Here is a 72,089-nt window from a genome sequence, read left to right on the forward strand (position 1 = left end):
AACATTTTTCGTCCTATTCTTATATATAAAAAAGAAAGGGAGATCGCTATCAGGTTATGCAGCTCCTCCACTAGCATGGGGGCCAATGAGAGTGTGCACAAAGGTAGCCAATGGGGATGGGATTTTTAATTTCACAGGGACGTGATGATCATTTCACCCTTCTTGTATTTGCGTGCAAGAGCCACGCAGCCATGCAACTTGCTTTTTACCATAAAAGGGAATACTGAATGGATTTCAAATTAATCATAAGTATGTAGTGTACTTGGTAAGAGTCCAATTTCGATGCTCCAAATGAATCCTATGATCATATGACTTACACGGTTCGATTAGGGTCCAACCAGGCAGAAGTGCAGAACCAGTTACACTCATAAGTGTGTAGTTGTTAATGGTCCAACTTGGATGATACCATATGACATGGTCCATGTTGGAAGATCCAATTAGATCAAGATCTCTTGTCTTATACGGTTGGATTAGGGTCCAGGTGGCAGGTCGGCAGACCTAGTTGGATCTTACGAACGTAAATATGTAATTGTTAATGATCCAACTTGGATGCTCCAGATGAATCCTACTTGGTCTATGTTGGAAGATCTGCCAGTTAAAAACCAGAACTTCTTACTTGTTTTTTTTTCTTTTTTGTATCCATTGGATTCTCTAAGCTGACTTATAAAGTTGAATCAGGAGTCCACCTAAGAGACCCAAGTGGATCTTAAACTCATAAACATGCACTTGGATAATCCGGGTGGATCCTTTTAAACGTATTTGGTTTAAACCTGTCCAATCTTGGTTCTTGGGATAGTCAAACTATACAAGACATATTTATAGACAAAAAAAAAAAAAATGGGAGAAAGAACAGCGCCTGCCCCCTGACATTGGGTGGGGTGAAATGACCGCTCTAACCTCATGAAAGTCCAAAATTTCATCTCTGTTCATGCTTTAATTAATATACGGTCTCATTGGCCCCTGCTGGCATAGGGGTTCGCACAAAAAATTCTTTCCATATATATATATGGGAGAAAGTTCTCCGTCCGGGAGTGTGGCCTAAGCCAGCACACGCCCATGAGTCTATCTCTTTCCTCCCCATATGAAAAGGCACCTCTGCCCCCTTAATTTCTATAGGGAAGTAGTTTTTTGTCCTGGAGTGTGGCCTACGCCAGCACTCCCATGTGTCCATCTCCCTCCTCCTCAAAATAAGGGGGTAGAGGTGTCTTTTCATATGGAGAGGAAAGAGATAGACTCATGGGAGTGTTGGCTTAGGCCACACTCTCGGATGGAGAACTTTCTCCCATATATATATATATGGGAAAAATATTTCTATTTGGTTGTGTTTCCTATGCCCTCTCACAGGGCACCGAGAAATGATGCCTCTGCCTTGTATATATAGGGAAAAGAACGCTACATGGTCACGTGGCCCCTACGTTTAGACACAGGTGGGTGTGAAATGACAGCCCCACCCCCATGAAAAGGTGGAAATCCCGTCCCCCATGATGCTTGTGCAAATATTCCCATTGGCTCTGTGCTGGCGCAGAGACCACGCGATCTATTAGCGTTCTTTTTCCCATATGAAAACTAAAAACTTTAGCAAAAATTTTCCTCCACCATGGATATTGGAAAAGTACACTCATCTAGGGTTATAAGTGTTTATCCCTTTATTGTATAGGGCAAGGTTTCTAATCTTGGGATTGGTCAAAATCGTCTTGAATCGGCTAAAAATGATTAAAATTCAGGTTTATCATACCGGTTGCTTTATCGGTCATAAAAATATAAAAAATAAAAAAGGCTGAAAATCGGTAATCATTCCCTAATCTTATTTTTCAAGGTTGAAGTTACCTTTTCCACCTCCTTAACGACTACTCCTCAACCTCACCCATTGACCACTACTGTCATTATCTAAAAAAACTCCAGGGTTTTGTGGGATCGAATCAATATTTTCATAGAATGAAATCTCTCCATAATAGTTTCCTAGTCCAAAACGGTAAGATCTCCGGATTTGAGGCTAAATCTCAAAATAATGGTAAAATCAATTTTATATAGAATGAAATATTCCTTTAATTGATTCTTGGTCAAAAACAGTTAGATTCCCCCTTTATTCTGGTGGATTTAAAACTCCAAATCTATGAATCACGGCTTGATAGGCTCGGGACGAAGAAAAAATATGGGATTTAAACTCAAAAAAATAACAAATATCATCGAATTGACCGACCCAAAGAACAATCCGGTAAAACCTAGCCATATCAGTCTCATCTCGAGATCAGGGTCTCGACAGATACTGATCCGATTCAACCGATATCAACCGATACGATCCAATATTACGAACCAGGATATAAGCTCTATACTACTCTTATTTATGATGAAGGAAAACTTTGTCCTTTCAGCAATCTCAGTTTTTGTTGCAATGTTGATTCAGTTATTCATTCACCAAAATGAGAAACCATCTGTTTTCCTTTCCCAACTCCCAAGACTAATTAGAAACCATCTGCTTTCCTTTCCCAGCTCCCAAGACGGAGTGCCTTCCTTCTCCTGTCACATTGGCGGGAAAGAAGAAGAAGACATATACAATGTTTACATAGAAGCCTGTTGCTGCTGTGGGTGGGAATGTGGGATATTTAGTAGCACTGTCCAGTTCGAGTTAATTACTGTTATACCCCTAAAATCAAGATTTTTTTACTCAAATTAATATTTCTAAGTTATCATTTTGACAATGACCATTTTACCCATCACGTGGCCTCAAAGTTAGTTCCAGCATAAGGGCAATGGAATCTCCTTACTTTAATTGGTGTGACCCACCATTACAGCAAAATTCGAATAAATGAATTCAAAACTGTCTTCTTACATTCTATTAAAAAAATGTAAGCATTGAAACCTTTGAGAACTTTGAGAACTTGTTCAAAAATCTTGTATTAGTTGAGGTACTTTCCAATTTTTAACTCCCAAAACTGAAAACTGGTTGGTAACTACCAGTTTTGTAAATTTTTTCTTAACCAGTAGGTCTCTCAGCAATTCTCCTTTAATAAACGGTTTTGGTTTTACGATTTGTAAATGGTTTTGATTTATCAGCCCTAAATGGTTTTGGTCATGGTTTTAGATACTTGATTTCTAAACGGTTTGCTTATTTTACATCGAATTTAATGCTTGTTGGATGTATTCAATAGACCACACTGAAAAGGACATGATTCTAATTCATAGAAAAGCCAAATTATTCATAGAATCATTGAAAACTATTATACTAATGTATTTGAAATCATCCAACCCAATTATTTTGTTACAAATTCGATATATAAACTTCTACCAATCCATGTTTGATTCTCATTGTTTTCAAATTTAGCAGCAACCTATTGTATGAAGGAACTAATGGTTAATTATTGCCATTACATACTAATAATATTTGTTTTGGTTTAAACGGTATCCTTAATAGTTTACCAACGGTTTAAACGGTTCGATTCTGTTTAAACTATTTAACTAATTGGTCACAATTTTAAAACCAAACCCAAACCATTTAATAAACGATTTCAATGTAAACGGCTCGGTTCGGTTTCAATTTGATTTTGACACTTTTAGTTTTTACCAAAAAAAAGTGTAAGTGAAGCAACGTTAAACATCTGTGTCCAATTAGTCATCATTGGTTAGGAAGGGTGGTAATTTCTAGCATCTTCAGAATGTCCCTTTTTAACCGAGACCTATGTCATAGTTGATTGACAAAGATAAAAGATCTTTTGTAATTGTCACCTACGAGCATGTACTGCCGTTACCTTACTCAGAAGTGATGGAGTAGCAAAAATACAAACGATAAAATCGAATACGATAAATCATGCAAATTGCCTATCATAAGGCCAAAAACATATAAATGCTTGCCATGTAAAAACAATCGTCAAACCATGCTATCATCCAAAACGGCAATCCATCAAATTCTTTTGGGCAAATTTCATGGACATCTCTTATAAATATATGAAATATCACACAAATACAAAACTTTGGAAAAATATCACAGATTATCCTTATTTTATATTTTTATTTTAATTTAATCCACTGTGCAGTTAAGTTGCTGTTAATTCTTTTATAATGATGAAATTACAATGAACTCCCTATAATACCCTTACTCTTTCTATGTCTCTTCTGTTGTGTTCTCTTCAATTCATCTCGCTCTCTTTCGTTCGCTCAGTGACTCACTACCCGTTACCCTTACCGTGAACTTTCAATAATCACATACCTCTTACTACTCTTCTCCGGCGCTGCCGCCACTGCAGCCGCCACCGTCTTAAAGTTCCCACTCCCATCCGCCGCTACCGTCACATACGCCGTCACCGTCATTGCCTGAAGCAGCCTCTGGTCACCCGCCGACAACCACTCCGGAAACTCACTCCCTCTCTCATTGGTTTCAATGTCATCACCCATCATCAACCGCCTCTCCTTCCTCTCCTCAGCCATGTGTGTGTCGGTCATGTTCTTGATCATGGCTAATGCGTTACTACAAATCTTATAAACGTGAACCTGACCTGCCTCCTGCACTGCTTTCACCTCCTTATCCGCTCCATCATGGGAGAACCCGTCCAAACAGGACTCCTGATTCGTCATTGCAGCACTCACAAGTGTCTTAAGGTCATCGGCGTGTTGGAATATCGTTTTCTTCACGTTTCTGTACTGCCTGAGATCTTTACCTGTCTTGAGTAGCTCATCCAGGTATCGATCGATTGAAGTGAAGGATGAGACCATTGCATTTGGGGCACTCTTGGACCTGTTTGGGAAGCATATAAAGTACATGAAACATCTCTTGCAACCGGCAACAACGAGAACATCATCGCCTTCGTAACGGTAATCGTCCCTTGAAGAACAAGAAGAAGAAGAAGAAGAAGAAGGTGTGGAGGTAGAAGAGGAACCCTCGTTGTCATACTCATACCCATTCGAATACGAACTCTCCTCTTCAGAACAGAAATCTAAACCACCACAAGGCCTTCTTGTCTTCCTTGGATCTTCCTTCGCTTTCGTTCCATTCTCCCAGTCCATGTAGTAAATCTCCCCCGTCTGTAAAAGTAAACACGGACCCAAAAAATTTAAAAATTAAAACAAAATTATGATTCTTGGTTCGTTCTTGAGTTAAGAACACCAAGATATATAGACGAGCTCCGATGCAGCAAAATCTTAAAAAACCCAAATCAACAAAAGAATGCTGGTTACTGTGATTTTATCTCTCTCATCATTCACGAGCCCCAAATACATGTGTGTGTTTCTGTGTTACTCGGAATGAGTACAAGACAAAAAGAAAACACAGAATAGCGACCTCTGGACGTACCTGAACAGAAAGATTTCACAAGACATACCCAAAAGAGCGAACAGAGAGAGAGAGAGAGAGGGATGGTTAGGTTTCGCATTTAATGAAGAGGGAAGGAGGGAAGGGGTGTGTTTGGGGGGAAAGCTTTAAATCAAGGCACTGTTCCCACCGGTAAGGAAGAGAGACTTGAGAATTTAGCTCGACAGAGGTATCGACGATCGTGAGATTCTCCGGTTCATCTGAAGTGGTTGACCGTCCAACGCCACCGTCGGGGCCGCTGCTGTCTCGGTTAAGAGACCAATTCTGAAGAGAGCGCTCCACTGATGCGGTTATCTTCTTCATATTTGGGGCTGCCATTGGAAAGGCGAAACAAAAAGAGAGAGAGACGAGGTTTTCCGGGATTTGGTGTTTAGGGAGTGGAGAAACGTGACGACAAGGCCGGCTAGTTACATTCATGAAGAAGAAGAAGAAGATCTCAGGCAATACAGAAACGTGAAGAAAGAAGAAGAAACAGAAATGACAGTTTTTTTATTTAAAGAACTAAGGGGTAAAATGAATATTTCACCTTTGGGTACTAACTGTGATTAACGTCATGGGGAAGCTTGCCATTTTGACTAAGTTTGATGTATCCGTGATATTTCATATACTTACAGGGGTTGTCTATGAAATTTGCTCAAAAAAAATGGATTGATTGTGATAATCTACCCGATTCAAACCGCTTAAATTGATTTGATGTTGGAATCGGTTCAATTACTAAAACCTTGAGAGAAGGAAATTTAGCTACCAATTTTCATGTGGTACTGCACCACCCGAAATGGGGGTTACCTAATAAAATTTTATGTTTTTCTGGTGAGCTGAGAAATCTAGTAATGCTTTTTTTGTGTTCTAAGTAGGAGATCAAGAATTTAATTTAAGACGAGGAAAAGAAAGCGACTACCTATGGTCCCAACAGTTTATATGGACTATAAACAATATTGCAGATGCCCTGGCTAAAATGCACTGTCTATCATTATCATGTGTAGGATAGAGTGATCGTATTCCATTTCGTGACTCTCTAGACTTTCTGAGTTTTAAACTATATGTTGTACACTTTCTAAAAAAAAAAAAAAATGAAAAAAAGGTTTACATTGGAGAGCCTTCAATTAGGCAAGAAACATTTACTCTTACGTATCCATTACAGTAGAGGCCAGGTGGCACACATGGCACACATGGCCTCTGCTGTACCATCGGATGTGCACTGTCGCCCCACCGGTATTATAGAGGATGTTTATCCCACACCTTCTTCATCCTCTACATTATCATCTACGAAACCCCTCCATTCGAAAAGTTCGAATAGGCAGCGTTCCATTAGTCCAAAAAATTAAAAATGTCCCTTTCTATTTTTTTTTTTTGGTAAAATGTCCCTTTCTATTCAAAGTTCAGACCAGTGGCTTCCAATTAATTAGGAAGGTCATATACTGTACTTAATAGTCAAAGTCACATTCATTCAAGAAAGTTGGTCGTTAGGTGGTCCTATAATCTTTAATCCAATATCCACCACACACATTAAATTTCAGATCAAATGGATATTTTTTTTTAGTTCGGTTTCTCTACACGTATCAATAGGTGAACGTACATGTGAGAACCAATCATCTGTCTTATTTTGCCATTTATAAGGAGAGGAGGGGTTTTATGGAAACAAAATTAAAATGTGATTGACTCTGAGATATATGTTCACCTGTTGGTACGTGCAGATGATCCATTCTCTATTTTTTTTTCCTTCTCTTTAAAAAATCGTATAGATTCTTGTGGAAAAGAGTTTACATGTGACTGTGTATTGGATCCGACTCTTCTCCACACACTTATGAGATAATTAAAAATGGTGCACATTGCATGGACATGCACATTCGATAGACATGCGATGCACATGCAGTGTGCATCATTCCCAGTTTGGGGGTGCCGCTCGATCGACATCTGATCCCGACATTTGCCTCCGTGTTGGACAATGTCCAAGTGTGAAAAGTAGAAATCCCATCTCCCGTGATATTTGTGCAGATGTTTCCCATTCGCCCTGTACTGGCACATGGGCCATGTGACCATTTAGAGTTCTCTTTCTCATGTATATACTAAAAACTTTGAAGAAAGTTTTCCTTTACTCAATTTTTCCCCTATATTTTTTGTACACCATCCAAATGCCTTGGTTAAGGATTCATATCATGTTATAAAGGCTTCATTGAATGTCGGACAGAACGACAATAAGAAAGAAAGGAAAGGTTTAGGCTACGTTTGGTAACGGTCTGAAGAACGTTCTTTGCCGTTTTTTTGTTCTTTAAGAACGAAAAAACATGAAATTGTGTTTGGGTTGTCGGTTCGTTTTTTTGGTCTTTTAGAACGAACCGGAGGGAATCTTCATTAAAAGACCGTTCTTTACAGACCGTCTCAAACACGGTCTGTAAAGAACGAGAACAAATAATGCCAGCAACTATCGAGGAAAACCCGTGATTTCTTGGCGTTTGAGTTTGAAGTTCAGAGGGCTCTCTTGCGATCAACTGTGGACTTCATCTTCGACATCACCTCTCTCATTGGAAGACCCCTGCTGCAACCCTAGCCTGTTCAAATGCCTCTCATTTTATGATGCTCCTCCCTCTCGCTACCGATTGTTCAAATCCCTCTTTCCTCTTTTGTATCTCCTTCAAATAACCTTGGTTTCTCAATAGAGCTCTGCAAAATTTCTTTGTTTGATATTTGACAATGGCCGGAAGGGGAAACTCTCTTGGCTCATGAGCGGCGAAGAAGGCTACAGAATGGTGCCCGTGCTCCTGTGTATCTTGCTGCTGTTCTTGAATACCTCATAGCAGAGGTGGGTTTCGAATTTCCCCTATTTATCTATTAGGGTTTCTTTCCTATCTATGGGTTAGGGTTTAATTCATAGCAGAGGTGGGTTTCAAATGTCCCCTATTCAATTGGCGGTAAGGAACGATGAAGAATTGAGCAAGTTGCTTGGTGCTATTACAATAGCCAACGGTGACGTGATGCCTAACATTCACAATCTCTTGTTGTCGAAGAAGATTGGTAATGGTTCGCCAAAGTCCATTGCTGCTGCTGACGACAGTTAAATAATCGCTGCTTTTGGTAGAAGATCAATTGAAGTCAGAAGAATGGAAACATGCAGGGAGGAAGTGGTTGCTGTTAGATTCTAATTCTTTGTTATCTTTTAACCCTTTTTAATGATAGAAACTTGTTGTGTAGTGGGTTTTCCTTGTATAAATTCTTGGGTTGTCTTTTTTATGAGTTCAAGAACGTAGATGAGTTCAGATGGATGTAATATCTTGTGAATTTTGAAATAATTTGAATCCTTTTCTATTTTTTGTATTTAGTTTCATTTATATCTTGTTTTCAATTAGAGTAATGGAGGCTAAAATGGTTGCAGTCTTTGGAAAAGAATTTAGGATGGTTCATAAGCAAATTGCTTACCAGTAAAATGGGTTCTGTGATTCACCATTGGGACTGCAAATCTGAACTCAGATCATTCAACTAGCCTTGATACTTAAGGGGTTTATTCTTTAAGGGGGTTTCTTCTCTCATTTTTTCCCTTTCCTGCGAGTCTAAACTTCTTCCTCAGGTTACCTCTGTTTCTTCCTCATGTTTTTCCCTGTTTCTTGCTGCTACTGTGAATCATATTCTGATCTGGGTGATAGTTGTAATCCTACAGCAGTGGGTTGATTTCTCTCTGACCTAGCCCTTGCACCTTGAGATCCTTATCAAAGGGCTTCCAAATATGGGATAGTTCCCAGAGTTTCAGATCTGGAAAGCTCACTTTTGTCTGAGTTACAAACTAGCGGCACTAGCCACTATCACTGGTTGTGACTGGACCATGCATCTTCAACTTTGGGAGTTTGTCTTAGGACTGGTGCATAAAATAAAATGTTGGGGTAGTGTGGAGTCAATAGGGGTAAGGGTTACAAACCTGTTCATGATCTTCCATGAGATGGGTGACCTTGTTTGAGGAGCTGAATCGATTTTAAAGGTTGTTGCCCCTGCTGGTTTGTTTTCTACAATGACCTAAGGTTGGTAAGAGAGAAAATGGGTTGACAAGTATTTTTTGGTCTTAATATAGATGAGGATGGCATTATTATAATTAATATCAAATTGGGAAGAACAGGTTTTACCAAACATCATTTTCGTTTTGAACACGTTCTTGAGACCATTACCAAACGGTCATTTTCAGTCTCAGAACGTCGTTCCAGACGAAGAACGCAAAAGAACGTTCTTAGTCAAGAACGGGCGTTCTTTGTTCAGACCGTTACCAAACGCAGCCTTAGTAAATTTTTAAAACAAGCTTGTTGGTTTCAAAATCATCTCAAGCCACAAAATGGTTGCAAGGCATAATACCGTTCCAAGGGAAGGGGATCAAGGGGATCAACAGACCGGTGTAATGAAATAAGAATATTTTAATAGTTACTAGTTGTGTGAGGTGAGTTGTCCCTGCGCTTAGATACAGAGGTGACCAAAATGACTACCCTGCTCCAACGGAGAAGCGAAATTTCCTGAGCTGCAACGGTCATTTACTTATGGTGAAGGAAAATTTTGTCCTTTTTGAGAATCTCAGTTTTTGTTGCAATGTTGATACAAATTTTTTCACCAAAATGAGAATCCATATGCTTTCCTTTCCCAACTGCCGAGACAAACTGTCTTCCTTCTCCTGCTAAAGAAAGAAGAAGACATATATAGCCTGTTGGTGCAGTAAGTGGGAATGTCGGATATTTAGTACCAGGGTCCAGTTCGAGTTAATTTACTGTTCTGCCCATAAAAAATCAAGATTTTTTTATTCAAATTAATCTTTCTGAGTCAGCATTTTTTCACAATGACCATTTTACCCATCACATGGCCTTAAAAGTTAGTTCAAACAGAAGGGTAATGGAATCCCTTTACTTTAATTGGTGGGACCCACCATTACAGCAAATTTAGAATAAAAAAATTCAAAACTTTCTTCTATTTCCATTAAAAAAATGTAAGCATTGAAACCTTTGAGAGAAAAAATGAAAACTTTGTTCAAAAATTAAGTTTTAGTTGAGAGCTACTTTTCATTTTTTTTAATCCCAAAATTAAAACTGGTTGGTAACTCCCGGAGAGATTCAGAATGGTAGATAGAGTAGTGATACTCTGATAGTCATAATGAAAATTGATCCATTAAATACATAAGTTGATCGATTCATGATTTTAACTCTCAATTCCAACTTCTCATCATTTCCACTTCCACTTCACTTTCTTTTCTCAGTTTTAAGAGAAACATAAAAGAGTGTTTGTTTGTTTGTTTGTGCTATATAGAGAGAGCTCTATAGAGATGGGGTCCAACGGTTACTATGAACCATTGTTGGTCGGACAAGGCCGGCCTGAGTTGGCTAATTTGTCTTCTGAAGAAGTAGAAGAGATATTGACGACACATGAGCCTTTGCCTTACCGATGGTGGCCTCGTCTTGTGGCTTGGGAATCTAGACTCTTATGGGTTCTCTCTTGGGCATCCATCGTTGTTTCTATTTTCAATTTCATGCTCAGTTTGATCACTCAGATGTCTGCTGGACATCTTGGTGCCTTGGAGTTAGCCGGTGCTTCTGTTACCAATGTTGGAATACAAGGTCTTGCTTATGGGATCATGGTATCTCTCTCTCTCTCTCTCTCTCTCTCTCTCTCACTCTCTTTATACTTCTTCTTTCTTCTATACTTTATTTTTCAAGCTTTAATAAAATAAATTTATGTATCCAATAATATAATCAAGGGAAAAAGATCTCTGTCTGGGAGTCTGGCCTATGCCAGTACTCCCCTGAGTCTAACTCTCTCCTCCCATGTGAAAAGACACCTCTGCCCCCTTGTTTTAAAGAAGAGAGAGATAGACACATAGGAGTGCTAGCGTAGGCCACACTCCCGCACAGAAAACTGCTTCCTTATAATCAAATTTGTAAATGATTCCTTTGCGGAGGCATTCATTGGGTGTTTCCTATCGGTGTAGGGCTACACTCTTAAATTGAAAACACTTAACAAAAAATAGAATTGGAATCTCCGAAAATCGATTACCTTTTTAACCCTGATTCTATGTATAGAGTTTGACCAAGTTTGATCGATTTCGGAATGAGTCAAATTGGAATCAATAGATACCGATCGAATTAGCCGCCATAAAAGTATTTTAATATTACATGTCTGATAAAATATATTTAGGTTGTGTTTGGTAAGTATTCTTGGAATAGATTTGGGTGTAGAATGCATTTTGAAGCTAGAAAATAGAGAAGAATTGAGTTTAAGAATGTGTTTTAGACCTAGAATCAATTTTGAGAATGCATACCAAACACCACCTTAATTTTACTATTCTTTTTTTTTATGGCAAAAGCTCATGTGCACGACTGCGCACAAGACAACCGAGCCCGATCGAAGTTTTGATGAATCGCCTTCGGTGTTCGTGTACAAAGTCCACCTCCCTTTTTTCTATTTATCTTTTGGGATTGAGTATGAAAATAAACATCTTTGAAACTAGTTTTTGTATTTGATTTTCTAATATCAAATTTTTTCCTTGTCTTCTCCATAGTTGGGTATGGCTAGTGCTGTACAAACTGTGTGTGGCCAGGCTTATGGAGCGAAGAAGTATTCATCCCTTGGTATAATTTGCCAGAAAGCCATAATATTGCATCTAGGAGCAGCTTTTCTCCTCTCATTTATCTATTGGTACTCCGGCGCAATCCTCCGAGGAATCGGACAATCGGCTAGCATAGCAGAGCAAGGCCAAATTTTCGCGCGAGGATTGCTCCCTCAACTCTATGCATTTGCACTGAACTGTCCAATGCAGAGGTTCCTACAAGCTCAAAACATAGTAAACCCCTTGGCTTATATTGCTGTTGGGGTCTTCCTCTTCCATATATTACTCACATGGGTGGTTGTGTATGTTTTGAACTATGGGCTTTTAGGGGCAGCTCTTTCTTTGAGTTTCTCTTGGTGGCTCTTAGTCATTATGACTGGGCTTTTTATACTTTTAAGCCCATCTTGCAAGGAAACTTGGACAGGGTTCTCTACACAGGCCTTTAAGGGGATTTGGTCTTATTTGAAGCTAACACTTTCATCAGCTGTTATGCTATGGTAATTTTTTGAACTATAATCTCTCTCTCTCTATTTATTAATCCATATCGATTTAATTAAAATCTCATTTAATCGATGAATTATTTGATTAACTTTCATCTGGAAATGCAGCTTGGAGATATGGTACAATCAGGGTCTCGCGCTTATATCGGGCCTACTCCCAAATCCAACAATTGCACTTGATTCCATATCTATCTGGTATTTCCTTGATCTCTCTCAACATGATCAGGTCTCAATTTAAAGGTGCAATTCAGGCTAACAAACCAACCCCCAACCAAAACTGTGGCCCATAGCCCATTGGATTGGGCTAAACTCTAACTTTAATGGGCCATCAGGGCCTGTTTGAAGATTGTACACTCACCTTTGCTTCTTGTCTATTTCTATTAAATTTCAGCTTGAATTACTGGACATGGGATATGATGTTTATGTTGGGCCTCAGTGCAGCAGCCAGGTGATTAACTCTATCTTCATCATATACACTCTGTAACTTAATCTCATTTTTTAGCAGTTAATTCGATTATCAATATTGATGTAATATCGAAAAACTTGGCGGGTCTTGTAGTATTCGAGTCGGTAATGAGCTCGGCGGCTCTCATCCAAAGGTTGCGAAGTTCTCAGTGATCGTTGTTAACGCTACAAGCATCATCATCAGTGCAATTTTCACTGCACTTGTTATGATATGCCGTAACTTATTAAGCAAGGCTTTTACCAGTGATACCGCCGTTGTTAACGCGGTTTCGGATTTGACTCCATTACTTGCAATCTCAATATTCCTTAATGGAATCCAACCTATACTCTCAGGTTATTTCTACACCTACACTCCACATTGTGTTAAGAATTATCAATAGACAATAATTAGATGCCAGAAACAGTCTCTCTGCGTAGTAAGACTATATACATTATGATCCTCCCCAGACCCCATAGTGGCGGGAGCCTCGTGCATTGGGTATACCCATTTCTTTTTTATGAAAAAGGATTTAAAATTTTACAAAGGGTTAGGATAAGTTGTGGGCCTGGACCAGGCCATTTGGCTGGGTTTTCTTCCAAAGCAAGGTGGGCCAGCCCATTGTTTTGTTGTGTGTACGTCAGTTGATGGCCCAGACTAAGGCTCAAAATCTGTCTGTCTGGGCTTCTTCATGTTAGAAGGCATATATGACAAAAAGAGAATAAAAAATTGTCACCATCTGCCATTCTGAGACAAATGGGTTGGTCCATGTTATAATTAAAGTACCAAAAACCCATTTAAAATAAAAATTTTAATATCCCTAAACGGATACGAATATCCTAAATGAATATTGATGCGAATCGAATTCAAATTTTTGAATATTCGTTTACATCCCTAGTTTCATTGTGATTAATGGTAGTTACATGAATGAGCATTAATTGAGCACCATAGTGTTGTAAGTTAATTGAAAATTTACAATCTCTCATGATTCATAACTAATAATTTTGGGATTTTATCAGGAGTGGCCATTGGGAGTGGATGGCAAGCTCTAGTAGCTTATGTCAATTTAAGCACTTACTACATTATTGGTCTCCCCGTTGGATGTCTTCTTGGCTTCAAAACAAGTTTAGGAGTAGCTGTAAGGACTCTCTCTCTCTCTCTCTCTCTCACTCTCATTCTCATACACACATTATCTTGTAAGTCACTGGATCTAACTTTTTTTCTTCATATTGTTTGGTTTAGGGGATTTGGTGGGGAATGATACTTGGAGTTTTTCTACAAACGGTAACCCTAATTATCTTAACTGCCAGAACGAACTGGACTAAGGAGGTAATGCATGAGCCAAGATTTGTTGATTTCTTCTCTCATCTCTTAATATACAATTTTTTGTTGACTTATAACCAACCATTGGTGATTCTGGCTCTCTGTATGTAGGTTGATAAAGCGGCTGAGCGCTTGAAGAAATCAGAAGATGAACAAAATCTTGATTTGGTCAACAACATAGCATGAGCCTCATTGCTTATATAGATCACAAATTTTTTTTTTTGTGATTCAAGAGTTAATTTTCCCCCTCTTTTTTTTTTTGGTAGAAATTTCCCCTCTCTTGTTTTTTTTGGTAGAAATTTTCCCCCTCTTTTACACCGGACATTGTAACCACTGTTTTAAAAGCCGGAAAGGTCATAGAGCGGAAACGGGTCTGGCATTGGCTATGTAACTACTGATAAAATTAATAAAGGTAAAAGATTTGTACAACGCCAGCTTAATTTCAAAATTGCATGCAGACACTTCTCATAAGGCTCAGATTACTGTAGCAGCACCACTGTAAAATATCCCATATACCCTCCTAGTTTTAGTGTACGTTTTTCTATAATGCCCCTCCTCCAAGACATGAAACTGCACACTGTCCGTGCAGCGAACCCTCTCCCAATTAATAAAATGCTACTTAGACCCCCAAAAGCTAAAAGGCCACAGTGCATACGCAAGAATAGGTTCTTTGCCTAACGCGGCTGTGATTCTCTTCCTCTTTCATTTGCTGCTGCCATCTCTGAGTAGACCGACAATTCATTTCTCTCGTGCACCTTGTACTTGTGAAACCCTTGATTCACTTCCTCTATCATTGGTAGGCTAACTTTTCTATTTGTTCGACGGGCTGCAATCTTGGTTATTTGCCACTCTACTTCTTTTGAGCATCATGACTTCATCCTACAAGTTGCATTTTGGGATCCGTGGAAGTTACCATTCTCTTTATTTTTGGGATCCCATTCACCAAGGGGTGGGAGAGAGGGTGGGAATGGATATCGAGAGGGTATTTTGGAACATACAAAAATCCTAGGAAGGATTTCTGAATCCTAAGATGGTGGGTAAACCGTCCACCATCGGTGGAAGAATATTTTGTCCTAGTTTGATAGTCCAATTGTTGACTTTAAATATCCTTGATTCACTTCTTCTCTCATCATCTCTTTGTTTCAATACCTCTTGCATCACTTTATTGTCTCCCTCGTTTAAGTAGCACAACTTCTTTTTTCCCCTCGCTTTGAAGTAATTCGGGCTGACCTCTCTTTGATTATTTTAGTGACACATTGTTAAACTGAATGCAATTCTTCTTCTCTTCTTTCCTATCCCCATCTTTCCTGCAATGTCTGGTATTATGATGTATTTCAACTTATTCGAAACATCTCATGTAACACACCCCCATTTCCGAGTCTAGAATAAAGGCCAAGAGTTGCTTGGTAAGAGACACTATGACCCTAATTATATGAATATGCATGAAGCCCTCAACCATGTTTCTAGATTGCAAATGTGATACTCAAATAACTTTGTTCATTTGGGAAAATTTTTTGCTGCTACACTTATAGCAGGAATGTTCCGGCTACAAGGCTAGCAGCCAAGGAAATAGAATAATTCACTTCCCCTTTGAGTTCATAAATACCCTCCTAGGTTTTAATATTTTCTAAAATACCCCTTAAGATTCCATTTCCTTGGCTACCAGTCACATTCCTGCTACTAGTGTATCAATGAAAATTTTCGTCCGTTTGTGTTGGGATTCGAATTGAATTGACAATGTGAAGTCCAAGCTGTCATTGGTGCTAATAAAGAAATGACAAAATTTTCAACCAAAAAAAAATTGAAGTCTTTGTAACAGGCTTCTAAGAATTGGTAGGTAACCATATATATAAGGGGAAAGTTTTCATACACGGCCGTGTCACCTCTCACAAAGATTTGGAAAAGTTATAAACCCTCACCCATTAATTAATGTCTTGAAACTCCCACCCTCTCACATACACGGCTTACACAGCCGTGTATTAAAACTTTCCCCTAAATATAATTAAGAAAATTTATGGACAACATAATCGGCACTCTATGGCTCTCTCACTCTGTTGTATTATTATTTCATAAAAGCATTTTTTTGAGTCAATGTACTATTTCAAAAAATATTTTTAGAGTCATGTGGTACAAAATTTCAAAATGTGTCTTTTGTTTATTCCCTCCTTTTTACTTCCCTCCATTTTTGTTTGAATTTGTTGTGCTCTCTTGTGTGCAAGAGGCAATATTGAGCTCAAGAATAGTCCCACATTGGTTGTGGGAGAGTAACTTGAGGGGTATATATATATGGTTAGTTCCTTAAGATGTGAGCCCTTTGGAGAGGCGGTCACCCTACTCTCTAGTGTGTGGGGGGTCCTTGAGGTGCTTTTGAATTGCGCGCGCCAAGCCAAGCCGTGGTCGTGGTCATGGTCGGGGTGGGGGCAAAACCTTATTTTTGATAAGTAGAAGTTTTGCACTTTTGAGTTTTTATTTTTATTTAAAACTTGGTTTGGTTCACCCATGGTTCATCTATATGGTTGAACCGTACGTGTCTATTCGTACATGTATATGAATAGATACACCCCCTCCCTGTACGTGAAGGAAATACATACATCTCCTGTATTTGTATCGATATATCCCTTCATGAAAGGGTATTCCATTACTATATATATACAAACTCTTGCCTGCATTTCACACACACAACAGAAACGAATTGTCTCTGCAACAGTCTGTTCCAGAGACCAGCCTTACTGTATTTTCTTTAGTAACAGAGGGCTAGTATAGCCGTTTGATATCCTTAGTACTCGTATCAGGTTCTGCAACCTATACGTTTAGGAGTTGTTTTATCTTGGAGGGTTAGGTGTAAGGTCAACCCCGTTGCAGAAGAGGGGGCATCTAAAACCTTAAGGAGAGTATCTATCAAGATACGACTTAACTCACCCTGTTCGTGACTGTTTCTGTTCGTGTTGTTTGGAGTTCTCTTCTCTGGTTAGTGTCTCGGTACTGATAACAGGTATTTTCCTTATTACTGTATTACAGTTTAGTCTTACAGTATATGCCTTGAATAACACACTCTCTTCCAAGTAGCGATGGATTATGGGTAATAGAATGTCTTGATGTTGATTAATGGACCACTTCCTGGCTTCAATGGAATGCAGTGGTCATGGGACTGACAAGGTGGAGAAGACGTTATAAGATTGAGGAGAAGACTCCTTCTCCCTCGCTGTTGGTGTGGATATGGAGTACAACTGCAACAAAATTCCTTGCTCATGATTAGTTATTGGCTATTAGTGAGAGATTCCACCTCATCTTCTAGCTTTTCCACCCTCTGATCCATGCCTCGGCCCTGATACTAGGCTGGTATGTACACAAATTGTCCACGTTTACCTATCTTTAACTAGAAAAGGGAGATAAACAATGAAGAAAATTATCAGAGTAATCTAGCGTAATTGGGAGTTCACCTATCCTAGCCTCTTTCTTAAAGAGAAGTTTTAGGAGACTCTAAGCTTATCTTCTTTACTTCTAATTATTGATAAATAGGCTACTTAGCCGTTCCAACTTACCACTTCTACTAAGATACAACTACTCTTATCACACGTCTATTAAAACAAAAAAAAAAAAAAAAAAAAAAAAAAAGAAGATTTAGTGATTCAGGTCCAAACTTGGGAGTCATCAAATTTAAGAGAGTTGGGCCTTCTACAACCAATTTTGAAAGAAAACCAAGCGTTTCTGGTTTTGCAAAAACTGAGCTTTCAATGACTTCTTTGCTACTGCTATGATAGTTTTGGAATTGACCAAAAGAGTTCACAGAAGACAATAATTCTGATTGGATGGTTTCAGATTATTAAGAGTTTATTTGTTCATAACATTCTTCCAATAAACAATTGGATTTGTGGAACTCGTCACCCATTTTGATGAGGTCCTATTATCTTCTCATCCAAGTCTGGAAAATTTAATGTAACATTTAGGAGGTAAACCCTTGCTAGTTTGTACTCCCTAACCAAATATGTAAATATCCCAAAATATATTTCAGGGTGGAGATCAGAACACATCCTTTTTTCACATCACAACCATTCGGCGACGTCATCGCAACAAAATTATGAAGTTGAAATTCCCCTTGGGCCAATGGTCAAATTCGGCTACTGATGTCTCAAACATCTTATGCGACCACTTCCAAGCCCAGTATGCATATGAACCTATTGATAATGCGGCCTTAACTCAGGTACTTGATGCTGTTCAGCCTATTGTTATTGAGGAAATCAATGAAATGTTATGTAAAGCTCCCACCCTAGAAGAAGTACGGGCTGTTTTATTTGCTATGGCACCATTGAAATCCCCAGGCCTAGACGGGTTTCCTCCTATCTTTTACCAGCGGTACTGGGACTTAATAAAAAATGATATTTTCTCTTATGTTACGGAGTTCTTTGCATCGGGACACATCCCATTGGATTTGAACAAGACGTATGTCTATCTTATTCCAAAAGTGAACCAACTGGAGTTGGCAGAGCAATTCCGCCCCATCAGCCTTTGTAATATGATCTTCAAGATTATTACCAAACTGGTGGCAGATCGCTTGCATGGAGTCCTGAATCATCTCATTGCTCCTTCCCAATTAGCTTTCATTCCCAACCGCCTCATCTCCGATAACATCTTGGTGGTGCATGAGATGTTTCACTACATTAAAGAACACAAAAGAGGTAAAAATAAATTTTTAGCCCTAAAGTTAGATATGAAGAAAACATATGATAGGCTTGAATGGTGTTTTATAGAAGGCATGCTTTTAAAGTTGGGCTTTTGTAATGACTGGGTTAATCGGGTGATGACTTGCATTCGGACTGTTTCTTACAACCTTCTTTTTAATGGGTGTATTAAGGGTGTCATATCTTCCTCAAGGGGTATACGGCAAGGGGACCTTATCTCTCTAGCTATTTTTATCTTATGTTCCCCAGCGCTCACAGCGGTGTTGAGACAAGAGGAGGTCGCAGGTAACTTGCATGGAGTCAAAGTGTGGCATAGAGGTGTCCTTATCACCCACCTCCTTTTTGCCAACGATTGCCTATTATTTACGTAGGTTAAATTTGATGAAATTCAGACTTTGAAGCAATGCTTGGACCTCTACTGCAAGGCGACAAGTTAGGCTATTAATCTTCAGAAATCTAGTCTTACTTTCAGCCCGAACACACCTTTGAAGTTTAAAAGATGGTTTTCAAGAATCTTGAAGATCCCCTATGGCGATGGCCCTACGAAATATTTGGGGTTACCTACTGACTTTGGTGCCTCAAAGAAGGACTTATTTCAAGAAGTCAAGGAAAAATGTCTTAATAAGCTTCAAGGATGGAAGGAGCGTCTTCTTTCACATGCTAGAAAAGACGTTTTTTTTAAAGCTGCCATCTCCCCTATGGGAAATTTTGCTGGCTTCCACTTTAAACTTCCTGCATCTTTCCATGAGTCTGTTAGAAATGCCTCATCTACCTTCTACTGGGGGGAATCTGAGAAAGGGGCAACAATTCATTGGATGTCATGGGCTAGGCTTTGCAGGCCAAAAAGCAAAGGTGGTTTGGGGTTCAAGGACTCTAGACTCCAGAATCAAGCTTTACTAGCCAAGGCAGCCTGGAGGTTGTGGGACTCACCTGACTCCTTTTGGGCGAATTTTATCAAAGCTATTTACTTCCCAACTTCAAACTTTCTTCATGCAAAATTGGGAAACAAGCCCTTGTGGGGCTGGCGAAATCTAATGGAAGGGAGAAAAGTCCTGTAGGTTGGATTATTGTGGCAAGTGGGAAACGGTAATCAAATTAATATTTGGGAAGATCGATGGGTACCCTCCTTACTGGGTTATAAACTCCAATACACTCGCCCATTGAATTGCCATCTCTCATCCGTTGCGGACCTTATTGACCCTGAAAACCGGACTTGGCGGATGGATTTACTACAACTTTACTTTCAACCTTCTGACAGAGAAGCCATCCTTAAAATCCCTCTTAGTTTATTTGTGGCTGAGGATAAGCGTATCTGGGGACAATCGCCGAATGGGATCTTTAGTGTCAAATCGGCCTACCAAATGTTGGTGAAAATGCAGGATGAGAAAGAGGCTGCAAATGCATCATCATCAAGGGTGCGTAACTGGGATCTTGTTCCAGATTCTATTTGGAAGCGCATCTGGGCTATAAGAACCTTACCCTAGATAAAAACCTTCATTTGGCGCGCATGCAATGAAGGTTTAGCTACTGGAGATGGATTAGCTAATCGAAATGTTCCTATTGACCCGATTTGCGCTAGATGTGGAGGACAAAAGGAAACGGTGGGACACCTGCTCTTTGAATGTTCATTTTCCAGAGCAATATGGTTTGGAAGCTCTCTTACGCACTCTCCCTCCTTTACCTCGGCTCCATCTCTACATGAATGGCTAAGTGGTTGGGATGTGCTATTTCGCAAGGACAAAGGGCTGGCCCGAGAATCACTTGCGAAAGCTTTTTTCATATGCTGGTACATTTGGCATGCGATGAATGACATGGTGTTTAAAAGTAAATCCTGGACATCGGCAGATGTTATTTCAGCTGCAGAAAGGGTGTATAATGAATATGCTTCTGCAATGGCAACCCCAACAAAGGCTCATGGTCCGACGTCACACGATAAGGGGTGTTAGGCTCTCCCTCCTGTTGGTGTGCTGAAGGCAAACTATGATGCAACACTTATAAAGGATAAATCCAAAGGGGGCTTGGGGGTTATTTTCAGAGATCATAGAAGTGTACAAATGAAGGCCCTCTCGATCCCCTACCATCTCAGTTCGGTTCTTCAAGGGGAAGCAGCGGCAGTTCGCATCGCTCTCATCCAAGCCCTTGAAGATGGACACCAACGATTGCAAGTGGAACTTCTCTCCTTTCTCCTCGACCCCAACCGTATACCACCCTCTAAAGCGGCTATCAAGATTGCGGACGTAAGGCGAATAACTGCCTCTTTTACGTCCATTTCCTTTCTTTGTATTCCTAGGGATCTAAACTCTATTGCAGATACCCTGGCTAGGAAGGCCCTATCCATCATGTGTAAGATAAATTGGCCGCTTACCATTCCGTGGCTTCATACCCTTTGCCTAAACGAAGCCATTGGCTGTACACATGGCTATGATCAGTAAATTTATTTCTTACCAAAAAAAAAAAAAAAGAAAACAAAATTGAAGGCAGATCTTAAAACTACAGAGTGAAAATGACAGTTTTGTGTACAACTCTTTATAGAGAATAACAAAAATGCTGATTGAACAATCCAATGATGTAAGGAGTGCCCTTACAATTTTAGTCATTGTCATGTGAAAGGTACCTAGGTAGACTCTGTAATGGGCACAAATGTGTGTTTTTGTTCTATTTATCTTAAAATTTTTTTATTCTAAGGTTGGTTTACATAAGTCCAAATTTTCTTTTATCCCAACATTTGTTCGTCTACCAAAACAATATCATCTACAAAACACAAACACCAAGGAATCTGATCCTAAATGTCTCTAGTCAACTCATCCATGATTCTTTCACCAACATAAAGATGACTCGAATGGCTACATTTCTCATGATATCACCTTCAACTCAAGGTCAATGCACAAACACTGAAATTAGAAGCATGTTTTTCAAATAAAAATTCCTCAATTTATAAGACAATAGTGCCATTTTTTTGGTTCCTTTTTTTTGTTTTTTATAATAAACATTGGAAGCAGTTTTCTGTAAGGGAGTGTGGCCTACGCCAGCACTCCCATGAGTCTCTCTCTCTCCTCCTTAAAACAAGGTGACAGAGGTGTCTTTTCACATGGGGAGGAGAGAGATAGACTCATGGGAGTGCTGGCGTAGGCCACACTCCCGGACAGAGATCTTTTTCCCTATAAACATTTACAACCTATACCGTCCGTTTCCATTTTTTACCACGATTTGTTTTTTGACCGTTTTATTTGACTGTCTGTTTGAAAAATATTAGTGTTTAAAATCCGCACCATAAGACTCCGTTTTTTTTCATTCCCATTTTTGCTAACTATAGTCCAACTTCAAGTCCAACTATAACTTCTTCACCGTCAGACCACCATGATTTATTGACCAATGTATTCATGATTTATTCACTCCAACTTCTTCTCAAATCTTTTTTCTCCTCTTTGGAATTCTTAGCTAAAAATCATCATATTATCCCATTGGACACCCTTAAGGTAAAGCTTCCCTGCCCCGTCATTATTTTTAAGGCAGATGGAATTCTTGTTTAGTTCATTGCCTGATTCCACCATTAGATATACAAGGCACACCTTTGGGTTACTAATATGGCATGCCATGTGGTTGAATCTTCTCATGTTTTTTGTTTAAATGATGGAATCAGTAATCCTTTAAAACGTGCCCTTTTTTAGGGTCATGTCCTTGAAAAAACTAAACGTTTAAAACACGTATTATATCTTTTTTTTTTTTTTTTTTTTTTTTTTGCCGTTCATGACGTATTTGAGCATATTTTTAACGATCTCATTCAAGTTTTGATCCATTTAAAATACGTCCGTACCAAACACCAGCCATTCCCGTTTTAACTAACGGAGGTCCACGCACACACACACACACACACACACACAAAAAGTATATATAAAAAAGAAGATTACCCTATTGTATATTGAGAAAAATTGAAGTTCAAATTCCATTCGAGATTCTAGAGAAAGTGTTAGGTAACAACAAACTTATCTAATTAAGAAGAAGCTATATCTACTACTCAATTTGACCCCAAACCACACACAAACTGTTTGGTGCTGCGCAAGTATGTCTAATAGTACTGCAACTTAGAAGGGTAGGCAGCCGTTAATTAATACATATCAAGCAAACACCAGGAAAGCACAAACGTAGCTTCTCACTAATTTCCAGCGCCGCATATCTCACTTGGGCCAACCCAGTAATCGCACTAAGCAGCATCCAATGGGCGACAACAATGGCACCACCCACACCCACACCCACACCCAGCCATTGCTGCAAGACATCAATGGCAATGTTGGGGTAACAGGGCTGTCCTCAGAAGCCGTGGAAGAGTTGTTGCTGGTAAACGATCCTGTGCCAATTCGATGGTTGCCAGGGCTGGTTTGGTGGGAGTCCAAACTGCTCTGGTACCTCTCTGGTGCATCCATTGCTGTTTCTATCTTCAATTTCATGCTTAGTTTGGTAACCCAGATGTTCACTGGTCATCTTGGTGCTTTGGAACTCGCTGGTGCCTCCATTGCCAATGTTGGAATCCAGGGTCTTGCTTATGGTATCATGGTGAGTTTCTTTCTTTGAATCTCCTTCTTGTTTGAATTCTCTCTACTTTACATTACAACTTAGAACTTAAATAGTAAATGGAAATGGAGAAAAAAAGAGAGTTACATTTACTTCTTTTGAATTTTCTGAACACCTTATATGAGTACTCTTCTTATATTATATTGTAATTTTCTATGTTCTGTGCAATCTTGTCCAAGGATCCAAGAACAGAGAACTCCTTGGGGCCTCTGAATCTTTGACCGGTTGCTGGGGTTAGGTTATCACGTGGTTAGACTGAAAGAGAAATTCTCATGAAAAAACAAGGGAAAAAAAACTGGGGGGGGGGGGGGGGGAGTGGTTCATGGATCCAAACATTCAGGGTGAAATGACCACCCCACCCTGTGAAGGCAGAAATGTCGTCTCTGTTGATGCCTTTGTGTGTGTTCTTATTGACTCACATGTGCACATAGGGGCCACGTTCCCCGCATGAAACACTTCTCAACAAAAGAATAAAAGAGAAATAACATATTAGAATAAAAGATTTGCACGTCGTCCGTGTACGAATTCTTTTTGCACTCTAAGAGACAAAAAGGGGTAGGATCCACACACTCTCTCTCTCCTCAAACCTCCCTCCTGTCTTTCTTTGTTGGGCAGCGATCTGAGTCAACGAGACCGGATTGTCCTTGTATATGTACTGTCCAAAACCCTCCAAGGCCACTCATATGAAATCCACCATAGGACTTGTAGGAGTGGATTCCATGCGAGTGGCCCTAGAGGGCTTTGGACGGTACTTGTACAAGGACATAATCCACGTTCTGCGAGTATGCTATTGTCATTTTTATACTTAAATTTATTTAAAAAATATGGAGCCCTTTGATGCCTTTTTAATTCTCATGATTGGGTCTCTGGCAATGACCTAAACATTCCATTTCAAAAAGGTAGTATTATCTAATTCAATTTCTCTGCTGTGTGTGGACTATGATTAGTATAAAATGCAAGCTCTTACCTGAACACCCTATAGGCTCTGTCTGTTTTCATCTACAATTAAAAGGAAAAAGAACTCTGTCCGAGAGTATGGCTCCTATGCTCAAACATAGAGTGGTGTGGGGCGAAATGATCACACCGCCCCCCAGAAAAGGCAGAAATCCTGCCCCTATTTATGCTTTGGCATGCACTTGCATTGGCCCCCATGCTGGCACGGGGACCATGTTCCCGGACAGAGAACGAGTTCCCAAATTAAATTTGGAAAGAGAAATGTTCTTGTAAAAATGAAATTAAAAAATACAAAAGAAAAAAAAAATTTTGTGGAGTAAGATTTTCATGCATCATTTACAGGGAAAATTTTACCCGGAGAACCTCACAAAGACAATGTCCATTGTTCAACCTAACCACTTGACCCCGGACCCAACTTGCTCTGGTTCTAAGAAAGGACCCTGCCCTGCTTTACCAGGCCTAAGTTTGTTAGGTCTCACTTCTCAATGTAAGAGAGCTTTCAAAAGCTAAAAATGTGAAGCAAATTATGTACTTAAAAGTATTCAAAGACTAATTTAATTTAGCAACTAAAATTTTGAATGTCCTTCAATCATGTCTCCTAACATCCCCCATGTGTCTTTCTTCTTATTTTCTTTTCAGTTGGGCATGGCTAGTGCTGTTCAGACTGTGTGTGGTCAGGCCTATGGAGCAAGGAAGTATGCTGCCTTGGGGATTGTTTGCCAAAAAGCCATAATCTTGCATTTGGGAGCATCTGTTCTCCTATCCTTTGTGTACTGGTACTCTGGCACGATCCTCCGAGCAATCGGTCAGTCAGATAGCATATCAGCACAAGGACAGATTTTCGCGCGTGGATTGCTCCCTCAGCTATATGCATTTGCAATCTATTGCCCCATGCAGAGATTCCTTCAAGCCCAGAATATCGTAAACCCTTTAGCTTATATATCTCTTGGGATCTTCCTTGTACATATTCTTCTCACATGGTTGGCTGTGGATGTGGTGAAGGTTGGTCTCCTAGGAGCAGCTCTTACATTGAGTTTTTCTTGGTGGATACTTGTATTTGTGACTGGGCTTTATATTGTTTTGAGCCCCTCTTGCAAGGAAACTTGGACAGGGTTCTCTATGAAGGCTTTTAAAGGGTTATGGTCTTACTTGAAGCTGACACTTGCATCTGCTGTTATGCTGTGGTAAGTACATTGACTATAAAGGCTCTCTGCAAACTAGCCTGGCCAAGAGTAAACTAAGCTTAAATTCCAGGGCTAGTGTTGCCCAAGTGAATTGCTGTGCTTACTTTGCTGATCACTTACTAATTTTTCATGGGCAATCTGTTATTGCAGTTTGGAGATATGGTACAACCAGGGAATTGTGCTTATATCAGGACTACTTCCTAATCCTACAATCTCACTTGACTCTATTTCTATTTGGTATTCTCATGTCCGTCATCCTCTTTCATTGATTTCTTATGCTACCATATGATGCATCCCTTAAATATCAATTGGAAACATTCCTATGGTTCCACAGATGGCTTTCTTCTTTGGAGTACTCTTTATATAACTCAATAAATTGCCTACTTACATTCTGTTTTTATCGTTTTGAAAAATTTCAGCATGAACTACCTAAACTGGGACATGCAGTTTATGTTGGGCCTGAGTGCAGCAGCCAGGTGTGGGTTTAGATCTCATAGTTGAATCAATGCAAGTCAATAATCTCTTTTCACTTTCAATTCACTAATGGTTTGGGCCTTGCAGTATTCGAGTTGGAAATGAGCTTGGGGCTGGTAACCCAAAGGTTACGAGATTCTCAGTGATCGTTGTCAATGCAACAAGCATCTTGATCAGTATCGTATTCAGCGCATTTGTCTTGATATGTCGCACCACACTAAGCAAGGCTTTCACTAGCGACGATACAGTTATTGCAGCAGTTTCAGATTTAACTCCATTACTTGCAATCTCTGTATTTCTAAATGGAATTCAACCCATACTCTCAGGTAATATTACATTTCATAGGGACCTTTATTTTTGGTCAGCTCTCACTACTTAGTGTTCATCTTAGGCCAAAAGCAGCCTATAGCTGTAATGAGTCCTAAAATTTCTGGTATGGTCTTCAGTATGGAGCAAGAAGGAGCCCCAATTGGGCCCAATTTAAATTTCTCTCACCATTCAGGCTCTGATTACCAATGCTCATATACCACTAGACATTCATTTCTGTTGTTCTCTAGGTCTGTTACACCAAAGTAGCATTTTTTCCCCTTATCTTATAGGCTCTGCAGTTTCTAATCGTTCAAAACTATTTTGGAATTTCAGGAGTTGCCATTGGGAGTGGATGGCAAGCTCTAGTTGCTTATGTTAACCTAAGCACTTACTACATCATTGGTCTTCCTATTGGATGTGTTCTTGGCTTTAAAACAAGCCTCGGAGTGGCGGTAACTCTCTCCCTCTCTCTCTGATACAATTGTGAAGGTCTTTAAATCCCCTGAAGCAGAGGATGTTTAAGTTGGTCAATGATCTAATAATGGCATTGGAACATTCTTCATGATGCCTAAACTAATGGTTATTTAATTTTCCAGGGAATTTGGTGGGGAATGATATTTGGAGTTTTTCTTCAGACAGTAACCCTCATTATCTTGACTGCCAGAACAAACTGGGATAAAGAGGTGAAAAATGATCATCTCTTCTGATCACTTCAGAACTAGATTTCATTTTTAATACATAGTACGCTGATCACTTCAGAACTAAGTTTCATTTTATTAAGAGTTCATCTTTAATACATTGTAGGTTGATAAAGCTGCGGAACGCTTAAAGATGTCTGCGGATGAAGAAAAACTTGAGTTGGTGGACAACATTGCATGACCAACCCTGAGAAATCAACAAGAGATACAAGTTTTGCCCTTTTTCAGTGTTGGGGGAGGAGGTGGATTATATTCAAGATCTTTGTATCTCTGGTTACCTATCGGAATATGTGATTAATGTGAGATGAATGAGAGTAAGTGAGTTAGATGAATGAGAGTTTAGATTAATGAGAGTTCCCGAAATATATGATTTTAGATGAATGAATGCAGTTAGTTCATTTTTGGTAACAGTTCTAATCTCAGAAAGTACTTTTGACCCATAAGTATTGTCTCCTAATTCTTCTCACAGAAAGAAATTACACACAGAAATGTTGAAAGGGATTAACTTGTGATAGTAATTCCATATGCATAAGAGCACGGCATTAGCATCAATTGAAAGAATATAAGAAGTTAAAATCTGTCTAACTCACCTTCTGCACGGATGCGGACCAAAACGGAAGAAGATGAACAAAAACGGCCCCAAAGATCCCAATCCCGCAAAGCTTTCTCAGGATCTTCACTAACTGGATTAGGGAACACCACAAGCTTCAAATTGTTAACAATCCGAGACAAATCTCTCTTCACAGTATCTCACACAGGCCCTGTCAAGGTGTTGGGGGCGAACCAAACCTACTTGCAGAGATATTTTGGCGAGAGTTCGACTGAGAATTGGGAAGAAGCAAGGCAAGAGGGACAGGAACATTAGAAGACTTCTGTTGTGGAGGAAGAGGAAGATTGGATGCTATAAACGGAGATGAAGAAACGGGAATGTAGGCTCGGGGAGGACATTGGCGGTGTCGCAGGGAGCACTGTAGCAGATCCAGACTGGACACCCATTAATAAGGTTATCGATCTCATCTTTGAGTGTTACTTCTTCAGACACGCAAGCTTCTCCCAATCAAATCAGAACCAGAAAATATCTCCAAGCGAAACCCCACTTAGACAGATTTAATAAAACCTGTAGAGGCCCTCTAGTAGAGGGCGAACAAAATCGAAGCAGAAACAAGCGAGAGAGAGAGAGCGCTGGAAAGAGATTACCAGGAGGAAGAGGCGTTATCTTCGTCTGTTAGACGCAGAGGTTATCTCCTCCAACCCCCATCGAAATTTTTGGTTTTTTCCTCTCTTAACCACCAACTTCAGATCATTGTTTCAAGATTGAGGAATCGAATCAGTGAATCGGCCGATTCGGATTGGAGTGGACTGACACCGATCCCAATTTCCACTATTCCTAATTGTTCCTAATTGTTGCTTCCTGAACTCGGATCAGCTGATTTTTAGTCATTTTCTTTATAAACCATCTTGAATCCGACCAAATAATTGGTTAATTCTTGATTCCTAAATCGATTCAATTTTTATCATAAAATAGCTTAGATTCTCGATTCCTTTTTTGTACCGATTCAGGCCCATTTCGATCCGATCGGATCGAAATCTTCTCTGACTGATTCTATTCTCGATTCCAACTATTAAAACCCTGCTTCTGATGTGAGACGGTGCACAAACGTGAAAAACATTTTTTTTTGGGACCTAAAGTCCTCAGATGCATGGTTTGAGGTATGGGGGTCGGTCAACGACTTCGATTAGATTGGATCAATATCAGTTGAGATCAATCTCGATCCAGTATTGATCCATTGATACGGTCAAAGGTAAAAAAAAAAAAAAAAAAAGATAATAAAAATTAATTTTTATTAAAAAAGAGGAATAAATGTGTTCAATTTGATGCGTTTTCTTTCTTAGAATGTGCATTTCATACGTGTTTTCAAAACAAGAAACAGAAGCGTTATCAAACATTAAGTTATGGGATAAATTACAGATCAACCCCCAGTTTTCAATCGAAACTCAGTTCACCCCTTGATTTTTAAAAAAACTTAAATCACCCCCTGATTTAGACTCCAAAATATCAAATTAGTCTCCGACAGTAATTTTTTGCTGTTAAGTGATGATGTCATCCAGTTAAATAAATTTAAATCCCTAAACTACCCTTAACTAGTGTAGACTGTAGAGTTACTTTTTAACCCTTGGATCTAAAAACCTCAAAATCGCCCTCTTCCTCACACCTCTCTTCCTCGAATTTTTATCTCCTACAATTTTGACATCCTCCAATTCCCTTACAATCCCTCACATGGGAGCTAAAATTACCATTTACCCATTATTTGGGCACACTTCCCAAGACAATTAATAAGTGGTCATTTCACTCTCATGTGAGGGATTATAGGGAATTGGAGGGTGTGAGAATTGTAGGTGATAATGATCCTCCTCCTCACATGACCTGCAACTCTATTTTACCAAACCAAAAAAAAACCTACAATTCAAATTCCAAAGCAGACACCTAAAACTTCTTCCATCAAAGATTTCAGAATTCCCAACGGCAAGCGAACGAAAGCCCTTTCTCGCCTCTCCGCCGCCACCGCCACCGCCACCGCCACCGCCATCGTCGACGCCACCACCTCATCTGAACCAAACCCTAACCCTAACCCCAACCCCAACCCCGATTCAAAGCAAGAGGAAGGCGTTGGAGACAGTGGCTGCTTCAACACACTTGGCGACGTGTCATCAGTCTCAGTGACATGTTCGCAAATAGATGGAGCATGGCACTGTCGGTGGTCCCCGATTTCCCACTCCTATTTGGAAACGAAAAAACAATTATCGGAGTTGGAATTGGGATTCGATTACTTTGATGGGTTTTCTGCAAATCATGGAAAGATTACAGCTCCACAAGGACCACATCTCTGCAACAACGTTCTTCTGCTCTTCCAAAACCAAAAGCTAGATCAGAAAGACACAGAATAGTACTGGTTATATTGTCGCCTTCTTCCTTGATTTGTTTCTGTTGTTACCGTATTCTTTTCCGACACCGGTTTGGAGGTAAATGGGCAACAACTGGTTATCAAATTTGCAACCCTACGATGCCGCAATTTCCCAACTCCCCACGCTTCCTCCTAAACCCCGCCGAGGAAAGAGACGGAAATCGAAAAGACAACAATCAAAAAACATATACAAAACCTAAGGAAAGCGAGAGAAAAAAATAAGCAAAAACAAAGAAAGAATGTTCAGAAAAACGGATTTAATTAAGCAGAAAATTAAAGACCCAAATGCTAAATGGGGTGAGGCAATACAGCGAACTGCTTGGGATCAGGCCAGGCCACTTTGGTAAATTTCTTGACGGCGATCCATCGGCGATTCTGTAGACAGCCCTTGTAGACGAGATTGGGGGCTTTGGCGCAGCTCTCAGAGATGATGAAGTCGGAGCTGAAGTTATCGGTGGCAGCTTTGAGGTCGGAAAGTGAGAACTCAGAGAAAGGAGGGACTCCAGCAGCAATGGCTGATGCGTCGGCATTACCGGAGGGAGATGGTTGATTAAATGACGGGTTTTGGTTATGATGCTGTACTTTGCATATCTCTGGTTCAGTTTCCCGTAACGGAGATGATTCACAGCAGCCCGTAACTCTTGTCTCTATCCCTTTGCACCCTCACCACACTCTTGCGCAGGTTGATTGCAGTGGCGGTGGCAACAGGAAGGAGAAGAAGACCAGCAGAAGCAGAGAGGAAAGGGTGGAGATAGAGGGGGAGGGGGTAGTGATGATCGCGCAAGGAAGAGGATGGTGTGGGATGAGGTTGCACGGCGGTAATGATGGTAATGGTGGTGGTGGTGGCTGGGGCAACGGTGGTTGTAGCCGTGGTGGTGATTTGGGGTATAATTGAAAATATCAAATTAGGTATCTGAAGTGCATTTTCTACAAACATTGGATACCTCAATTATCATTATTTATCTTATTTTGATTGACGTTAAAATTATCTTTTCAATTTTTGATTTGATTTAAATTAACACCGTTACTATAGAGGAAGAGACATTTGAGTTTTTTCAAAAAATAGGAGATGATCTAAGTTTCAATTAAAAACTCGAGGGTGATCTGTAATTTACCCTAAGTTTTGTATGTGTTTTCATTTTTAAAATGTGCATTTCATACTCAAAATAAAAAAATGAAGAATGGGAATATTGTTTGGATAACTGTTTGGCAAAAGTGAATTTTTGATTCTAGAATTCTCAAATCTTTATTATTTTAAGTTGTCGACAAACATTCTTTACCAAAAAAAAAAAAAAAGTTATCGACAAACATTTCCCCAACAATTCCCTTAGGAGAGCAATGACTCAAAAATAACATCAACATCATCATTTGCTTCAAAGGCTTGACATCATCTTGGAAATTAGAACAATGAAGGAAAGAGCTTAAACTAGGATTGTAAGAGGACTGGGCTTTATAGAACCCTAGTTTAGCCCGATCCAATCCTGACTCAGGGTCAGAAAAATCCAATCCTGACCCGCCCTCAAGGTCGGATCGGGCTAACCCTGATTAGCCTTGATCATGGGGAGGGGAAAGGAAATGCATGGACTGAAATGGCCAGGGAGAAAATTATCAATTTTACGTAAGATAACATTGTAATAAAATGTATTATATCACTTATTGTCTTCATATATAATATAGGGAGAAAGTTCTCTGTTTGGGAGTGTGGCCTATGCCAGCACTCCCATGAGTCTATTTCTCTCTTCTCCATTTGAGAAGACACCTCTGCCCCTTTATTTTGAGGAGGAGAGAGATAGACACATGGGAGTGCTGGCGTAGGCCACACTCCCGGACATAAAACTACTTCCCTATAATATATTATGTAAAAAAATGTAGGTGTCGTTTAAAGTTTATAATATATATATTATAGTATAACTTAAAACAGGGTCGGGCCGGGCCAGGCTTAGCTCTAGGCCTCAACCCTAACCCGACCCGACCCTGACTCAGGGCCAGAAATTTCTAGCCTTGACCAGCCCTCAGGGCCAAATATCTCAGCCCAAGCCCTGTTCGGGCTCAGGGCGGACTAGGGCGGGTTCGGGTCGATAGGACCAAACTTGCACCCCTAGCTTAAACCCTATGTTGCAGGAGATTTTCATTTCAAAACTCAACTTCATCGACGATAATGTCCATTCTCTGCTATGATAAACCCTTGTTTGATGCAGAGTTATCATATGCTAAACCCTTATTGCCCAAGACCACTATCTATACCTAAATCAATGGTCCTGAAGTGGTCAACAAAAATATCACGACCAAATACCTCATTGTTGAGATCTAGGCTATGTTTAATATGAATTCCCATTCTCAAAATGCATAATGCATTCTTCACTAAGAATGTGAACATTGTTTGGATATGTGCCTGGCTAAAGTACATTTTTTATTGTATAATGTTCACTTCTCTTTCTTTGGCTAAAGTACATTCAGAAAATTAGCATATGTTTTTACAAGAAATCAGCAAGAGATACAAGTTTTGCCCTTTTTCGGAGTTGAGAGGAGAGGGGATTTGGGTTAATGATCTTTGTATCTCTTGTCACATATCGGAATATGTGATTAAGGTGAGATGAATGAGAGTTTAGATCATTGCGAGTTCCTTAAAAATGCGATTTTAGGTGAACAAATACAGTTAGTCACTATAATCACGAGATAAATGTTTTTGTAACTTTATAGCGTCCGTAGATAGGCAAAAGGGAGAATTTCCTAGATCTACTTATTGAGGGAGACAACTCAGCAGCCCACCTCATCACACCACACAGCTCAGAGCCTACATCAGGATCTATGTCAGAGCTTACACTAAAGCAGCTTCAGACTCCAGAACTTTCGGTTGAGGGTCATTCACATGTTTTAGCTGAAGACACTCTCCATTCTTGATCCATGGAGAGCCTTCCATTTGTAACTAACTCATTCTTTTAGAATAGATCTAACCATACATCTGTAACTAAGGTTTTTGTACAGTTCATTATATAAAGCAATACACAGAGGTCTTCTCCTTGAGAAAGCCTTATCAAACTTCTTCGTCTCTGTTATTTCTTTACTACTAGATTGTAAAAAGAATTACAAAAATAGTAGGTATAAATTATGTTTTATCATCACAAATTACAAGTTTGAAAAGATTTACCAAATCCTCATATTAGTAAAAATAGCTAAATGAATAACCTAAAATACCTCAACTTACTTGTTTCTCCTTCATTCTTCTCTTTCTTTTCTTCTTCCTCGGACGAAGGAACACCTCTAGACTTCCTCCTCCCCACCCTTGCAACACCGCCCCACCTTCCTCTCTACAAATCTGCCCTGCACCATCATTGCCACCCATCCCTTCCCTCCCCTACAACCCCACCACTCTTTAAATGAATCGTTTCTCCTATTCATTTCACCCATAATAATGAAATTTTGATGCTTAGTGTTCATAGGTCTGTCTCTTTATCTGTAATTGGGGTTATCTCTTACCGATGATTTGAATGATGGCTTTGAAACTGTGATTGTGAAATCCATCATTTTTGACAACTTAATCACAACACTGCGATCCATCAGTTTCAAAGATCGAAATTTTGAACTCAAAATACAGAAATCCCTTGGCTCAGGAAACATGCTCTTAAAAGGTCGGTTGACTTTACAAATGGAAACCATGATTTCAATAAAGGTACCTTCTTCAAAGAAGGAAATTAAATCCGGAGAGAGAGAGAGAGAGAGTGTGTGTGTGATTGTGGTTTCTTAAATTATTCTATTCCTAGTTGTCCGGTTTTTTTTTTTCCCACTTTTATTGAATGGTTTATTAAGAAATGGATGCATGGTGGGACGGGTTTGCAGGGGAGGGAGGGGATAGGAGGAGGAGAGAGGGAAAGAAAGGGAGGGGTGGATGGGAGTTGCAGTGGTGGTGGTTCCGGGCAGATTTGCAAAGAGGAAGGCGAGGCAGTGTTGCAGGGAGGGAGAGGAAGGAGTGTGGAGATGTTCTTCATCTCAGGAGGATGAAAAGAAAGAAAAGAAGGAAGAAAGGAGTAGAGCGAAGGAAGAGTTGGGGGTATTTTAGGTTATTCATTTAGTAATTTTCACTCATATAGGGGGATTTGATAAATCTTTTCAACATTGTAACTTGTGTTGGTAAAACATAATTTATACGAACTATTTTTGTAATTCTTTGTACAATCTAGTAGATCTAGGCAATTCCCCTAAGCACAAAGCAACAAATTTTATGGTCATTGGAAATCAAGTAATAGTGAGTGTTAGTTGTTCAACTTCAACATGGGCAATACAAAACCAGGCCCAACCAGATCCAACCCAAGATTTTCCAATCTGGGTTAGGCCAGTCATTTGGGTTGAACCTGAGCCCACCAGAGTTCCTATTTCTAGAAATAGGTTTGTTTGGTCAGGTTGGAGTTTGGCTCGGTTTGGATTAGGCTTGACACAAACCCAGCCCTACCTAAGTACCAATGTTATTATGTTGTACCATATCTCGAAGATGCATTAGTAAGTGAAATCTAATTAGCTGCTTTGGGGAAAATAAGTTTAGCTCTGCCTAGAATTCCTCTTAATAAGAAAGAACAAGAAGGCTGAAATGAGTTGTGTTGAATCGTATTGGCACATATTCCTTTCATGTGATTGGATTAAACATATTTGGGCTGCTGGTCCGTTGGGATTGAGAACTGAGTTTTTATCTCATCCTTCCTTGGAAAATCTTTGTCTTTCCTTTCGGTTTAAGTACAAGCTAGATAAACCATCTTTAATTTGGTTCTTTGAGATTTTTATTATTTCTTGTTATTTTATATGATTTGTTCGAAACAAGGTTGTTTATGGACTTGAGAAGCCGGATCCAATATGGGTCATGAAAAATGTTGATATATGGATTTCAGATTTGGGATTATCACCCCCCCCCTCAATTTCTTCCCATGATGTATATTCTCCGACCGAGGAGGTATTTAATTTGTCTACTCCAATCTCATTTGCCTATTCTTAATTTTTCTGTTTTAATTTGTGTAGGATATCAGAACTCCGGAGTAGTTTCAGCTGGATGATCTTACCTTTTTTTGTTAAATGGAAAGTTTATTTTGTTTGCTGTAGGTACAATTAAAACTTCTTGTGTATTGGAACCAGAGTTGTATTGTATTCGTACGAGACTTGAACATGCTTGTCGGTTAGGGTTGAAGGGAAAGAAGTACGGTGCTCGAATTAGCGGATCTCTGACCATCTTCCATCTCCAAATGCTAATTCCTGGCCTTGGCAATTATCACACTATTTTTTGGATATTAACTAGGGCTGCAACAGGGTCGGGTTGGGCCGGGCTTTATAGAACCCTAGTCCAACCCTAAGTCCCCTTAGCTGGGCCCAGGCCCGACTCGACCCTGACTCATGGCCAGAAAAATCCAACCCTGACCCACCCTCACCCTGATTGGCCCTGATCATGGGGAGGGGGAAGGAAATGCATGGGTGGGAATGGGTCGGGGAGAAAATTATCATTTTAACGTAAATTAACACTGTAATAAAATGTATTAGATCACTTATTGTCTTCATATACTATATATTATATAACAAAATGTGGGTGACGTTTAAATTTTGCAATATATATATATATATTTTATAGAATAACTTAAAACAGGGTCGGGTCGGGCCAGGCAAGACTTGGCCCGAGGCTTCAACCTTGGCCCGACCCGACCCTGACTCAGGGCCAAATATCTCAGCCCAGGCCCTGTTCAGGCTCAGGGCGGGTTCAGGACGACAGGGCCAAACTTGCACCCCTAATATTATCTATATAGGACAAGATATGAACTTTAGTTCTAAGGGGGATCCTTTTTGTTCGGTGGCGGTGGCTAACTTAGCTAAAAAGGCTCTAGAAACAAACAATGCTTTTGTATACTCCTATTTTTAGCTTAATATATTTCTTTTCATCATAAAAAAAAAAAAAATAAAGGCCGAAATTCAGATATGGACCAGACCACCCTAACTGAGACTTGAGCCCAACTCACTTCAAATGGTCTCAGGCTGCCTTTAGGAATCCATGGGCCAGTCTTGGGCTTGAATTTTGTGGTTTAAATAAATACTCTGGTTGTCCCTATTCCAAAGTAACCTTTTGTACAACCAGAACCTAGGTGTAGCATCAGGCAACCTGAGTAGTGTCCGAGATTGTCTGAGACTTTTAAGTTGTGTTTGGTATATATTCTTGGAATGCAATCTAGGTCAATTTTACATTTTCTAACGATAAAAATAGTTGTTTTTATCATCTGAGAATGAGAAATCAACCTAAAATACGTTTCAAAAATGCATACCAAACACAACCTTAAAGTTGGTGTGAACCTGAACCAACTTGCATGACTAGTTAATAGGGTTATGTTTAGCATGCATTCCCATTCTGGAAATACACATTTCAATTATACATATTGTATTATTTGTTTTTTTAGGTAAAGAAATGCATTATTAATTTTGGAATGAGCACAATATTTGGATACATGCTTGACTATAGTGCATTCTTGATTTTGGAATACCCGCACAAATTTGTAATTTGAGTTATTGACAAGAATTTTTCCATCAACTCGAACCTTTGGGAGAAATTGGCTAAACAACATCAACACCATCATTTGTTTCAAAGGCAAAGTTGACATTATCCTAGAAGTTGAAAGAGCAATGAAGAAGAGAGATTAAACCCACTTTTGTAGGGATATTTTCTTGTTAAAACTTGGATCAGGATCGTCTCCAGGGAGTAGGGAATGTTCAGGGCATTGCCAGCCGTTGGGCTGTGCCGCACACATTCCTAGGCATGTGCCGAGATGTGTGCGATACAGCTCAACCGCTGGATGCCCCCTGACAGCACTCTGAATGCACGCCTCCCTGGAGACGAGCTAAATTCTTAAAGCTTCCACTCAACAACAATATTTATTCTCGGTGATGATAAATTCTTGTCTACTGGAGAGTTATCACATGTTTAATCTTTAAACCTCAGAGATTTGTCTTATAAAATGATGATGTCATTTTCCACTAACCCCCAAGAATACACTTTCACCACCAAATCCCTTGCTAGCGTGATTTAGGCTATGTTTGGCATGCATTTCTATTTTGAGAATGTGCATCTCATACTTATGATGCAAAATGAAGAATGAGAATATTGTTTGGATATACGTTTGGCACCAAAAGTGCATTCTTGATTGTGGAATGCTCAAATCATTATTCTTTAAGCTGTCGTTAAGAATTCTTCCAACAAGTTCCTCGGGAACAATCAATCAACTCAACAACATCAACATCATCATCTACTTCAAAGTCAAGGTTAATATCATCCTAGAAATTAGAAGAACAATGAACGAAAGAACTTAAACCCTCTTTTAAAGGGGATTTTCATTTCGAAACTTCTATTTCATCGACAACATCCACTCTTGTCGATGACAAACCCGTTTTTATTTTCAAAAATCACAAGACAAATTTGAGTCATCGATTTTTATATTTTTTAATCTAAGCCATTTGTTCATACTACAAATTTGAGAGAGTATATATAGTAATGTCTAGTGTAATGTTTGAGTGTGGCAACAAATTATGAAGCTGAATTTATTGCCTTTACTCATGGTGTTGTGCATGCGATGGAGTTAGGGATTCAGAAACTTTGGGTTGAATGTGATTTGGCTGCAGTGGTGATATCAATTCAAAAGTAGAAATGTCCATGACTGGTTCGACAGGATTGACTGTATATACAATCGTACTTGTCAAATATTGTGTGGAATATTACACATTGTTTTAGAGTAGCAAATCCAATTGCGGATTATTTGGCAAAAGAGGCAACAAAACGAAGCTCAGCTTACAAACACTGATTTGCCTTTGCCTAGGACAGTTCAAGAGGAGTTTCATTGGGATGCAGCTGGGAAACCTAGGTTTCGGTTTAGTTGAGTGTAAGTTGGAGGCTAGGCCCTCTACTGATGGCAATGCCGAAGGTGGGGATCTTGGATCTCTCTCTTTCTTGGTCCTCTATTGGGGTTGTCCAGTTTAAGGCTTTTTTGTATATTCTTTTGTTATTATAATCTGAACTTTCGAGATTTTTTTTTTGTCTAGAATATTGGTACACGTGCATGGATATACACGAGATGTGTGCTAACACAAAATGAGATATTTGATTAAAATTTGACACGTAACTAATGTCGACCATGCATTACAAAAAAAAAAAAAAATTAATAATAATGTAGACCATGCCTTCTCTTTCTAACCGTCGAAATGAATATATCATTTATCCATCTAACAAAATTGATTCCTTATGACATTTGAAAAAAAAAAAAACATACCAATGTGACAATAATAATTTTTTTTTTCTTATTTTATAAAAAACGCAGATAAGAAAGTTGGCATATGGCAACGAAGCACATTAATTGGATCAGGTGGATGGCTAACCTCCTTGGAAAAAAAGTAAGGAAGGAGCACAAGAAAAGGCTTTGGTTGTCTCCACATGGAAAAGTTGTGGAAAGAAAACAAAACCCAGAGCTTGACCAACAGGTACTTTTGTGGACGCCCAGCTCTTGGTCCCTTTTCGTTTCATTTTCATGAACTGTCTCCTACTACCACTTAAACATCAAACAATTCCGTAGAGATCTGGAGAAAAAGCTCATCTCACCATTACCTTATCCAATTCCAGCCAAAGATGATTGTATTCTGGATAAGTTCTGCAAATAATTGCTTGACAAAGGCAGCGTTTGAATAACGCAACGGATTTAATTTTCATTTTTTGGTTAAAACTAAGTTTCCCTCCACCCATAGACAGCGGTTCACCCACCATCCTAGGGTTTACAAACCCCTCCCAGGGTTTTAGTGTTTTAGATTTTTGTATGTTCTAAACTACCCTCCCCACGGTGAATGAGATCACATTCACCATGGGTGGAAAGAAACTCGGGTCCGACTAGGTTATGTTTTGTTGTGATGAAACATGAAACATAGATTTTATCTTACTATGGTTTTTTTCTTCCTTTTCTTGGCTTCCAAACATAGTTTTACATGAAATTTCTTGGGATCGGCAAACCTCTTATCATTTTTCCATGTTAATTCTCATCTAAAGTGAAAACTGAAAGTTTGTGGTACAATTTCTATCAACAGAAGGATATGCTACTTCGAAACACTTACAATATTTCAGTCATAATTTTCTTGACAGAATTTAGTATTTTGGGATTTTTTTTATTGACACCCTTTTAAGTGTCCAATAATTTGTAATCTTCTTTTTTCTGTCCTCTTAGTATAACATACTTATTCTTTCAGTAAGGGTAAAATCCTATCATTTCACGTGTACTAAAAACATATGCAAAATAAATAGTTAAAAAATTTCCTCTTTAAACTTGGCCTCTTTGGTAGCTTGCTCTTTTTTGTGAGGTGTTTATGTGCAATTTCTATTGACTTTTATATGCTTGTAGATTTTACTGTTAGTGGAACTTCCAGTCTACTGCAGGAGCCTCATGCACTGAGGTACGCCCTTTTATATTTATTTTAGGGTAAGATATCTCTATTTGATCGCATGGTCTCTACACAAGCGTCTGGGCCAATGGGTGAGTATGCCTGGGTATCCACCCAGTGGGCAGAGGGGTCCTCTCACGAGCATCGTGAGAGGACGTAGGAAACACCACCAAGTAGAGATCTTTTTCTTATTTAATTAAATCAATTTAAAAATTCTGATTTTCCTCCCCTGTTTTTCTTCTTGTAAGGGTGAGACTGTTTAATATATTCATCTTTCTCTGCAAAGCTAATGACTCTATTACCAACATTTCATATGAAGAAGATAGGTAAAAAGAACCAAATACTGCAAACCTAAATTAAAGGATTTTATTGCAAGAAGAGAGAGAAATTTACTTCAGAATTTGTCCCACAACACCAAAAAAATAAAACCATCATGAGAAAATTCCTATTCTCTGCACCTTCCCCTTACATCTGATCTGATCTCCTCCCCTGACTACAACTATCTAGAATAAATATCCTTATTAGCCACAGATCGAGAACGATCTCTGCACCTCTTGAAGGAAGTAATTAGTGCAAGAGGAAGAAGAAGAATAAGAAGAAGATGTTGTGGCTAATGCTGATCTTGAAGCTACCTTTGATGATAATGGCCAAGCTTCACCCCCGTAGCTTCCTTCTCTCTCTTCTTCCTTGATTGTATCTAACATCTTTGATGCTCTATTTCTCATGACACTAACAAATTGTGGTGGTGCAACCTCTGTTACAAACCTTGTTACACGTGAATTTGCCATTTTTTGTTCTGAAGAGGAGGAGGAGGAGGAGGAGGAGAGAGAGAGAGAGAGAGAGAGAGAGGGTGGAGAGGTTGTGGATGAAGAAAGGACAGTTGTGGAGATGACTAAAGAAGTGAATTCTTGGATGGAATTTATAACCAGGATACAACACAAGTCTTTATCAAGACCTTAAACCAGCTTTTGAAATTTAATGCAAGACCTAACTGAAAACTCTTTCATTTTCAAGAGGCCTGGACACATCATCCCGAATTCTCCACTTTCTGTGGTTCCTCTTGGTCTTCTTCCACTGAAATTTTGCAGGTCAATTTATCCTGTTTAGCCAACCTTCTTCGTACTTGGAATAAAGAGGTCTTTGGTCATGTGGAATTTATAAAACAGAATCTTTTTCATAAGTTTCTTAGATCTGATGATTCTTCATCCTCCAACTTTGATATCCAATCAAAAGTCTTTAATCAACTCAAATGGATTTTTGATGCGGAAGAAGTATTTTGGCTAAAAAAATCCAGAAATATTTACTTAAAGGAGGGGGATAGAAACACCAGGTATTATCATGTTGTAGCCAAAAATAACTACAGGAAGCGAAAGATTGATTTTATTTGGTCTACAGATAGAGTACGTCTGGACAATCCTAGAGACATTGGCTCTGCTTTTGCTAATCATCTTAAAACCATTTTTTCTTCTTCTAACCCATTGGATGCTTCTTTTGTTGAATGCCTTTTGATGAGCACATTTAAGTGTGAAATCTTAGGGCATAAAGCATACATTTTACCACATTGGACAGAGTTACTTTGGTGCTTTCTTATGTTTTTCAAGTTTTGGGCTATTCTGGACTATCGGGAGCTGCATGTCCCAAGTTTCACGTAAAGTTGCCATTTTTCCTTCCATGGCTGTAAAAAGGACTAAATTTGGAGCAAGTTGGACGTGACGGAACGCAAATACGCATTCGTCTAGCTCACCGTACAGTTGATTATTCTTTTTAGCCCAAGAAAGGATAATGGGTCAAAAAGGAGCTGTAATGCAAGCCCATAGTCAGTCTACCACTGCCTAAGGACATTTTTGACATTATAGAAGATATTTCTAAGCATGGTGGAGATCTACTACAAGTACAGGGCCGTTTTGATAATTTTGCATTCTTGAAGAGAGAGAAGGACTGCTACCCACACTGCCATTAGATTCCATTAATTTTGAAGGCCCACAAGGTGTCCACGATTTTTATGGGCTGCATTTAATGCCCCATGATTTTTAAAGGACACATTGGGGATTTTGTTATTTGGTTGAGTGTAATCCTAGTCATCACTATCCTAGTCATCGTTCTCTCTCTCTCCTCCAACTTTTCAAGGGCATTCCTGAAATTTCACTTGTGATAGATTTATTTCGAAAGATATTTTCTCATCTATGGAAGGTTGAAAAATCAAAGATGCTTTGATTTTATTGCTTGGAGAAGATATCTACAAAGAAAATGAAGCACATGTTAGAATTAGAAATTTACTTTTCTAGAAATAGAAGGTTTATGTAAATAATATTCTCTTATTTTCTTCTTTCTATTTTTTTTCTTTTTCTTAGGAGCCAAGACAATATAAAGGAGGAAGGAGAAGAGAATATTCTCTTTTCTTAGGAAATATTTCTCCTACACTTCCCTCTTCTCTCTTCTCCCCTTTCTCCTATAAATATCCCTACCTCTCTGGTAAAGTTTGCTCATTCACCTAGTAAAATTTCTTCTCTTCTTCTTCTTCTAATTTGTGATTTTTGGCTTTTCTAAGTTCTAGTTTGCTTTTTTTATTTTTATTTAATGGTTATAATAGGTTTAATTTATGCTTTAATTTCAATTTAAGTCTTCAATTGGGATGTAATTTCTTAATTCTAGTTTATGTTTTAAGCCTTCTAGTCTAAGTTCTTAAGTTGATGGCAAGACTTGAAGATTTAGAAGAGGAGGCCATGGTAAGTTTATGCAAGTATTCAAGCTTTTCAATTACATTCATGCAAGCACATCCAGGTTTTACTATCTAAACTTTCAATCTCATTCTCCATCTCCTCTATCTCTATCTATCTTCTTCTTCTTCTCCCTCTATTTCTTTTATTTTAATTTTATATGGTTGTGGTTTGTGGATGTATTTTTATTCCCTTATTTCTTTTTATGTGGTTTGCATGTGTGGTTGCATTTTTATTCCTTTCAATTCGCTTTAGTTTGATAGGTTAGATGCTCATGTGTTAGGACACCGATTTAATCCCTTAATTTTGTTAGATGCTTATGAGTTAGGATGCATTGATTTTCGTTAGTTTAATTAGTTTAATTTAACACTTTAATTTGGTTAAGTTTGCATTACTTTTAAGTTAGTTAAATAGAGTGGCGTATATCTCCTCGGGTTCGACCCGTAGCTACGATTGACCCGTACACTTGCGGTTTTATTTAACTCAAACAAGTTTTTAGCGCTGTTGCCGGGGAGATTATTGTCCATTTTATTTATCTGATTTTTAAGTAGTTCGAAGTGTTTTAGTTTATTATTTTCTCTTCTTTTTCTGAAAAAAAAAAAAAATCAGTTTTTGAAAACCTCTTCTCGTTTCTCTTCTGTTTCAAATAGTGTGCGTCCAATCTAAAGTCCTTCATATGCTTCAACCCTCCATCTTTTGGTGTCCCTCATAGGATTAAGTTACCTATGACGCTACATCTTGACTTGGTTGGGTGGATTGGCATGTGACTTATCTTTGGAGGTGACCATTCTTTATAATAGGAAAGCGATATAGTGAGAGCGTTGAAAACATAAACGTATAGTAGACCTCTACTCTACATCAGAATCCATTTGGAGTCGACCGTAGGTGGCTATAGAAGATTATACAGGTTCCCTTGCTGTCAACCTATATGGCATCCTTACAGCTTTTGAACCATTGTTTTGATTTTTGAGGGATAGATGCACTATCTGCCTTGGGCTCCCTCTTGTTTTTAGTACTTTTTCTTAAGTCTTTTATTTTTCTTCAATTTTTCTAAAGGAGACCTCATATCTGTTTAGGTGGCTACGGTGTGGACTCGTGATTTATCTAATCGTCTTATTAGAATACCACCTTCTCCACTACCCTTAACCCCACCTTTGACCATGGGTGACCAACAACCCAAGACTCTTAAGGATAGGTTTTACCCTACTAGGGCTGTACCGCCTTCTTGCATCAACTTATCACCTATTACAGGAAACAATTATGAACTCAAGACCAACTTCATTAGCATGCTACCCCACTTCCATGGGATGACCAATGAAGATGCATATCTCTTCCTTAGGGAATTTGAGGAGGTCTATGTTCTAATTAAGGTCCAGAATTTGACTGATGATGCAGTTAGGCTTAGGTTTATACCCTTTGCCCTGAAAGACCAGGCCAAGAAGTGGCTCTATGGATTGCCTACAAATTCCATTAATACATGGGATGAGTTCACCATTGTCTTTTTGAGAAAATTCTTCCCTCTTCACAAGACCAATAAGCTTAAGAGTGACATCCTCCAATTCAGGCAGAAACCACATGAGTCCTTTTCTAAATTCGTGGAAAGATTCAAGGACCTCCTCTTAGAATGCCCTCACCATGGTTTCAACTTGTGGCAGCTATACCAAATTATTTATGAGGGTATTGATTATCAGACCAAACAACTTGTAGAGTCCATGTGTCCTGCAGGCTTTACTTCTTTTTCTGAGGAAAATGATGTATAGACATTCTTAACCAACTTGGCTGATAAGACTAGGGAATAGGAATCTTCCCAAGAGGCTGAAAGGACCACTAAGAGGTATCTCATTGAGGGTATGCCAGCCAAGGAGGCCAAACTTGACAGCCTCATAAAAAGATTGGAGTCCATAGTTCTTAAAGAGTCTATACTGGTTAACCAGGTCAACTAGGTGACAATATGCAGTTGGAGCCAAACACCTGGACATATTTTGGAGGAATGCCCCAACACCTTGGTGGGCAATTCCAGCACTGAGAATGTAAGTGCTCTCTACCAAAATAACCCATATAGCAATACTTACAATCTAGGATGGAGAAATCACCCTAATTTTTCCTGGAATCAAGGGAACCAAGTAGGCCCATCCAGCTTTAACCGTCAAGGCCAGTTTGGTGTCCAAAGGCCCAACTATGCACCCCAAAGCCAAGGAATGTCTCCTAACCCCTTTTCCCCTCGTCCTCAACTAGGACCTTCTATAAACTCTGCTAGGCCTTCTCTCCTTGCACCTTATCCGCAACCCCCAAGGTTTACCAATACAGGAGAGACACCAAGAATAGGTGAGATTGAGAAAAGAATGACCCTTATGGAGAAGCAACTCACCCAACTTGTCACAATTTTGCATGAGAGGAAAACAAGAAAGTTACCTAGCCAACCTGAGCCAAATCCTAAGCATCAGGTTCATATTCAGCAAGGTACCCAAGCTCCTCCACTCAATCCGGTACAAGGCCAACAGATTCAAGGGCCCTCCAGCCAAGTTAATGCTGTCTATGCTTTAAGGAGTGGCCGTGAGTATCAACAGGCTAGTATACCTCAGTCTTTACCATGTCATACTCCTGTTGACTCTCCCCCTTCTGAAAAGACCGTTGTAGTGCCTACTGTTCTAAGGTCGTTTGATGAACCTAAAGATATTGCAGATGATTTGGTTGAGGAAATCAAAGATGATTCTGTTGAGGAAGTTAAAAAAACCAACCCTGAAAGAATTTATACCTCACCTGCCCCTTTCCCAAATAGGTTGGTTAGTAAGAAGTCTCATTCTGTGGAGATGATATTGGATGTGTTCAAACAGGTTCAGGTGAATATCCCATTGTTGGATGCCATTGCCCAGATCCCCGCTTATGCTAAAGTCCTCAAAGACTTATGCACCCAAAAGCGGACCACCAATGTGCCCAAAAAGGCATTCTTGGCTGCTAACATTAGTTCTCTCATCTCATAGCCAGTAGCAGCCAAGCATAAGGATCCTGGAAGCCCCACCATCTCTTGCACTATAGGCAATACCACTATTGATCATGCCTTATTGGACCTTGGTTCAAGTGTGAACCTCTTATCCTTTCATGTCTACCAACAACTGGGATTGGGAGAACTGAAATTGACCAAAATTATTCTTCAACTTGTAGATCGATCGGTTAAAGTTTCTAAGGGAATGATTGAGGATGTCCTGTTGAAGGTTGGGGAATTTATTTTTCCTGTAGATTTTATTGTTTTAGATACTCAATGTGTTTAGGTTGGGCAAGCAGCCTAATATGGATGAAGAGGTGCATATGCTTCAAGGATTTCCTGATGATATTGATACGTTCTTTGAGATTGATTTGGATTCGGGATTTCAAGAATGTATGCAGGAATTGGAGGGTGTTGATAATACCCCCTTATCTGAGGTCTAGAGCATCTAACCACCTTTGGAGCCCCTTGGACTCCTAGCCACCTCCATTCCCAAACCCTCTATTATTGAGCCCCCACATTAGAGTTGAAAGCATTACCCTCCAACCTCAAGTATGCCTTCCTAGGGCAAGATCACACTCTTCCTGTTATTATTGCTTTTGATTTGACTTCTATTTAGGAAGAAGAGTTGATTAAGCTTCTAAAGGACCATAAGGAAGCCATAGGTTGGACCATGTTTGACATTAAAGGTATTAGTCCCTCCATTGTTCAACATTATATCCATCTGATGGAGAGTTCCAAACCTTTTAGGGAACCCCAAAGGAGGGTTAATCCTGTGATGAAAGAGGCAATTAAGAAAGAGATCCTAAAGTGCTTGGATTATGACATTATTTATCCTATTTCTGATAGCCAATGGGTGAGTCCTATGCAGGTTGTGCCTAAGAAAGGAGGATTCCAACCCGTATCCAAACGGGATGGAGAGCGTGCATTGACTATAGGAAATTGAATGCGGCAACATGGAAGGACCACTTCTCCTTGCCTTTTATTGATCAGATGTTAGAGAGACTAGCTGGCCATGAATATTATTGTTTTCTTGATGGTTATGCAGGCTATAACCAAATCCCTATTGCTTTAGAGGACCAATATAAGACCACATTCACATGCCCTTATGGAACTTTGGTTTACCGGCGCATGCCTTTTGAGCTTTGCAATGCCCCTGCTACATTCCAATGGTGCATGATGAGTATCTTTTCTGATATGGTAGAGCACTTCTTAGAGGTGTTTATGGATGATTTTTCTATTCATGGCTCTACCTTTTCTAATTGCTTGCATCATCTCTCTTTGGTTCTTCAACGATACATAGAAAAGAACTTGGTCTTGAATTGGGAGAAGTGCCACTTCATGGTGAAGCAAGGCATAGTTCTTGGTCACATTGTGTCCAAAGAGGGGTGTAGGTGCAGTGGACGGAGGGTCACTGGGCGTGCACCTGGGGGGAAGAAAGAAATGGGAAAATGGGAGTCGCCACCTAGATTTAGGGTCTAGGACCTATGAATGGTGCCCCTCCTTTGCAAAAGGGGCGCTAAATAACTCCAATGACTCAATGGATGGTCTGCTCCAGATCTCTGGGTAAGTGTCAAGTTACGGGTTGGGAAGGTGTTAGGCACCCAGTAACCGCCCGGCCGACGACCGATCTTCCTAAACCAAACTCTGTTGTGTACTGTTGTGTTATACATATTATGCACTTAATTAAACTAATTTTTCTGTGTTTTATTCAAGTTAGAAAACCTAACCCTATGGTGAAAATAAGGTTAACTGTACAAAAGTGATTAAGACCCTAATCCTATGATTATATCATGAAGAAGGACAATTACCCAGAATACAAACTTAATTAAGAGCCAAAATGGACAAAATTACGAAAATGCCCCTAGAGGGCCAAAATGTGTACAAAGGCATGAAATCATATTTAAATGCTGTAAATAAGCAAAACATGATTTTATAACATTAACATCATGCATTTGGATCATCAAAAGCATATGAAATGCTAAGGAAATGCGAGGTGGTGAAAATTACCAAAATACCCTTGGTATGGCAAACGTATAGAAAATGCATGATAATTTATGAAAATACTGACTTATGCTTAAAATATGTTTATTAATGTTAAAACATGCAGCAAAAGTAGCAGGAGCCTTTCCGGGATCCTAAACAAGGTTTGGTCGCAAAATGACCTAAGTGCCCCTAAGGGTAAAATGGTAAAAGTGTCAAAAAGACACTTAGGATCATTGTAGGCATCGAAAGATGTTAAACATCCTAAAATGACTGAACACACCAAATGATATTTCCAGAATGATAGTCTGCGCCCGCATTTGGTAAATTACCAAAACCCCCCCTAAGGGCGAAAATGACTTTTTATGCATATTTATCAAGCATGATGGTCATGTTTGCATATGAAAACATCCTAAAACATCCTAAAACAGCATGTCATGCATGAAAATATTTTTTCTTATTTTTTCAAAGTTTTTCATTTTAATTAGAAAAATGACACTTATATCCCTAAATGGGGTGCGGAACACATATAAAAACGATCAAACATGCATGTTAATGGATAATGATTCCATAAAATCAAGCATGATGAAATATACATTCCATAATTTTTTTGTAAATTTTTATGCATTTATACTATTTTTAATATTTTCTGAAATACTGAAAAAGAAGGGAAAACAAAGAAAAATACAAAATCCCCATCAAAGATCCGAATTGGATCAAACCAGAGCCCAATCCCACTAATCCAAACATTATCTTTAACATGGTCACAATAACTTTGTCCAAATACCCACCCACATGTTCAGATTTTACATAATCCGAAATCCTTCATAGGGGAAAAAATGTCACAAAAACCATGATTTGGAGCTTGAGAAAATTAATGAATATCAAACATAGTGGTAAACATCATCGCTGAAAATTTCAGAATTTTATCACTCTTGAGTTATTTTTAACATTTTTATAACTGAAAAATGACCTCTTTTAGTAAAGAAAATCAAAACAAATACTTAAAAATAAATAAAAAATATGGAAAAATACCCTTGAAGCGTGGAAGTGCCTGGGATCAGCTTGAGTAACCTTTTTGGACCGCAAATAGTCGTCGGAAACCTCCAAAGGCTGCTCCAAGTGTGGTTACTCCGAATGGCAAGAGTGGTGAACATGGGATATTTACGGAATTTTATATCAGTAATGAAGAATAAAATATGAATGAGAAAACCAAATTTGGAAAGAGGGGATCAAGAACTACATGAAGATAATTGTCTGTGAATTTTTATGGGTCCCTAAACCTTCCAAAACACAGCCTATTTATAGGAAAAAATGTGTTCGATGAAAAGACTGAATGAACCGTGGACTTTAATGGCAGATTGATAAAAAACGGGGTTGGGGCTGGCGGGCTTGACTTGCGCGCACAGCGGGCGCGACTTGTGCGTCTGGGCTAGGCCTGCAGGCGGTTGGGTGTAGGCTGGTGGCTGAGTCATGGCCGGTGCAGGCTAGACCTTGGCACACCCATGGGCCCATGCCCATGTGGGGGTGGTGGCTGGTTTTTTGGGTCAGTTCTGGTTGGCCCAAGTTGGTTCGGGTCAACCCGGATTGACCAGAATTTTTCCCTCCCTTTTATTTTCTGTTTTTTTTAAATAAAAACAAAGATTCCATTTTAAGGGTCCATATTCAAACATCAATATCTTTTGATCCGGATGGCCAATTTTGACGCATCACCTATCGATACGAAGGTCTCAACACGTACTTTCCATCCGTGTGGCAGATATGGTCAGATATTTCCAAAAAGTGGCACAGATACCAAGAAAAGTACTTAAATGGTGTTTCACCCCGATCAAGGTCCAAATGATACCGGAATTACACGAAATTTTACGTGCAAGCATAATATGACCAAATAAGGTTATCCAAATGATTTCAGGCCACATCGAGTGGCTCGGGTACCAAGAACCATGCTAGGGCCAAAGCGGTCATTTTTATAAAAGTTATCCGATTTGGTCGAAACTTTACGTGAAAGCTTAATATGACCAAATGAGGTCATCCAAAGTGTTTCGGACTAAATCATGTGGTCTGGATACCAAGAACCGTGCCAGGGGCAAAACGGTCATTTTCATAAAAGTTACCCGATTTAGCTGAAACTTTACGGGAAAGCTTAATATGACCAAATGAGGTCATCCAAAGTGTTTCGGACTAAATCAGGTGGTCCAGATATCGAGAACCGTGCCAGGGGCAAAATGGTCATTTTTATAAAAGTTATCCGATTTGGCCAAAACTTTACGCGAAACCTTAATATGACCAAATGAGGTCATCCAAAGTGTTTCGGACTAAATCGGGTGGTCCAGATACCGAGAATCGTGCCAGGGGCAAAACGATCATTTTCACAAAGGTGTTGGATTTGGGTGAAACTTCAAATGTGGACTTAAAATGGTTAAATACGGCTATGTTAAGGGTTTAGGCTCCATTTGGGACAGTTTGGTTATAAAAAGTGGGGTAGGGGCAATTTGGTAATTCTTGCCATTCAGTCACCACACGAGTTACGACCTTAACCATCATTGCCCAGACACACTTCCAAGGTGTCAAAATGTGGTGTCTACAAGGGGATTAAAGTTGATAGATCTAAGGTGGACCTCATTGTCAATTTACCACCACCCAAGAGTGTAAAGGACATTAGATCTTTTCTTGGCCATGCAAGTTTTTACAGAAGATTCATTAAGGATTTTAGCCAGATAGCTAGACCTCTCACTTCCCTTTTAGCAAAGGATTGCCCATTTGATTTTTCTCCTGAGTGTAATAAGAGTTTTGAGCAATTGAAAAGAGCATTGATCTCAGCCCCCATTATGCAAGCTCCAAAATGGACAGTGCCATTTGAGCTTATGTGTGATGCCTCTGATTTTGCTATAGGGGCTGTTCTTGGACAAAGAATCAACAACTTGCCCCATGTGATTTATTATGTTAGTAGGACTCTTGATGATGCACAGCTTAATTATACAACCACTAAGAAAGAATTTTTAGTTGTTGTGTTTGCTTTAGAGAAATTTAGGCCCTACTTGGTTGGATCACATGTTATTGTTTACACTGACTATGCAATTATCAAATATCTTGTGCAGAAGAAAGATGCCAAGGCTTGCTTCATTAGGTGGGTCCTTTTGTTGCAAGAATTTGATCTTGAAATTAGGGATAAGAAAGGGTGTGAAAATTTGGTTGTAGACCATCTATCCCGGTTGCCTAATTCTTTGACTGTTGATTCTCCAGTCAATGAGAACTTTCCTGATGAGTATCTGATGGCAGTGTCTAGTGAACCATGGTTTGCTGATATTATCAATTATCTGGTTACGGATGTGACACCTGTTCATTGGTCTACCCAAGATAATAATCGTTTCTTTTCACAGGTTAAATATTTATTTTGGGACGATCCTTATCTTTTTAAGAATTGTCCGGATCAAGTAATCCGGAGATGTGTTCTTGATCATGAGCAACAATCTGTCTTATCTTTTTGCCATGATCAGGCTTGTGGATGCCACTTTGGGCCCAATAAGATTGTGGTCAAGGTTTTACAATGCGGATTTTATTGGCCTAGTCTGTTTAAAGACACTTTTACTTATTGCAAGGCGTGTTCTTCATGCCAATCTTTAGGACGTCTTTCTAGGAGGAATATGATGCCCCTCAACCCAATTCTGGTGGTTGCGGTGTTTGATGTGTGGGGTATTGATTTCATGGGGCCTTTCCCTAACTCTTTTGGTAACCTGTACATATTACTTGCTATGGACTATGTGTCCAAGGGGATTGAGGCTATTACTTGTACGACCAATGACCACAAGGTGGTTGTGAAAATTTTGAAGGAGAACATCTTCTCCCGTTTTGGTACTCCCCGTGCTATCATTAGTGATCGGGGCAAACATTTTTGTAACTGGCCTTTTGAGGCCCTCATGAGAAAATATGGTGTCATTCACAAGTTGGCCACACCCTACCATCCCCCGACTAGTGGCCAGGTTGAGGTTTCAAATAGGCAGATAAAGCAAATTCTTGAGAAAACCGTCATGCCAAACCGCAAGGGTTGGTCTAACTGGTTGGTAGATGCTTTGTGGGCCCATAGCATAAGGCCTTTTGAGCTATCAAGAAGCTTAACTTTAACCTACCCACTGCAGGTGCCCATTGGAAACTCCAACTATCTGAGTTGGAAGAGCTTAGGAATGAGGCATATGAGAATGTCCGGATTTACAAGGTAAAAACCAAGGCTTTCCATGATAGGCACATTTTGAGAAAATCTTTTGAAGTAGGCCAAAAAGTTTTGTTGTACAATTCTCGTTTGCACATCTTTCCAGGTAAACTGCGTTCTAGATGGGATGGCCCCTATATTGTTCAAACAGTTTATTCTCATGGGGTTGTTGAGGTTGCCAATCCTAGTACAGGTGTTACTTTCAAGGTCAATGGCCAAAGATTGAAGTCATACATTTAGATGCACACTCCACTTGCAGAAGAGGTCATGGATCTCCATGAGCCTCTTTACCTTGAAGAATGACCTCCTGGTATATTTACCCTCCCTTGTCTTTACTCTTTCTTTTCTGTATGCATTGAGGACATTGCATAAATTAAGTGTGTGTGTGTGGGGGGGGGGTGTGTTGGACTTTATTTGTGAATTTTGATTGTGGCGGTAGTTTGGTTTTGTGCATATGTTTCTTTGATTGCGAAGCTAGAGAAAGAGGGAATTAGGTTCCCTAGCATGCGAAATAATAAAAAATCCCTTTTCAAGGACGGTAGTTGGTTTGTATCCGGTGATGGGGATTGAGTTCGAAAATATGAGTACGTGCTACTTCATTTGATGGTTAGATTCCTCTATGTGTTTATAGACCCTTTTGATCCTTTGGCTAGTAGTTGAGACCAATTTGTTAATGGCAAGGCAAGGCATGAAAGTGAAAGTGAATGAAAAAAAAAAAAGAAACAGAAAAGAAAGTGGAATTCCTTGGGACTAGACAGGGCACTGTGCCTCATGAAGCAGGGTGACTTGATCGAAACTCCTTGGAAGGAAACTCAAAAAAAAAAAACTCTTGCATCAATGTCTCAATATCTTATGGATATGATATATGCAAAAAGCGAAGCTATCAAGTATTTGGGTGTCTGGTGTGTGCTCTACCATGTCATTCAGAGAACAGTAGTGGAGTAGAAATAGAGTTTGTGGTTGAAAAAAAAAAAAAAAAAAAAAAACCTTTTGCCTTAATGCCTGAAAAGAAAGGATGGTAAAAATTATTCAATGCCTAAGTCTTTGGTTCCATCGATGCTATGAGTGATTTACTTGAAGGTGAGTATTGTTCAGAAGATAAGAGGAGATCCCTTAATCTTGATATATGCTAGTTGCTTGAATTGATGTAGGGTGATAAAATTCAAGTGTGGGGGGGGGGGGGGGGGAGACCTTTGGCTCCTTAATCTTTAGTTGAGTATTTCTTTGAGATTGTGTTCACTAGCTTACTTATGCCATGAGAAAGATTTACATCATTCTTTTTGATTTATTGAATTTTGGGTGTATATTCACTGCAAACACCCACGAGACATAACTCGTCCACTAGGGGTAACCTAGGGGTTTAAAGGCTTGTTGCACATGCTAAGTGCAACCGTGATTCCTACGAAAGTGAGTTAGGATTTTCTGCATTCTAGGTTAGTTTTTCTTTTGTTTACTTGAGGACAAGTAACGTTCAAGTGTGGGGGAATCTGATGAGCACATTTAAGTGTGAAATCTTAGGGCATAAAGCATACATTTTACCACATTGGACAGAGTTACTTTGGTGCTTTCTTGTGTTTTTCAGGTTTTGGGCTATTCTGGACTATCGGGAGCTGCATGTCCCAAGTTTCACGTAAAGTTGCCATTTTTCCTTCCATGGCTGTAAAGAGGACTAAATTTGGAGCAAGTTGGACGTGACGGAACGCAAATACGCATTCGTCTAGCCCACCGTACAGTTGATTATTCTTTTCAGTCCAAGAAAGGATAATGGATCAGAAAGGAGCTGTAGTGCAAGCCCATAATCAGTCTACCACTGCCCAAGGACATTTTTGACATTATAGAAGATATTTCTAAGCAATGGTGGAGATCTACTGCAAGTACAGGGCCGTTTTGGTAATTTTGCATTCTTAAAGAGAGAGAAGGACTGCTACCCACATGGAGGGACCCACACTGCCATTAGATTCCATTAATTTTGAAGGCCCACAAGGTGTCCATGATTTTTATGGGCTGCATTTAATGCCCCATGATTTTTAGAGGACACATTGGAGATTTTGTTATTTGGTTGAGTGGAATCCTAGTCATCACTATCCTAGTCATCGCTCTCTCTCTCTCTCCTCCAATTTTTCAAGGGCATTCCTGGAATTTCACTTGGGATAGATTTATTTTGAAAGATATTTTCTCATCTATGAAAGGTTGAAAAATCAAAGATGCTTTGATTTTATTGCTTGGAGAAGATATCTACAAAGAAAAGGAAGCACAAGTTAGAATTAGAAATTTACTTTTCTAGAAATAGAAGGTTTATGAAAACAATATTCTCTTCTTTTCTTCTTTCTATTTTTTTTCTTTTTCTTAGGAGCCAAGACAATGTAAAGGAGGAAGGAGAAGAGAATATTCTCTTTTCTTAGGGAATATTTCTCCTACACTTCCCTCTTCTCTCTTCTCCCCTTTCCCCTATAAATACCCCTACCTCTCTTGTAAAGTTTGCTCATTCACTTAGTGAAATTTCTTCTCTTCTTCTCCTTCTAATTTGTGATTTTTCGTTTTTTTAAGTTCTAGTTTGCTTTTTTGATTTTCATTTAATGGTTATAATAGGTTTAGATAATGCTTTAATTTCAATTTAAGTCTTCAATTGGGTTGTAATTTCTTAATTCTAGTTTAGGTTTTAAGCCTTCTAGTCTAAGTTCTTAAGTTGATGACAAGACTTGAAGATTTAGAAGAGGAGGCCATGGTAAGTTTATGCAAGTATTCAAGCTTTTCAATTACATTCGTGCAAGCACATCCAGGTTTTACTATCTAAACTCTCAGTCTCATTCTCCATCTCCTCTATCTCTATCTATCTTCTTCTTCTTCTCCCTCTATTTCTTTTATTTTAATTTTATATGGTTGTGGTTTGTGGATGCATTTTTATTCCCTTATTTCTTTTTATGTGGTTAGTATGTGTGGCTGCATTTTTATTCATTTCAATTCGCTTTAGTTTGATAAGTTAGATGCTCATGTGTTAGGACGCCGATTTAATCCCTTAATTTTGTTAGATGCTTATGAGTTAGGATGCATTGATTTTCATTAGTTTAATTAGTTTAATTTAACACTTTAATTTGGTTCACTTTGCATTACTTTTAAGTTAGTTAAATAGAGTGGCGTATATCTCCTCGTGTTCGACCTGTAGCTACGATTGACCCGTACGCTTGGGGTTTTATTTAAAACACCTTTTTCCCTCTAGCCTCTCCTCTAATGAGGGTACTTCTCTCTGTTCCCCTCCTTATTTAGATACTATTAATTTTTTTTTTTTTTCTCTTTTAGACCTTTTAAAGCTCTTGGTATGGATGGTTTTCAAGCCTTGTTCTTTCAAAAGTTTTGGGATATTGTCACACCTAATATTTTTACCTTTGTTTCCCTATTTTTCTCTGATGCTTTCATTCATCAGGAGTGAATCATACCCTTATTTGTCTAATCCCAAAGGCAGATACGACTTTCGTTCTATTAGTCTGTGTAATGTTACTTATAAAATCTTAGCTAAATTGATGGCTAATAGGTTTAAGGTTTTTTTGCCCTCGATTATATCCCCATTTCAAGCTACGTTTATACCTGGTCGCCAAATTTCTGATAATATTGTTATTGCTCAGGAGATCTTTTATTTCCTCAATCATACTAGAGGTAAGACTGGCCTTTGGCTACAAGTGGGGTTCTTTAGTTAATTCCCTTATCTCCACTACCTCTTTCTCCATCAAGCTAGATGGGAGTCCTTTTGATTTTTTCAAGGCCACCATTGGCATTCGTTAAGGATGCCCTCTCAATCCTTATCTCTTTATTGTCATGGAGGTTCTTTTTCATTTGCTCTCTGCTTAACGAGATTTGAATTTGTTTAAAGGTATTAAGATTGGTCATTACGCCCTAAGGTTTCTCACTTTTTGTTTGTAAATGACATTTTTATTTTTTTGCAGAGCCAATAGAGATGATCTGCAGACTATTAAGGCTATCCTAGATTTATTTTCTGACCTTTCGGGTCAAGAGATCAAATTTACCAAAAGTGGGTTGCATTTCGATAGAAATGTAGCTCCTACTGAGATATCAACTTTGTGTGCTGGGCATTAAGAAAATGCCCAAATCTTCTATCTATTTAGTAACTCCTCTGTGTCACAAAAGGTCCAAGATTAAAGAGTTAGATTGTGTAATCCAGAGAGTCCACAACAAACTTGCTTCTTGGAAATCTAATTTCCTTTCTTATGCAGGTCGGAGTATTCTAATTAAATCAATTTTAGCCGCTACCCCTACTTCTCTTATGAGTTGTTTTGCCTTTTCTCGCCATGTTTGTCGGTCTTTGGATTCCATTTGCCTTAATTTCTGGCTGGGCAATACGGGTTTTAAAAGAAAGTGCTCTTTCATCGATTGGGATAAATTTTGCCGTCCTAAATCTTGTGGAGCGCATGGATTCAGAAAAGCTGAAACCCATAATAAAGCCCTACTCTTGAACCTTAGATGATAATTATTGACAGATAACACCTCTCTCTGGGCTTGTGTTTTAAAAGGTAAGAATTTCCCCCATATTTCCCTTCTTGATGAAAAAACTAAATTAAAGAAGGGCTCTTGGGTTTGGAATAGTATTACCTCTATCATTCCAGACTTTGAATATTATTGACAGATAACACCTCTCTCCGGGTGATTTTTGAAGATTCACAATAGCTGTCAGAATGCTTTGTTTTCTTGTATTAAGGACAATTTCATCTTAGCGGTGGCTACCAATTTGGTTAAGTTAGCTGGCGAGTCAAACTATCTTTCTGTATTTAACTCTTTTGGCTAGGAATCTAACTCCTCTTAGGTTCCCTGCCCGGTCAGGTTCGTAGGTTCCTCTCATAAGGGGCTGAAAATGACGATCTCACCCCCTGCTCGAACACACTACCCGGGTGGAATGAGGTCGTCATTTCCGCCCTTCCTATGAGAGGAACCTAGGAATCTGACTGGACAAGAAACCTGAGAGGAGAAAAATTCTTTGGCTAGTTTATATATTTTCTTTTTTTCATTACAAAAAAAAAAAACATTACTATGTGACAATAATAAATTTTTTATTTTATTTATAAAAATGTAGATAAGAAAGTTGGCATATAGCAAGGAAGCATTTTAATTGGATCACGTGGGTGACTAACCTCCTTGGAAAGAAGTAAGGAACGAAGGAGAAAAAGAAAAGGTTTTGATTGTCTCCACATGGAAAAGTTGTGGAAAGAAAACAAAACCCAGAGCCTGACCAACAACTACTTCTGTGGACGCCCAGCTCTTGGTCCCGTTTCGTTTCATTTTTATGCACTTTCTCCATTACCTTATCCAATTCTAGCCAAAGATGATTGTATTCTGGATAAGTTCGGCAAATTGGTTATGGCTTGACAAAGGCAGCGTTTGAATAGCACAACGGATTCAAATTTTTTTTTTTTTGGTTAGGAATAAGTTTCCCTCCACCTATAGATGATGGTTCAGCCAGTATTCTAGGGTTTACAAATCCCTCTTAGGGTTTTAGTATGGTCCAAAATACCTTCTCGATGCCCTTTTTCGCCCTCTTCCGCTCCGGTCTCATTCACCATGGGTGGAGGGAAACTTTGTCCAGTTAGGTTATGTTTTGTTGCGATGAAAAAAGGAAACATAAATTTTATCTTGTTAAGTTTTTTTTTTTTCTTTCTTAGCTTCCAAACATAGCGCGCTGTACAAGAAATTTCTTGGGATCGGCAAGCTCTTTTAATTTTCCCATGTTAATTCTCATTTAAAAGTGAAGACTGAATGTTTGTGGTCAATTTCTATCAACATACGTAAATACTATCATTTGACATGCATATTTAAAACATATGCAAAATAAAAATAGTTCTTGAGAATAACATAATGGTGATACATTTTCAAAATATTTAAAAATCTTTTTTAATTGCTAAATTAAAAAACTTTTTAATGAATAAAACAACGGGCAATCAAAAGAAAGTTTAGATGTTCTAAATACACCTATGGGGTGTCATTCCGATACTCCCTTTGGTTTTAGTCCGTTATATATCATAGGCCTTAAAAACCCCAAAATTAAACATTAGTAGTAAACAAGTTCTTTAATTTTCGATGAGATCTCTCTCCGATTAATGGTTGGATGTTGGTGAAGATGAAGATACGGGAAGGGTGTTTCTCATACATTCACTTCAAATTAAACAATAGTAGTAAACAAGTTCTTTAATTTTCGATGAGATCTCTCTCCGAATAATGGTTGGATGTTGGCGAAGATGAAGATAGGGGAAGGGTGTTTCTCATACATTCACTTCAAATTAAACAACTGTAGAATTTCCTTTTAATAAAGCTTGGCCTCTTTGGTAGCTTGCTCTTTGTTGGGTAGAGTTTATGTGCAAGTTCTATTGCCTTTGAGATGCTTGTAGATTTTAATGTTAGTGGAACTTTCAGTCCACTGCGGGAGCCTTGTGCTTATTTTTAATTAGAGATCTCTACTTGATCGCATGGTCTTTACACAAACGTCTGGACCAATGAGTGAGTACACCTGAGTATCTACCCAGGGGACAGAGGGGTCCTCTCACGGTGCCTGTGAGAGGGCATAGAAAACACTACCAAGTAGAGATCTTTTTCCTATTTAATTAAATCAATTTAAAAATTCTGTATTTCCTCCCCTGTTTTTTCTTTTTGTAAGGGTGAGACTATTTAAAAGAACCAAATACTGCAAAGCTAAGGACTCTATGAGCAACATTTAATATGAAGAAGATAGGTAAAATGAACCAAATACTGCAAAGCTAAATTAAAGGCTTTTTATTGCAAGAAGAGAGAGAAATTTACATAAGAATTTGTCCCACAACACCAAAAAAATAAAACGATCATGAGAAAATTCCTATTCTCTGCATCTTCCCCTTACTACAACTAGCTAGAATAAATATCCTTATTAGCCACAGATTGAGAACGATCTCTTCACCTCTTGAAGGAAGCAATTAGAGGAAGAAGAAGATGTTGTGGCTAATGCTGATCTTGAAGCTATCTTTGATGATAATGGCTGAGCTTCGCCGCCGCCGTAACTTCCTTCTCTCTCTTCTTCCTTGATGGTATCTAACATCTTTGATGCTCTGTTTCTCATGACACTAACAAATTGTGGTGGTGCAACCTCTGTTACAAACCTTGTTACACGAGAATTTGCCATTTTTTTATCTGAAGAGGGGAGGGAGGGAGAGAGAGAGAGAGAGAGAGAGAGAGAGAGAGAGAGAGAGAGGGGGGGAGAAGGTGGAGAGGTTGTGGATGAAGAGAGAACAGTTGTGGAGATGAATAAAAAGTGAATTCTTGGATGGAATTTATAACCAGGAGACAAGACAAGTCTTAATCGAGACCTTACGCTAGCTTTTGAAATTTAGTGCTAGACCAAACTTTTGCATTAACTGCGTAAAGGTTGCTCTTGAGTGAGGGCCTTCAAAGGATTTACGTGTCAAAGTATGTGCGGAAAGGAATTGCAGGCCGGCAGAAAAAATTATATTGCAGAAGATACGGAATTTGTTTGTATGTTCAAGAAGATACTTTTCGCTTTTATTGTGAGATGTGGATCATCTGTGCCAAAAAAAAAATAAAGATATGGATCATGGTTTGTGGTATCGATATCGTATCATATAACGGTATGGGCGGTGATCGATTCTGATACTGTGTTGATATTGTATCAGTGACATGGTACAGATAAGGGGTAAAATGGTAAAAAAAAAATTCTATTTTAAGATAAATTAAGAGCAATTCTGTCTGATACGAATACAGTCGATCCATACCGATACTGTATCAATATCATATCAATTTTAGAAGTGATCGATACCCGATCCGATAGCATGCACTAAAACCATGATGGGGACATCAGATTAGGGTCCAAAAGAGGCAGTCCCCATGTCCTTGTTAAATGAGCAATGACCCCATATGAATTGTCACATTTGATTAGGGTTTTTGAGGTTGACGGGTCTTTCTTTTATTTTTTGTTTTTTGGGTTAGAGTCTTTCTTTAAACTATGGTTTTACATAATAAAGGTTATTTTAATAGTTAATTTATAATGGGTGCAACTTGTTGTCACCAAAGTGGTGCACTAAGAAGTTGTAACATTTTTTAAGCAAAAAAGAATGCTACGTTGTCATGTGGTTCCTAAGTCGAGACACGAGTGCATGAAAGTACCATCTTACCCCCTGATAAGTCATAAAACCACCCTCCACTCAAGCGGTGACACATGGACGAACCCGGTTGAACTCGAGAACCAAGCCGAGCCGAAGGGTGTGGCACCAAACCGGTCTCCGGAGGGAAGGACGACCATCCTGCTCACCGGCATGGCTGAGCACAATGGCCGAACACTCACTCCACCGAGCTCTGAGCCGAGCTCTCCCTAATCGGCCATACGGCAAAGGACCTCCTAAGGAGAGCACCGAGCCAAGCACCTGTGTGGTTCGAGGGCGCCGAGCCGAGCATAAGGCCGAGGCCTCTCCAGAAGCGATAACAACGACCCGCCTAGGATCACGGAGTCACGTCAGCACGCTCCGACAATCATGGGATACGAATCGGGCCGCAATCCCGCGACGGAATCAAATCACACCGCTACAAGGACTCTTACCTTATCAAGAGTCCGACTCCGAGAATAACTCTTCTCATCACTCTATATGGAAAAACCCAATCGAAAGGGACTCTTACCATACAAGGACTCATCCGACTGCCTCAACTCATCCTATAAATACTCAAGTATAGAGCTCAAACGCTTATCTCACTTTTCACTAAGTTGAAATGCTGTTGCACCGGAGACCTAACTTAAGCATCAGAGAGTCCTTGGCCGGAGCCACACAGGCTCTCTTGTGCTCACTCGGTTTTTGCAGGCTCATCCTTGGGCGAACCTGGCGACGGAGGTTTTTACACGCAACAGATTTGGCGCTATTTGTGGGAACGACGTTAGCTAGTCATCTACCAACCAGGAGAGCAAAGACAATGGTTGTACAAACAAGGTCGGGACAGCACAACTTTATCTCCCGTAGGGATGAGCCGCAGCCCGATGGGTGACCGAGGCACTCACCGCCCCCTGAAACTTGGCGACAAGGTGCAACCGAAAGACCTCCACGAGGAGGAGGTGCTCAGCGCGGTACGAGCGTTGCTGCCAACCCGGTTCCTTCGGGAGATGGAGGCAATGGAGGTAACGGAGGAAGCATTTTGGACACGACTGCGGAGGGCTGGCCCCGAGCCGAGCATAACCCAAGCGGGTTGAATTTGCTGCCGCAGCCACCCATGCCGAAAAGTTTGGATCCGGAAGCCCCAGCCAACAATCGGCAGGTTATGGATATTCAACTGCAAGTGCTCCGCACTAATGAGATGTTGTGCACCTTCATGAGCCAGATGGCCTAGGGTGGACTCTTGGGCCAGTCGCCGGCTGCGCCACCTTTGGCACTAGCACTAGCACTCGTCGAGGGAAACCTGCAGTAAAATGCCAGTTGATGCTGAGCTGAGCTGAGCCGAGCCGCATCATCTCATCCTCCAGGCCAAAAAACTCCACCTCCGAGTCTGAACAGGAGTGTTCATCAGGATGATCGAGAGCGTCGACAGAGTCCGAGGATGAGAGTAGAGCTCCAACTAGCGGCCTCGGTCGCTGGAAGATCGGTATTCTCCGGTCGACTTGTTGAGGACGGACAACCGAGGGGATACCGAGAGCGACGAGAGGAACCCAACGGAGGACGTGTTGCCAGGGAAGGAGAAATATCTCACCGCAGTCCTCGGCGTCGAAGCCCAACGCGCCAAGAAGAACAACAAAGAAGCCTTCGTGGGTCTGACTTCCAAGGTAAAAGGCAGATGAGATGGAGTGAAGCCGGTCGAGCTGAGTAGAACGGTCGACCTCGGCTGGACGACCACAAAGGCCAACTCCGAGCTGAGGAGCAAGATGACTGAGCACCTGAAGCCAAAATGGAGAGGCGATTATGTGAGTTGGCCAAACAAGTTGAAGGGTTGAAGAAGCAGGCGACCCCGGACGCCTACTCGCTAGTCGGGTGACACCCCTACCCTCTAGAGATTATGTCTGCGACACTACCAGCAGGGTTCAAGCCGCCTCCCTTCGACCGGTATGACGGAACCACTGCCCCGATAGATCACATCAACTATTTCAACACAATGATGACCATGTATGGGGGGACCGAGATTGTCTCTTGTCGAGCCTTCCCTTGGTCCCTTAAAGGAGCGGCGACGTCATGGTTCTCATGGTTGCTGATGAACTCCATCACAAGTTTTGCTCAGCTATGCTGAGCATTCGTCACCCGCTTCCAGAGCAACATGAAGCACAAGAAGAAGACGGTTAATCTCCTGAGTGTGAAGCGGAAACCTGATGAGTCGATTCGAGCATTCGTCTCTTGTTTTAACAAAGAATCCTTCGACATCAAGGATTTTGATGAGGCTACGGCCCACACCTTAATGAGCAACGGTCTTTCTGACATGGACCTTATCAAGGACTTAGCCTGAAAACCAACCAAGAACATGGCTGAGCTCTTGCAAAGGTGTATCAAATTTGCGAATATGGCTGAAGTGCTCCAAGCGCAAAAAGCGAATAAAGGGAAGACCGAGAAGAAGAGACCGACGGGCGATGATCGTAAGGATGAAAAGCGGACAAGGACTGACCGCTGAGCCAAGAAGACTAATCGAGCTCGAAGTCCCGACTACACCCCCTTGAATACATCGCAGAAGGAGATTTTGATGCAGATCCAAGACGATGGATATATTCGTAGACCGTGGTCGATTCAAGTTGGACATCTCAGAACCCTAACAAATACTATCAATTCCATAAAGACATAGGCCATGACACCGAAGATTGCTACTATCTGAAAAGAGAAATTGAAGAGATGATCAAAGCTGGACACCTGAAGCGGTACGTGAAAGGGAGCCGAGATGAGCAGGGAAATTGATGACTAAAAGATCACGATCGAAAAAGGGTTGAGCCAAGGCCAGACAGTAGAAAGGCTAAGCAGGATGAAGGCAAAGCCAGAGCCGAGAAGCAAGATGATGGATCGAGGCCGAGCAATGACAAAGGAGTGCCCATATACACCATCCTTGGAGGACCCGTGCAAGAATCCACCTGAAAAGCCAAGGCAAACGCTCGGTTCGTCGGAGTCGCAGAGATGCCGAGCAAAAGGCTGAAGTCTGAGACGACAATCTCCTTCACCGAAGCCGACCTCGAAGGTATAAGTTTACCTCACGATAATGCTTTGGTGGTACAGGTGGAGATCGCGAAGAGACCCATTCACCGGGTATTGATAGATACGGGGGCGTCGGTGGATCTCATGTCACTCGATGCGTATCAATAATTCGGCTTCGACGATGATGCGTTCAAGCCTGAAGGAACCTCCCTCCACGGATTCTTAGGAGCCTCGGCTACGATCAAAGGGTTGATGGACATACTGGTTACGTTTGGACAAGCCCCGTGTCAAACGACAATCCAAGTCAAGTTCATGGTGGTACGGTCGGTGGTGGCCTTTAATGCCATACTCGGTCGCCCGTCACTCACTGCCCTCCATGCCGTTATTTCACCGGTGCATTTAGAGATGAAGTTCCCCACAGAGAACAGGATCGGAGAAATCCGAGGCAACCAAAAGAAGGCTCGGGAATGTTACGCAACATTCGTCAAGCAGAACAAAGGAAATGTCCGAGGAATGGTCATGTGCGTTGAGCATCTCCCTGAAGACCAGTGGGATGAGCTCATTGAAAGGCATGGGAGACCCGTAGAAGACCTCATCCCATTCTCCCTTAGTGACGAAGATCCAGCGAAGACGGTACATCTTGGATCACTGTTGAGCGAAGAGCAAAGGAATCGGCTCAGAAATTTCTTAAAGATGAATGCCGATGTCTTCACCTAGTCTGCCACCGACATGCTCGGTATACCGAGGCATATAGCCGAGCACCGACTCCATGTGGATCCAAGCCGAAAGTCGATCCAACAGAAGAGAAGAAATTATGCCGTTGACCGCCAAGCCACAATCAAAGAAGAGGTGGAGAAGCTTCGACGGCCGGGGTTCATCCGAGAAGAAAAATTCCCGACTTGGTTGGCGAACGTCGTCATGGTTCCCAAGCCGAATGGAAAGTGGAGAATGTGCATCGATTATACCGACCTCAACAAGGCGTGCCTGAAGGATGAGTATCCTCTACCCCGGATCGACTTGTTGATAGATGCCACCGTGGGGCACGAGATGCTGAGCTTTATGGATGCATACTCCGGATATAACCAAATCCTAATGTACGAAGAGGATGAGTCCTACACGGCTTTTCGGACTGATCAAGAAAATTTTTATTACAAAGTCATGCCGTTTGGATTGAAGAACGCTGGAGCGACATACCAAATGATGGTGAACTACATGTTCCGCGAGCAGATCGACTGGAACATGGAGGTATATGTTGATGACATGTTGGTCAAAAGCCTAAAGGCCGAGCACCCCTTGGCCGACCTGGAAGAAGCTTTCGGGGTACTAAGGAAGAACAGAATGAAGTTGAACCCCGCCAACTGTGCCTTCGGCGTAACTTCGGGGAAATTCCTCAGCTTCATGGTCTCCATTTGGGGCATTGAAGCCAACCCGGTGAAGATCAAAGCCATCCAAGAGATGAGCCCTTCGAAGACGATCCGAGAGATACAAAGGCTGAAAGGAAGAGTAGCGGCACTGGCACGGTTCATGTTATGGTCGGGTGATAAATGCCTACCATTCTTCAAGGCGTTGAAGAACATTCGGAGCCCGAAAGATTTTGTGTGGACCGATGAATGCCAACGAGCTTTTAAAGAATTGAAGAAGTATTTGGAGAATCTGCCTCTACTTTCCCGACCCGAGCCTAAGGAAGAGCCCCAAATCTACTTAGCCGCAACCCCGATGGCAGTCAGTGAGGTGCTAATAAGAGAGGAAGACTGAGCTCAAAAGCCCATATATTACATCAGCCACGTCCTCATCGATACCGAGATGAGGTACTCCAAGTTTGAGAAGGTAGTGTTTACGCTCGTGACGACCGCTAGAAAGCTGGCCACTAGAAAGATAGCTACTAGAAAGCTGAGGCCGTACTTTCAAGCTCATCCCATTACGATGCTAACTGATCAACCCCTCAAGAAGATATTGCACAAGCCGGATGTATAGGGTCGATTGATCGCCTGGGTGGTTGAACTGAGTGAGTATGATATAAGTTATTGCCGTTCACCCGTGAACGGCAATAAAGGGGCAAGCTCTAGCCGACTTCGTTGCTGAGTGCACTATACCTAATCCTAGGACGTGGGGTAGTGAATCGATCGGAGGGGCCGAGGCCGAAGCCGAGCTCGAGGCCGAATAGTCGTGGATCATGAATGTTGACGGCTCGAGCAATTCTGCCGGGTGTGGAGCAGGTTTGATATTAGTTAGCCCTGAGGGATTTCGTATCCAATATGCCCTGAGATTCAAGTTCTCAGTCTCCAACAACGAGGCTGAGTATGAAGCCCTCCTAGCTGGACTACGAGTCAGTAAGGCCATCGGCATCACTCGGCTGAAGGCGCGAAGTGATTCACAACTTATGGTCAACCAAGTCAGCGGAGAATACAAAGCAAGGATGAAAGGATGATAGCATATTTGAGTCAAGCTCGAGCACTGATCTCCGAGCTCGAGTACTTTGAGATGATCCGAGTACCAAGAGAAGAGAATGCTATGGCCGACTCCCTCTCAAGCTGGCCGAAGCTGACCTCCCATATCTGAATCGATCGGTGTACATCGAGATTTTGGAGAAGCCATCCTTATAAGAAGAAAGTGTCACCCACATTGAAGAAGATGGGCCGACCTGGATGGACCCGATCGTCAATTTACTTAGAAAATGACCAACTCCCGAGAGATCGAGATGAAGTAAGAAAGGTCAAGATCCGAGCCGCGAAGTACACAATGGTCGACGAAGTCTTGTACAAAAGAGCAGCCTCGACACCACTCCTCCGATGTCTCGGGCCGAAAGGTGCCGAGTACACCTTGGCCGAAGTACACGAAGGTATATGCGGGAGCCATATGGGAGGCCGAGCACTGGTGTACAAAATACTTCGGCAAGGGTTCTACTGGCCAAGAGTGCAAGAAGAAGCTATGAAGTATGTGAAAACGTGCGAAAAGTGTCAATTCAACTGTTCGCGCCCAACCCAAGCCGACCCGCCACGAAGCTGACCACAATGCTGAGCCCGATCCCCTTTATAATGTGGGGGATGGATATCCTTGGAGATTTTATCCCGGCTTCTGAAAATAAAAAATACTTGGTGATGGCCATCGACTACTTCACCAAGTGGGTAGAGGCCGAGCATTTGGCCACCATCACAGAGAAGAATATGGAGAAGTTTTTTAGAGACAAGATCATCTACCGGTTCGGACTACCCAAAGTGCTCATCACAGATAATGGCATGCAATTCAATAACCCGAGCTTTCAAGAATTCTGCAAATACTTCTACATAGACTTCCGCCAGGTAGCAGTAGCTCATCCCAAAGCAAATGGACAAGTAGAAGTGTCGAACCGAATGCTCCTAGCGGGAATCAAGTGGAGATTAGATGAAGCAAAAGGAAGATGGGTGGAAGAACTACCGAGTGTGCTATGGGCGTACCGAACTACGGTGAGGACACCAACCGGAGAAAGCCCGTTCCGACTGGCATATGGAACCGAAGCGCTTACACCCGTGGAGGTCAAAGCCTCATCATATAGAGTACTCCATTTCGCCGAGAAAACATATAAAGATGGGCTACGGACCAACCTTGATTTCCTCGACGAAGTAAGAGAGAACGTGCTGCTGCGGAACACCACATACCAGCAGAGGATGGCGAAGTACTACTGTCACGCCCCCATCCCAGACAAGGGATAAAATACATTATAAGGGGTGACTAGGACGACGCTTGTCATCCTACTAAGCTGCCAGGATCACTGACACAGTGTCCCAACGCACAGTCATAACTAATATTAAAACAATATAATATCAGAGTGCGAAAAGGAAAATATTACATTCCAAATGATCAATAATTTTGCGGAAGCGTATAAAATCAATAGTTACAAAATGATCAAAGTCTAGATGATAAATACTGTAGTTAATCCATTTTTCACTACCATCTAATAACTGATCAACAAGGATATAACAGTAAATGTTTATACATGGGCCTACGCCCTAAAATAAACAAAAGGGGGAACAAGTCCCTAGAATTCTCACGGCCCGTAGGCACAATTGTCACAAGGACACCCGTTGCCATGTTCCTCTAACACAGCTTCCGGCTCCTCCATACCTGCATCATAATCTAAAAATTGTGTACACGAGGGGGTTAGCTCTCCACTGAGCCAGTGAGGGGATGGGGATGCACAAACACACAATTCACATAGTCCAATGATGCATGCATATGTTAAGTAAATTTTCCACCTAACATCACAACTAAGTCAATGGCATATGCTACTGTGACAACTCGGGAGACACTGTGGGTCACTTAACTTATCGCCACAATGAAACCTCAATTGTCACGTGGGACCTACGCCGATCGAAGCCTCCAAGACCACTCAGTGGCAGACCCCGATAACCAATACTACCATGATGGCCTCTCCCACCTCCACGGAATCCGGTGTCGATTACCCAACACCTAAACCCTGTTGGTAAGGGTCGTAACATAAGGGTGTAAAATCCTAGCCACAGCTACATGCAAGTCCTATCGTCCCGAGAGGTAATCCGGGCGCATCAACTTTTCATCTGGTTTAGTGCCCGGTTACCAGCACGGCACGGCGCATACAGTTCAACATGACATTCAACATAATTTCTTCATAAATATATATAGTATCTGGGGTTCCGGCACCGGCACCCACCAGCACCGAGACCCATCAAAGTAAAGCATCTCTAATTAACATCATAACATTCATATATAAAAGTATGCAATATGCGCAAGCATGCTTAATAATGTATAATGATGACATAATATAAAATGCAATAATAATATCAAGCCCAAACAACCAAACCCACTCACTATATGTGTTATGTCCCGATGTTATGAGTCATCGCCGAAATCAAGTAACACGTCGCAAGACGAAAACTTTAAACCTAAATAAAGAGTGAAAACATGGTTAATTAAGTAAAGGGACGGATCCCCAAAAGGTCTCCCATTAATCATTTAAGTATAAGGTTTCAGAAGTGAAGTGGTTGCAGGAGTGGTTTCATGCCCAAATTCTGCAACCACATGTAAATCCTAGGAAACTAGGGGTTCGGGACAGTTTCAGTTAAGGTCGGTTGCGGATGTGGTTTCAGAAAACTGAAACTGAGTGTAAATCCGAGGAAACCAGGGGCCCAGGACAGTTTTAGTCAAGGTCGGATGCAGATGTGGTTTCAGAAAACTGAAACCGAGTGTAAATCCGAGCTTCACAGGGGCCTTCTCAGGGAGGTAATTTCAGGGTGGTCTCTTGCAGGTCTGAAACCACATGTAAATCCTAGCTAACCAAGGGTTCAGGACAGTTTTAGTCAAGGTCGGTTGCAGATGTGGTTTCAGAAAACTGAAACCGCCCATAAATCCGAGCTTCACAGGGGCCTTCTCAGGGAGGTAATTTCAGGGTGGTTTCTTGCAGGTCTGAAACCACATGTAAATCCTAGCTAACCAGGGGCTTAGGACAGTTTTAGTCAAGGTCGGTTGCAGGTGTGATTTCAGAAAACTGAAACCGAGTGTAAAACCACATACCTGCAGAATCGAAAATTGAAGGGTTTCTCACTAGGGATTCATATTCCAAGGGGTTTAAAGGCAGGGAGGCTTCAAGAAAGCTTCCTCCTAGGTCCATTAGGGTTCTAAGACCTCATTAGGTCCATGTAATCCCATGGATTTAAGAGAAAAATAAAGAGAACCTAAATTAGGACATAATAGGGTAGAAACCTTAAATTTCTTAAATAGAAAGAGATTACTTAGGCTTAGGGCTTGTAATGGAGTGAAATAACTCCACCATAGTCTAGGTTTAGAGGTTCCATCGATTCCTTGGGTTCCAAGAGAACCCTAGGTCGAATTTCTCCCATTTCCCAAACCCCAAAACCCAAAATAGAAGAAAAGAGATGGGATTGAATGGCTTACCTTCCCCAATGTAGAAAAGCTCCACGTAGAGGGCTCCACAAGGTGAGGTTCCAAGCCTTCAACCAAGCTTTTCCATTTCTCCTTCTCCTTTTCTCCTTCCTTCTTTCTTCTTTCCTTCTTTCTTCCTTCTTCTTTCTCCTTTCTCTCCTCTTTCTCTCTTCCACGATTTAGGTTAGAGGGGAGAAGAAATGAAAATGAATCCTTCTCCCCCCCCCCCCTTTATCTTATTTATAGAAAATGGGCCTTGGGTCCTATAAGTTAGATGGGTCAAATAGCTAAATGGGTACCTTGAGTTAAATGGGTGGATCCAAGATAAATGGGTCATTAGGCCAAATGGGTAGTTTAAATTAAATGGGTCAAGAGGGCTTAATGGGTTGACCCATGGTCTTATTTAGGGTAAAGGAATGGGTTAACCCATCTTTGGGTCAAATAGAGTCAAATGGGCCCTCAATTTGAATGGGCCTCTTAACTAAATGGGCATGCCCACAGGTTTCAAATAGAAAAGAACCCACTTGGGGATGGGTCCATCCACCATGGGATTATAAGCCCATCACACGCTCCCTTAAATAAGTGGGACCCACAAATGGAATATTCCCAACTCAACTAAAATAGCCCGGGTGGTCCAAATCTTGACCCGCACTTCGAGGGCATCGAGAGAAAGGGTAAATAAATAAACTTAAGGACTAGAACTTACTATTTCCTTGTCATGGTTTGTCCCCCATGACCCCGAATAGTTTCCTCCACAGGTAAACCCGCACTGTGGTCAATAATTTTGTAGCTGGGTTTGACCACCAGTGAGAACAGCTCACCAGCATACGTGGCAGTGATAATCACAAGTCACGGGGAAGAAATAATAATTAATTATGATCCGGGGTGCGGGTGTAACATCCTCCCCACCTTACAAGAAATTTCATCCCCGAAATTTGAGGCAGCTAGGGTCTCAAGTGATAAGGGTTGTTGGATAACAACATCCCAAGTCACCCACATCTTAAACTATGTCAAAGGTCGAGTCAAGATGAGGCAGTGCCTACATGGCACAGCAAGTCAGGTTCCACAATTCTCTTTTCCTTACAGGGTCACATTACCACGGGGGTGTGGTTCACAATAACCCTAGAAAAACAGGGTTCCAACTACTAAGTTAAGTCTCAAGGAACAGAGTTCCCTAAATCTTCCAGATCAGGTGATACCATTCTAGCCTTCACTACTCTGGTCATTCTTGGGGTACAGGATTTAACCTGTCCATGTCCCAACATAGGGTTCACATTCTGAAGGCTTTCACATCTGGTTGTCTCATTACCTAACCCAACTTTAGAATGATTTGGAATATTGATGGAATCTCCTATTGTTCACTCCCAGAACGGAGGGAACGCATTTGGTGATCCATTACCCCATTCATATCTGTCGTTGGAGAAGGTTTTGTTACATCCTTCAGTTTCAGCTTTCACAACCTTTAAACCTATAACACAGTTATCCCACAGGAAAGAGTCCACATCAGTCCTCTTTCGAGAACCGACAACCTTTACTAGCTTTTGTCCAAGTCAACTCTTCAAGCAGGTCTCCATAATTTAACCTATCCGGTCATTAAATTCATTATTCATTACCCTAAGGTTTGGTCAACCAAGGTCAGGGCTCCAGCTAGTTTCACAGCAAGGTCGAGGTAAGTCATACTTGTAGTACCAGAGAATCACTCTAGTCACACAAGTCCAAGGTTCTAAGGGATATTTATATATATTTATCACACCAATATATAGGCATAAATTCAATAATTACATTCACATCCCTATGGACATATCTGTCATCTAGGTCAATCCACAAGAACAAGAAGTTCTCAGGTACGGTTCACTAAGTCTTTTCTTTTCTTTTTTTTTTTTTGTTTGGAAAGTCAAATCACGGTGTAGGACTTTCTCTATGAGTCTAGACAAGGTTTGGATGAACCAAGTAAAGTTCAAATAGAGTCGTCACTAGCTTGAGGTGTTATGAATGACTTCCAAATACACGTGACCTTCATGACTTATTCAAATAACCAAGCCTATTACTTTCCTTTCCTAGTACCTACCCACAGGTTTAGATTCTACGTACCGCATTAAGGGTATCTACCCGCATAGGTTTAGGTTTCCCTATCCATAAGGTTCGGGTCTTTAAATTCATAGTGTCGAAGGTCTTCATCCTCAAAGGTAACTTTTCTCCTCTTATGTAAGAGAGGAGTCACAGCGGTTACCAATGCCTGCTAGTTCTCATTAGCTGGCCCAGTCGGGTACAAGTCCTAACCTCTTTCAATTCAAGGTATTGACTAGACTTAGGTGGTTCCCACAAATGGGTCACACAACGGGGTGTCCGATCTAGGGTATAGGCACATAATCATCACATATAGGTGTGGTCAAAGGTCTCCAAAAATCTGAGCTCAAAATCCTAAAAGAAATCGGGTGGACTCCCGAGCGACGTCCGCACTCCGGGTGCGTTCGTGGCCCCTCCGCGAAAATAGGGAGAGTGGACTAACGGGCGGATGTGGAATGCAAATCCGTTCGTTTATCCGATCTCAGAAGTCTCAATGGCCGAGAGGGTTTAAGTCAAACGGATCTATGGACGGACGCATAAGTGTGGGTCCGTTCGTGATCAGCACAGATTTATAATGATAATTTCAAGTTTTATGCGGAGCGGATTCACGATAAGTGGATTCGCTCGTTCGTTCATTTGCAGAAATTTAACATAATAGAGCCGCGAGTTTTAAAACTCACTTTTGGCTCCAAAGAAAGGAACATAACCGCAGGGAGAAAAAGCTCTACAGGGACTTCCGTTCAAGCTTCCCTTGGGTGGTTTTCTTGTAATCCTAAGCCTCAAGGTTTAACTCTCAGTTGTTCAAGATATGGCTTTCTTCCCATTCTACTTTCTCTTTTCTTGGATTTGGGATGAATCATTTCAAGTCATGATCAAGTCTTGATTTTTTTTTCTTGTAATCCCATGACCATGTACACCAAATCCATACCAAACCGGTTGGAACTAGGGTTTTTGGATGTAAATCAAGTCCTATTTGATCAATGGCACTAAGTTATTGGATCTTTGTTTGATTATTGCATCTTTTATCATTTATCAAGTCTTTGGAAACATTTTAGAGATTGTTGCTATGTTTGTCATGCCTAGTTGAATTTTACTTGGATTATGTCTAGGTTTTGATTGTGGTAAAATCCTCAATTCACAATATTTTGGAAAAACTCTCCAAGTTAAAATCTAATTCTTTTACATGTCATAAAATCTCATAGAAAATTATCACATTGTCTTATCTTCAAGCATATTCCTTATATATATGATTGTTGATAAAATCCTTAGAATCTTTCCTCCTTTCCTCAGATAAAAATTCTTGTCTCTTGTTGAGGTGTTTTCAGCCAATAACTTGCTTGTTTGATATTGGTTGGGATGTAAAGTAGCCAAAAGTATATGTTGTTCCCATTGATCTCATTATTCACATCCACGCATTAGGAATCTCACATGGATTTTACATGTGCATTGATCTTATTCATTTCTCTTCACTCCAAACATCTTTCTATGGTTATCATGTCTCATTTTCCCTTATATGCTCTTGTCACAGTATAATTTTCACATCTTGTAGACATTTCATTTCTATACTTTTATTTGCCAAGATAAAGCTTAAGTTACCGGGGTAAGATATGCCACAAGAGGGGCGAGGGAAACATCAAATAGAGGTAATAAAAGCCTAACATAGGTTGGTTCATCAAGATAGGGCAAGAAAATCCTTTTTGGCGTGGGCGGTTTT

The 72,089-nt window shown here is 40.4% G+C and overlaps 2 protein-coding genes across 6 annotated transcripts; one reads left to right on the forward strand and one right to left on the reverse strand.

The window, feature by feature from the left end:
* Window positions 1-4,176: 4,176 nt before the first annotated feature.
* LOC122639026 (pectinesterase 3-like) lies at window positions 4,177-4,998 on the reverse strand. The gene has a single exon (XM_043831864.1). It carries the CDS (start codon window positions 4,996-4,998, stop codon window positions 4,177-4,179), a length of 822 nt encoding a protein of 273 aa, XP_043687799.1.
* A 5,574-nt stretch (window positions 4,999-10,572) lies between these two features.
* Window positions 10,573-32,579, forward strand: LOC122640515 (protein DETOXIFICATION 41-like). 5 transcript variants are annotated; one of them, XM_043833729.1, is made up of 9 exons: window positions 10,573-10,898; window positions 11,820-12,364; window positions 12,476-12,562; window positions 12,759-12,815; window positions 12,927-13,165; window positions 13,829-13,947; window positions 14,052-14,138; window positions 27,106-27,195; window positions 32,424-32,579. In XM_043833729.1, exons 1-8 carry the CDS (start codon window positions 10,587-10,589, stop codon window positions 27,178-27,180), a joined length of 1,521 nt encoding a protein of 506 aa, XP_043689664.1. In that variant the 5' UTR covers window positions 10,573-10,586; the 3' UTR covers window positions 27,181-27,195; window positions 32,424-32,579. The 5 variants fall into 5 exon arrangements, with proteins under 5 accessions (XP_043689664.1, XP_043689663.1, XP_043689662.1 ...); XM_043833728.1 differs by lacking the exons at window positions 12,476-12,562; window positions 12,759-12,815; window positions 12,927-13,165; window positions 13,829-13,947; window positions 14,052-14,138 and adding exons at window positions 25,669-25,755; window positions 25,938-25,994; window positions 26,080-26,318; window positions 26,635-26,753; window positions 26,898-26,984; XM_043833727.1 differs by lacking the exons at window positions 11,820-12,364; window positions 12,476-12,562; window positions 12,759-12,815; ... (1 more) ...; window positions 13,829-13,947; window positions 14,052-14,138 and adding exons at window positions 24,974-25,518; window positions 25,669-25,755; window positions 25,938-25,994; ... (1 more) ...; window positions 26,635-26,753; window positions 26,898-26,984.
* Window positions 32,580-72,089: the final 39,510 nt, after the last annotated feature.

Source organism: Telopea speciosissima, chromosome 9 (assembly GCF_018873765.1).
Source record: "Telopea speciosissima isolate NSW1024214 ecotype Mountain lineage chromosome 9, Tspe_v1, whole genome shotgun sequence".
NCBI lineage: Eukaryota > Viridiplantae > Streptophyta > Magnoliopsida > Proteales > Proteaceae > Telopea > Telopea speciosissima.

Bases quoted from the DNA above. Each gene is read 5' to 3' on its own strand.
- LOC122639026 (XM_043831864.1), bottom strand. From the start codon at position 4,998: ATGGACTGGGAGAATGGAACGAAAGCGAAGGAAGATCCAAGGAAGACA.
- LOC122640515 (XM_043833729.1), top strand. From the start codon at position 10,587: ATGGGGTCCAACGGTTACTATGAACCATTGTTGGTCGGACAAGGCCGG. The intron at 12,365-12,475 runs GTAATTTTTTGA...CTGGAAATGCAG, and splicing joins TCATCAGCTGTTATGCTATG to CTTGGAGATATGGTACAATC. The intron at 12,563-12,758 runs GTATTTCCTTGA...ATTAAATTTCAG, and splicing joins CTTGATTCCATATCTATCTG to CTTGAATTACTGGACATGGG.